General features: G+C 39.2%; 3 protein-coding genes across 5 annotated transcripts; all 3 read left to right on the forward strand.

Annotated features, from left to right (window-relative positions):
* The first annotated feature begins 3,874 nt into the window (after nt 1-3,874).
* Nucleotides 3,875-14,548, forward strand: LOC104432332. Its single transcript, XM_010044793.3, has 9 exons — nt 3,875-4,438; nt 5,203-5,388; nt 9,924-10,016; nt 10,903-11,085; nt 11,167-11,269; nt 11,354-11,536; nt 12,097-13,175; nt 13,611-14,014; nt 14,103-14,548. Exons 1-9 carry the CDS (start codon nt 4,184-4,186, stop codon nt 14,176-14,178), a joined length of 2,562 nt encoding a protein of 853 aa, XP_010043095.2. The 5' UTR covers nt 3,875-4,183; the 3' UTR covers nt 14,179-14,548.
* Nucleotides 14,549-25,917: 11,369 nt separating this feature from the next.
* On the forward strand, nt 25,918-29,341 carry LOC104432319 (pentatricopeptide repeat-containing protein At5g18475). 3 transcript variants are annotated; one of them, XM_018871601.2, is made up of 2 exons: nt 25,918-26,073; nt 26,618-29,341. In XM_018871601.2, the coding sequence occupies exon 2, from the start codon at nt 26,734-26,736 to the stop codon at nt 28,357-28,359; it is 1,626 nt and encodes a 541-aa protein (XP_018727146.2). In that variant the 5' UTR covers nt 25,918-26,073; nt 26,618-26,733; the 3' UTR covers nt 28,360-29,341. The 3 variants fall into 3 exon arrangements, with proteins under 3 accessions (XP_018727146.2, XP_010043085.2, XP_039157282.1); XM_010044783.3 differs by having other exon boundaries at nt 26,665-29,341; XM_039301348.1 differs by having other exon boundaries at nt 25,918-26,067; nt 26,665-29,341.
* Nucleotides 29,342-35,208: 5,867 nt separating this feature from the next.
* LOC104432307 (probable serine/threonine-protein kinase WNK5) lies at nt 35,209-41,423 on the forward strand. The gene is made up of 7 exons (XM_010044775.3): nt 35,209-36,078; nt 38,012-38,277; nt 38,504-38,727; nt 39,092-39,249; nt 39,345-39,675; nt 40,062-40,430; nt 40,599-41,423. Exons 1-7 carry the CDS (start codon nt 35,983-35,985, stop codon nt 41,036-41,038), a joined length of 1,884 nt encoding a protein of 627 aa, XP_010043077.1. The 5' UTR covers nt 35,209-35,982; the 3' UTR covers nt 41,039-41,423.
* Nucleotides 41,424-54,394: the final 12,971 nt, after the last annotated feature.

A 54,394-nucleotide genomic window follows, 5' to 3' on the forward strand; every position in this document is an offset into this window, starting at 1 on the left:
ATCTTGGGTAATTGGGAAAGTACCACATTTTCTTTTCCTTTTATCTTAAAAGATTGAAAATATTTGAGGCCTTATATTTTTGGTTTTTCAATATGAAAAACATATGATATCTAAGGCCCTATTTGGTAACCAGCCAAATAATAAAAATTTCTATTCTTTTGTTCCCATGAATAGTTTTGGAACAGAATTGTGTTTGATAAAATTTTTGTTCCCAGAAACAATTTTTTTTTTTTTTTTTTTGTTATCGGAAGTAGATTTGAAACAGAATCAAGAATAAACAAAAAGTTTATTCTTGTTCCCGGGAACAATTTTAGAATCAAGTTCATATTTTCTCTTTTTATTTTCTTTTTTTCTTGTTCTTCTTCTATTTTCTTCTTCTTCATATCTACCACTGCTGCATTTGCCGTTCGCCGTCCACTGCCGTTGGTCGCTAGCAACCAATCTGGCGAGCTTACCGGGCCAAGGCAAGGTCTGGCGAATTTGCTAGAGGCAAGCCTAGCCATCGACGAGGCTCGACCTTGTTAGATCCTCGCCAGTGGCTAGGAGAGCCTCACCCAGCCCTGAGGAGGCTCGCTCAACCAAGGCCCAGCCCTACCGAGGCTAGGCCAAGCCATGGCTGGGCAAGCGACCTCACGCAGATCTGGGTGAGGCCACTCGCCTAGCCATGGCTCGGCCAACGAGGGTCGTTGACGCTCTGATGAGGTCGTTGGCCCTTGTCGGCCGATCGCCCGTCATCCTAAGGCTGACAACCGGCTACTTGAAAAAGAAGAATAGTAGAAAGAAAAAAAAAAAAAAATAGAAAAGAAGAAAAAGAAAAAAAGAAGTAATAAATTAAAAATTAAAAGAAAATGATTTGAAATAGAAATTTTGAGTACGGTATCAAACACAATTTTATTTCGGGAATTAAAATTTTGAATAGCTACCAAAAGGCTTAATTTATAAATTGTTCCCAGAAATAGAATAACAAAGAATCGTTTTAGATCATAAATTGTTTTCGAGAACAAAAGCGTTATGAAAGGCGTCCTAAGTGTTTCATCTTTTTAGTTCATGCCAATTTCTTCTTCTTTAAAGGGGGAATGACACCACATTTTTTGCACAGAATATAAGTGGTATTCTCATAATTCCCTCCATTTAATGGAACAATGAAGCAATTTATGAGGTTTAATGCGCATATCTGGTCATAAATTTTGTCGATGAAGCTTTTAATCCCATATTAACAGGGTGACTATGGTTCTAGGTAGAATAAGGAATTAGAGAAATGGACTAGTGGGTGATTCCAGGTTTCATGGAATGCAAAGTAAGTTTTGATTCTAGGTTTCGTAATATGTATGGTAAGTTTCAAATTCCATAAATTAAAAAATTGGTTCTAATGAGTAAGTTCCAAATTTTACACCTGAAATTGGGAAACTAGAGCAAGTCTTTACGATTTTCTTATTCTACATCTTCGATTGACTCTATGGTATTTCATAACATTCAACGATGAGTGTGTAATCTAGGACTATAGTCCGAGTTTCCATTTTCATTATATTCATGAGCTAAACATCTACTTTGTTAATATTCCATATATATAGAAATGAGTTATGGTAAGTAGATTGTAACAAATGGTGGTCATTAGGGACATGATTTAGTAAAATCGTTCACTTAAGAATATATGTAGAATTTGGGTAGACCTTAAAATATATAACATGATAGGTTCTAGGTTCTTAGATTTGTATGGTAGGTTCCGGGTTCCAAAAATTAAAAAATCAATTTCAATGTATGAGTTTCAAGTTTCAGGTAGAATTTAAGTGAATGCAAGAAGCACTTACTCCTACTTATTAAGTTACTAATTTAGAAATTTTCATATTTTTCAATGCACTAATTGTTCACCTAAATTGGGCAATCAATGTCTTAATAGTTGATATTTATTTAAAGTAAGATTTGATTTCCAATAAACATTTATCATCATATACATACAATAATGATTTCATACCTTTCATTTTTTCGGTATCTTTTGGGTATTAGATCCTTTTAGCTCGATTGTTGTCTGTGGATGCAAGCAATCGCGATATTCACGTGCATGAGATGAATTTTTTTCTAAAGTGTTAATCACTGTTTTTTCTTATTAGGTCATATTAACAAGTTGCTCTACTAAACGGTTGATGCATGAAAACTGCAAAAGTTTGCTCTACCATTTTGACCAGAAATTGATTGCTGGAAGGTAAATAGATTTTTCTATTTCTATTTTAAACAAAATTACCCGTTTGATAACGATACGAAATTTATACTCTTAAAATAGAAATTCATTTGATAACGATATAAAATTTATCAATTTCGGATGGCGGCGATCGATGGTGGTCGGCGGCAACCAACAGTTGGCGACAAGTGGTGGTGGCGACGACGGCCGGGGCAGTCGTCGACCGGCGGCATCCGGCGGCGACCGATGGCAATCGGCTTGGTGGCGACCGGCGGAGGTTGGTGACCGGCGGCATCTGGCGATAGCTGGCGATCGGTAGCATCCGGTGGTGATCGACGGCGACCGACGATGACTGGTGGCAACCAGTGGCAATCGACAGCGGTCGGTGGTCGACATTTGTCGGGCAACGGCGATTGGCGAATGGTGGTTGATGGCGACGGGTGGACAATCAATTCATAGCAATAACGAACGATGAGAATAAGTTTTGTTTCTCATTTCTGTTTCAGAAATAGAAAAGTAACTTTTTTTTTAACTTTTAATTTTTGTTCCAAACCTATTTTTAGAATAAAAATTTATTAGAAAAATGAAATAATTTTATTAAACAGATTTTTTTCCAGAAATAAATTTGAAATAAAAAAATTATTTCTGGAACAGAAATTTTGGTTTGTCATGCACCCCTTAGCAAGTGTCCTCTAAACACATGCTAGACAAAATCATTTTTTTTAATTACCCGTCGGAATTGTGGTGCACCTATTGACATATGATACACGATTAGTTACATAAAATAAGCTAACATTATAAATTTTCAAAGCCCCTAGAGTTTGGTTCAATCCCTATTGAATTTGCCTATGGCGAACATCAGGCGGGTATTTTCCTTCAATTTCGTTCGTTGCTCATTTTTGTGAAAAGAAGATTAACAAACGGATTAAAAATGGTTCCCTTCTTTTACATAATAATAATTATAATAACAACAGATAAAGTAAATTTCTCTTTTTCCGCGTGGAAAAATTGAAGAGCCGTAAATGGGGACAGAGAAAAGAAATATTGACATTTTAGTCACCAAATTAAAATTTTTACCCAATAAGTAAAAATCACATTGAGATTTATTTATAGCCGTATCATTATTACTGACACATTCCTATTTAGAAAAAAAAAGAACAAAACATAAATAAAACAAAAAAGAACAAAAAAAAAAAATCATTCCTCCGTAAATAACCGGCCACCCCGGACAATAGTATGTACTGCCGGGCCTTTTCATTTTCCTAAACCCTGCCTAGTAGAGCTAGGAGATCGGGTTTCACGGGGATCAAGGTGGGTCCCTAACCCCGTGAGGGGCTTGGCCGAGATACCCAATGGGACCGTTATCCCATACTTCCCCCTCACTTGCCTGTAAATGGCTTGTGAGGGGAAGACCTCCCGGGATGGTCATTTCAGGAGGGAGCAGTTTAACGACCTGCTCAGGTCCATAAATATTGACATTTTAGTCACCAAATTAAAATTTTGCCCCAGTAAGTAAAAATCACATTGAGATTTATTTATAGCCGTATCATTATTACTGACACATTCCTATTTAGAAAAAAAAAGAACAAAACATAAATAAAACAAAAAAGAACAAAAAAAAAAAATCATTCCTCCGTAAATAAATAAAGAAATAAAAATAAAAAAAGGAGAAAAACAAAAAAAAAAAACCACTTTCAGTTCACATTCTGCGTTCCTGCACTTTGTACAGCAGTTTTCGATCAAAAAATCCCCGTCGCCCTCGACCGATTCGTGTCGATCGGTTTCTTCCGGTTCTTCGAATCCCAATCTTCGCCGCCCAACCCGCCGCCGCGCCGATCGCCGCCGCCGCCGCCGCCCTCTCCGGCGAGCGCCTCTGAGGGAACGGTCCTCTCTCGCGGAGGAGGCTGTCCGTTTTGCGAGGGATCTTTCCGCCCCTTTCCTTCCTTCTTTTGGCGCTTGCGGTTTCTTTCGCTTCGCCGCCGAAAACGGAGCATCCTCGGCACTCCCATGGGCGATCTTCTAGCCTGGTCTCCTGAAGCCAACGGCGCCGCCCCCCTGGAAGACCGCTCCTCCTCCTCGTCGTTGTCTTCGTCCTCCTCCTCGTCGGGGCAGGCGGCGATTAGCGCCGAGCTCCTGCGGAAGGCCGAGGAGGTGACCGGGGGCATCATCGCCCAGATTCAGCCGAATTCCGTGTCGGAGAAGAGGCGAGCAGACGTGATTGAGTACGTGCAGGGGCTCATCAGGAATATCCTCGGATTGGAGGTATGGCTAGGGCGGGCTCGTGCTCATTAGAAACGCGGCCTTGCGGTGGATGTGTGTGTGTGTGCGGTTTCGTTCTGGTTCTTGCATTGGCTCCGTTGGGCAAGTCGAATGCTGTTGTGTAGGATGATCGCTCGCGATGATTCTGCTTTCTTAGAGTTCATGCATTTAAAGTTTGCGAGATGAAATCGGAAAGATGAATTGCATGCGCTTATTGAGCTCGTCAAAGTTAATATCGCTCATTTTAGGTGTGAAGAACTCTGATTTCTCTTGTCCGAAGAATTTTTCGTTTAAGCTCCAGCAGTAGCTATGTTAGTGAGGTGCGATGGATGTTCAGATTGGCCGGAATCTCTCATCTTAGAGTATATTGAATGCCTGCTGTGTTCAATAGAGTAAAGTTAATCGTTTCTTTTGGCGGTTATGCGAAATTGGTTTTGTAAATAAGGAATTATACGATGCATACCGAACTTGCAATTTTCAACATCAACTTTAGATTTTATGAGACAGCTTTGCAATCTTTCTGGTTCAAAGGTAGGTGATGAAATGAACAGACTGTAATTGGTCTGCTTTCCCATGGTTCGTGCATCTGCATGTTCTTTTTGGGTAGTAAGACTACCGTTTGGTTTCGATCAGACGATCTTATGCATGTAAAACGCACTTTACCAAGGTGTGGTGAGCTTGATGATAATTTTTCACATTTGTAAGTATGTGACCATCTTCCGTTCTTTCTTTTGGTTTTGTTGAGATAAAACTGGTGCTTCTTACAGGTATTTCCATTTGGTTCGGTTCCTTTAAAGACTTATCTTCCTGACGGAGATATTGATTTGACTGCCTTTGGGGTTCTTAATGCTGAAGATTCGTTAGCTAGTCAAGTCTGTACAGTTCTTCAAGGAGAAGAACAGAATGAAGATGCTGAGTTTGTGGTGAAGGACGTCCAATTAATTTGGGCCGAGGTTCTTATATTTAATCTAATCTATCCAAAGGATGCTGCACTTCTAGATTTTTAATGTCTGGATGACATGATGAAATGTGTTGTTTCTCTATTTAATGCTTGGTGATTTCTCTCATTCATGATTCTTGCATTTGAGAGGGCCACTACTATGAGTATAGGAGGCGTAGAAAGAGACTATGAGAGTCAAGACAGGTCTAAAAGGGTAGATTTGGACTTGGAATGAGCTTGACCCTGCAATTGATTAGCTAGCTGAGCATCTCACTCCTTGACTCTTTTTGTCGACATAAAGAACACAGCGCCTGGGCGAGTGAAGTCGTGGCTTTCTTATATAATTTTTTTTTAATAAACTAAATATGTAGAATCATTGAATGATGCTAGAGTAAACCAAATGTAGGACTATCAAATGTTATCTTTCATGTTGAAAATTATCAGCAACTTCTTATCATGTTTAGCTTATGAAATCTAGCATGAGTCATATTTGTCTTACATCCAGAAAGTTTCCTATATGTTTAACCTGAACTGCATGATCTTTTCACTTGTGACGATTTAACAAATTAACGTCAACAAATGTTGGCCATGTGCCTGAAATCTTCCCAGTTGCTATGAGCTTATGTACGTTCTTGATATTGTTCCTTGCCAGTTTTGAATCCTCCCTCAAGAACATACATAAGCTCAAACCAACTGGGAAGATTTCAGGCACATCGCCAACATTTTTTTCTTAAAAGTGGTTTTATTTAGAGAAGGCTGTGTTTTCCCTGGAGTGACGAGCGTAATTACCTTTTTTTTTTTTTTTCCTGGTATACTTCCAGAGTACATGAAGTGTACCACTTCTTTTTCTTGCTTACATCATCAATGGTTTACTATCAAAAAGAAAGTTTTCTTTTTTATACAAGGGAAAAAGGAGCACAGAAATATGTTATTGTAAGTACATCAGCCAAAACTTGATGCATATTATCATTCTGCCTGTGTTGGAACTTGGAAGCTGTAATTTGCCCGAATGCACCTTGTGCTTTCCCTTGACCGCCCCAGGAATAAGAACACTTAGTTCTCCATTTTCTGCTTCAGTTTAGTGTTTTCTAACTTTTGAGCCCCAACCTTTCTTTTTGAATATTAAAACCAGACAGAACTGGTAGATAAAATCTTTATCATCTCTAATGCACTTTCTATTTGCTGCTTGGAATTTCTCACAATTAGCTGAATCCTAAACTTTTCACCCACATCATTCAGAGGATGTTCATTTTGCTTTTTATTCCTTCAACTCTATGTAGGTCGTCATTTTGCCCTTCTTACTTGATATCTTTGTATCTCTACATTGAGTTTGTTGTTGCATTACATGGCATTTTCGTAGTTTGATTTCCTTTTTTTTGGGGAGGGTAGGTTAAAGCTTGGTGTTGCCAAAGAACATGTGTATTTTTGCAACTTTTGGTTTTCTTGCAAGTTTTGTCTTCTTTTAATGAACTGATTAGTATTGTTCATCGGTTTTCTTTGACCTGCTTAAGTTGTTGGGGACCAGGGTGACACTACAACTGTCTTTTTTAAAGTATTAATCTACATGATAATTGGGAAATATTGAGTGGTTGTTGTGATTGATGTCAAACAGAAATTGTAGTCGGTGGCTTGTGTTCTGCTTCAATGATTCATTATACTGGTTCATTCTAAATTAGAATTAGGGGGATTTTTTTTCATGTGAGAGGGGGTTATCTCTAGTATTAAAATCATTTGATTGGTGATGTAAGAATTCCAACATGACAGTGTCCTTCTTAGTTTTTTTTTTCTCCCAGCCGTCTTGTGTTTTTAGTAATTCTATTCCGAGATTACATATTGCTAATAATGATTAAGCTTTTCTCCACTAGTGGGGCTGACTTTTACGATTGTGAACTTTTTCAGCTGTATGCCTTTTATTAATTTAACTTGTTCCCCTTCATAAAATATTTTGTAGCTTTCACCAAAAATGTAAAGTGGAAAAACCAAGTCTTATAAATGTGAATACTCATATGTAATTGACCTTATTAAATAGGGTGTTTGAGTTTTCTCATAGCAGTTACAACTATGAAAATGGGTGCTTAAGTTTTACAAAAACTTTTGGTGTACGCCTAACAATTGCAGCAGCTCTGGTGGACCCAGCTTATAGGAAGCTGCCGCACTAGCTGTAAAATATGAATTGCCAAAGATACGCTACAAAACATTACAATGTGATTGCAGTCCAACTCAATTACAGCACAGCTAAGCTATACCAAAAGGACTCTAACGTTATTATCCCAAGTTTGTGGCTTTAGTCTTGTAAAGGTTTTACCTAGGATATTGCTGCTGTCGTTACTCATTGCAGGACATCTAGGTAGAAGGGAAAACCATAGGTTGATCAAGGAGTATAAATGTTTATTGATTCATTTAGGATAGAGTACCATTATTGATATGCTGTGTGTGTGATTGGCTGAAATTCCATGCAACACAAAAATTTGCACAAAAGACCATTTCTTGCATTTCAACGAACTAGTCTACTGAAAGAGAAAAATGTATAACCTCTAAAAACACTTGTAAGAGGATTCGACTTGTAGAAATGCCCCCTCAGTATTTTCTTATCCAAATGAGCCTTGAGGAGAGGAACCATATTGGTCGTTCTCATCATGTTGCATTGTGTTTGAAGTCACCAAATTTACTCTTGAGAGCGCAAAATCCATAGTCCAATCTGTCTGGTCCAACTACAATGTAACAATGAGTGAATCATGCTCTCTCTTTCATTCTTGCACAAAAAAATCTACTCATCAGTTCTGTCTTTTGAAGATTATTCAAAATGAGGGTATGTCCCCAGGGTGCTTCCCAAGAGAAAAGAGACACCTTCAAAGGTAGGCTGACTTTTCAAGTAGATGCTCATGGGAAGAATGTGAAAAAACATGGGAAGAATGTGAAAAATCGAGTTAAATTTACATCCGAGTAGAGATGACATTAGAATAGTAGGATTTGACTAAAGAAATTTGAGAGTTACAACAAATGCTCCATAGCCTATTGTCCTCTCCCAGATCTTTTGTCGCTTGGGGCCTCCTTGAAATGTAAACTCTTACACCACTTCTCCATTGTTAACCTTTAATTGATCAGCCACATTATCTCCCTGGTTCCTTGCTTATGCAATAACATCTGAAAATGATCTTTCTAGGCTGTGTAGCGGCAGTCACCATACCATCTTTAATTGCACAAGAATGAAATCATACCATTTCCTCTTAATAGAATTTCTGTGGCTGAAGTGATCCCGTCCTTGCCTTATGTCCTTCCAAATCCTGAACCCATTTTCTCCTTGACCATCACAATTATTTTCCTTCTATCTTCCAATTGAAAATTTTTAAACAGTACCTCTCTATATGAACTATTGTTCTCCTTGTTAAACCTCCAATGCTATTTTCCAAGCAAAGATTTATTGAAAGAGACCAGTGATTTCTCCCCAAACCTTTTTAAGAAACTAGTTGTATTACAATTATCCAAGTAATTAGATGAATTCTCAGCTCATCATTCCAGTCTCCATAAAACAATTTTTTCTTTATGCTTTCATGTTCTTCCCTCACCAAGACAAGAGTTGGAAACAAAGAGAGTAAAATTCGAGAATAGAAAGCGGGCACTTCAATACTGTAAGTCTAACTCCCCTGGATAAATAAACCATCTTTTTCACACTTAAAACTCTTCTCAAATCTCTGTATTGTGGGGTTCCAAACAGTCTTTTCTTTGTATTGGATCCCAACGGCAATCCTAGATACAATATAGGTAATTGCTACTTATACTGTGTAACAGTTGCTCTTCTTGCTGCTCAATGAGCTGAAGTTACGGTGAGTATATATTGCACAAGGGAACAAGAATTGGAGGGTGTTATTTCACCTCTCTTCATTTTACTTTATTCTTTCTTAAGAAAGAAAATGTCCTACAATTTGATGTGTCTTCACTCTCTCTCTCTCTCTCTCTCTCTCTCTCTCTCTCTAAGACACACTCACGCACACGCACCCACACGCACCCACACGCACATGAATGGCTAATTGTATATGTAGTTAATATTACACTATTTAAGTCTTGCTCATTGTAAATGCTAGTTGTGTTGCTCTTTTAGCATGCGTACTCTATCACACAGTGACATTTTGGCATTGTTCTTATACTACTCTTGCATAATATGATTTTTGAAACCAAAAATTGGTCCTTTGATTTTCTCTTTGCGTAGCTTTTTATTAGAAGGTTGAGATATTTGGAATTCAGCCTTTCGTGATCTCACTTTACCATAAATCCACTTTTATCATGTGATTACTGCATTAGTACCTCATTTTATCCTACGGAGCAATGTATTATGCTGCTTTTTGAGGTGATCACCTTAATGCTTGATCTTGTAGAATACTGTTTTTGGTACTAGTTGATGCCATGCATGCATGCTGACGTTATTTTATGTGCTTTTTGCATTTTGGCACTCCATGATGATATCAATGTGTGCTCACCTAGTCAAGTTTCTTTCAAGTATTTTGAAGAAAATGATGTTTTCTGGATTAACAATTAATCTTCTGATTGCAGGTCAAGCTTGTAAAATGCATCATACAGAACATTGTGGTAGATATATCGTTTAATCAGCTAGGAGGGCTCTGTACTTTGTGCTTTCTAGAGCAGGTAGCTTGTTTAATGCAGTCTTTTTACTATTAAGTGATTCTCAATGTCCTTGTTTTTTCAACTAGTGATTGTTCTTTCTTCCTTTTTCTTTGTGGGGTGGGGGCAACAATGGCTTGATTGGTATTGAAAATCTTGCTTAGTTAGAAGATGTGCCATTTTTTTTATTACTGTGGATGTTTCGTGCTTTTTTGTTGATTTCCTACTTTTAAGGATGACCATTGGAGTCTTATGGTGGTTAGTGAAGTTCATTGTAGTTTTTTTTTTTTTTTTTGGTTTTGTAATAGTCTTTTTCATGGTGCTAGGAATTGGATTGCATATTTTTGTAGGCTTCTTTTCACTTCTATCATTTTTGAGTCAGTAGCCATCTCAGTTCATTTCTCTTTCAATTTATGACTTCCAGTTTTCCATATTTATAAAATCTGACTTTATCAAGAAAAAATAATATATAGCAGTATATGTGTCAATGTCTATGCATTGCAGGAAATCTCTGTTTCTTTCTGTTTGCATCTATTTGCACATAAACATGACTACACATGAACATTGTTAAGCATGCATAGGCACATGCGAATACACACATATACACTTATTGCATGTATGCAGTGGCATGCACAGATTTTTGCATCTTCAACTGGATGGTTTCGCTGACCAATAGCATTACTCATATAGGTGTGACCAGTATATTGAGGTTATAAAACTGCTGACGTTTCCTATGTTGGTGCTATCATATTTTGATAAATTTAGTGTGATTTACTGCAGTATGTCCTGTTTGTATGCTGTGCCCTGGAGGAACTTGTGTTGTTAGCAATCTTCTTTCTTTTGTTCTCTTTCATCTTGAATACAATGGAGGAATCAACATTCAACATTCGTGCTGCTTCATATTCTACAGGTAGATGATCTCATTGGCAAGGATCACCTCTTTAAACGCAGCATTATACTGGTTAAGGCTTGGTGCTATTACGAGAGCCGTATACTTGGTGCTCATCATGGTTTGATTTCCACATATGCCTTGGAGACATTGGTTTTGTATATCTTCCATCTGTTCCATACATCTCTAGATGGTCCCCTAGCGGTAAGGTCAATGATGTGGATTGTTCGCAGAATGCTGTATAGATTTTGATGTCATTTCTATACTTATTTGTGGTGATGTTAGGTTTTATACAAATTTTTGGATTACTATAGCAAGTTCGACTGGGATAAGTACGGCGTCAGTCTGAATGGTCCTGTCCTTATCTCATCACTACCGGAAATTGTTGGTAAGCTATAATGTCCACCAATTTTGTGCAAGATAGGTGTGTTTCTCGTGTGCTTTTGAGATAACTTATCGGTTTTCTTTATAGTTGAGACACTGGAACATAGGGGAGAGCTACTGCTCACTAAGGATTTCCTGAAGCACTGTGTGGAACATTTCTCTGTTCCTTCAAATGGATTTGGAGCAAATGCCCGGACCTTTGTTTCAAAGCATCTTAATATAGTTGATCCACTGAAAGAGAACAACAACCTTGGTCGCAGTGTAAGCAAAGGTATTGGTCTTATAGGCTAGTGTTACTTCTTGATGTTCTTTTCTTTGAATGTGAATGTTATGTCGGGCATTATTTTTCTCCTGGTCATTCTCAAGAGATTGTGGCTAAGCTGTTTGAGGGGATAAACTGTCTAAAGCTGGGAAGAATGGTTGATAACTGGATATATGTTTCAAAATTGTTGATAAGCGGTAGCAAATGACAAGTCTAAAGCTGTTTGAGGGGGATAAACTGTCTAAAGCTGGGAAGAATGGTATAGTTGTTGTCAAAGGTTAGCTCTCATTTTAAGGAAATAAATTGAAGCTCATATAGGATGATGGGGAGTCATAACCAGTATATGGAACTTCCCATTAAGTCATGAGGGATCAGCTTGTCAAAATTAGTTGCCAGGTAGATTGTATACTTTTAGGAAATACATAGGGAATATTTATTACGATGCAGAGTTTGGTTTAGCTATGAATTTTGGCTATACTACTTTAAATTTTGGCATCATTGTTGTCTTCTGGAGGTCCCAATCACTCTTGCACATGATGACATGTTTTAATTTCTCTCGAACTATGTAGGGAGCTTTTTCCGAATTAGGAGTGCCTTTTCTTTTGGTGTTCGTAAGCTTGAAAAAGTCCTCTCTGACCCAGAGATAGACATAGCTGATGAACTTAGTGAAATTTTCTCGAATACACTGGATCGGCATGGAAATGGTCAGAGGCCAGATGTTCAGGACTTGATATCAGGACATAATAATGTTGACATATCTCGGGAAGAAGATTCATCAGGTAGGGTTTTGAATGAAGTACAGCAAGGCTCTGCAAGATATTCAGGAATTGTAGAAGTGGAGAATACCGCAAACTCCCCTATGTCAGATGTTCTTTCATCTTCTTCTGGTCAAGCAGATGAGCTTGCTACATCCCAAAGTTCTGTTAAATCAAATGGCTCGCTTAAGGCTTTGTCTTTGAGCAGCTCGGTACACTCTTCCTTGTCGGGTAAAGCATATCGTGCTCCTCATCTTTATTTTCCACAATCATCAACAGAGACAGTGGAGACAAGAAATGGGGATGCTGGCCAGGAGCACACTGAACAATCTGGAAATGCCGTGGTGACTTCTGTTGCTCTGCAATCAGGTGCTGCAGAACCATGTGTAGTTGCTGATCGCAACGGGGATGAGAATGAGCTCAGTAGAAGTCATGCTTTTCTGTCCCCTCCTGGATCAAAAAAGCTCTCTTCAGATTTGAGTCCAGTATCCCGGACATCTGATGATACTTCTTCTGGCTATCTTGGTGTTCAAGCCTCATCTCATATTTCTAGAAGCCCTGGACAACTGAATTCTCTATCGGATCTATGTGGAGACTTTGATAGCAACATGAGGAGTTTGGAGTATGGCCGGTGGTGCTATAATTTCACGTTGAGTGGACAACTTCCTCACACTTCTCCATCATACTTTCCACCTTTCCCAGTAAAAAATTCATGGGAAGTGGTACGAAGGTCAGTGCACCACAGGCATGATGTTTTTTCTCAGATAAGTGCCAATGGTTCTGTCACAGGGCGACCAGTATATAACATAAAGTCGCCAATTGTAGCTAATGCTCCCTTTGGCATGGAAGAAATGTCAAAACCGCGCGGAACAGGAACGTACTTCCCAAACACGGTAATGTTTCCTTTGGCCTCCTGATAATTATGATATTGGGTTTTTTGTGTTTGCTAGACTGTATAGAGGGGCTGCCTATGAGCACTACTTGTTCTGATGCATGCAAGCATGATATGATGCCCCTGGGGTTTGCCCATATATATCCAAAGTTTGCACTTTGTATATAGTATCCTTGATGTTGAGGTGCAGTTTCCAGAACCGACACTTTTATTCATGTCATTCCTTATGCGGACTGATTGTGGTACAGACGATCAGGATTAGAATTAAAATGTAGGTTTGGACAATTTTAGTGTCGGGTAGATGTATTGACTTGGCATCTAATTTTTAGTGTCGGGTAGATATATTGACTTGGCATCTAATTGCAGCCGCTGGTACTTTGAGTTTGTGAAACAGCTGTCTATTGTCATCTCAGTTTTATGTGATGTATTCTGGCAGAACCACTACAAGGATAGAAACTCAATGGGAAGGGGAAGGAATCATGCACCGGTGAGGTCTCCTCGCAGCAATGGCCGCACTTTGACACCCTCGGAGACTAATTTCTCTGAACGAAGTAATGAGCATTCACAAACGCATGGGAAGTCTTGGCCCTCTGATTTAAATAATGGTTCTCCTATAAGAAAACCTTATTCTACTAGCAATGGATCTTTACAACTTTGTGAAGGCTCAGTAGAGTTTGGTTCTTTTGGACATCAACCACCGGCAACACCTCTGCCTCTCTCCCTGGAGAGAAGTAAGCAACCAATCTCTGGGTCAGCACCAACTTCAAGAACTAGTGCAAGCCATTCGACACCAGGTGCTGTGACTGAATGGCCATCGGTTAATGGATTGAAACAAGATAGGTAACCAATAGCTTAATGCATTTGAGTTGTTCATTAGGTTGTTGATGCACTCTAAAGTCTTTTTATTTGCCTCGGTTGTTACATGCAGGATCTCTCTACAGTCTTACCGTTTAAAAGATGAAGATGATTTCCCACCTTTGTCAGAGTCTGCGGGGAAGGGATGAGCCATATGTATGGTTCAAACCCAATTCCAATTAATTGGATTGTAAATGGTAAACCGATTAGTCTGAGTTTGAGCTTTTGATCTCATGGATTCCTCAGAACCATCTGATGCTGGCGCTGAGTTTTATATCTACTGTGTGATCTAGAGGCTTTTTGTACCATTTACCAATTTTTTTTTTTTTTTTTTTTGAGGGGGGCTAGGTTCTATGTTAGCTTCACGTCACGTGCTACGTGTAATTTTATAGGGTGCTTGGGCCGAGGTTTGATTCAGGTATCGTTGTTACATGTTTAGGTGAATGCCGTGTACTTGTTGTTCCTGCCGTCTGATGCAATTATAATGAAATCCGGTTCCTTTGCTGGATGAACCAGGCATATCTTGTGTGTGCTTCACAATAGACATCTGTGACGGTTGCTTTTGAGTAGCGAAATTGAAGTGTACATGGTCCCTTGACATTTGTTCGGGCGAATGGAGTTCGGATGCAAATTGCACCATGCAGGATGTCATATTAATTGCAAAATATGAATTTTGTCCGGTGTATTAGCAAAAAGGTTCGAGAGTTTTGATTGTGTAGGACACGTGAAAAGGTCAGGTACAAGGTTTGAAGCAATCCTGCGGATTGAGAGGGGTTATTTTCAGATTGCGTATGGATTGAACTTAACTTCGCTTTCAGAAGATTCATTCCGATCTAGATCAACATATCACGTGTATTTCATGTGAGATGGAGGGATCGATAGGGTTAGGAGACTTCGCTGGAGATGGAATCGAACACGCAAGCTGTGCCATATCTCTTTTCACCACCTACGAAAGGGGTGTGAACGTCACTTTCTCCGCTCTCCTTTCCTGTAGGAGAGACGATCTTGTAATTTAACCAAAAAAAGGAGGGCACTTCTATAGGCCTTGCATCGGAGCTTTTGTTTATATGCGTGAGTTGACCACCACTTGCCATCTCCATCGCCTCTTTGGGCCCACGGACCCCCTCACTCACTCTCTCTCTCTCTCTCTAACCCCGCGGGTGTGCTGTATGGAAATGTTACACAACAGTTAGCTCCGTTGGTAAAAAGTCGTGTTTTTTCTTTTTCTTTTTCTATTTGGCTGAAATCTGAAATTTCCGTGGTTCAGAAATTAAAACTTAATCTCATTTTCTCAAAAAGACATGCACTATTCATGTGATATAAGGAATACTCAATCGGTGGGGTCCTGATTGCAAGAGTTAGGATTCCTCGAGTCTAGCATGTGGGAACTCGAGCACGGACATCATAGATGTTAAAATATATCTCGAATTTGAGCTTAATACGAAATTCCGAATATTCCGAATTTGATATGTTGTGGATGTTCGAAATCGAGCAAAGAAGATCTGAAGATCAACTTCTCAAAATTCGAATTTACGTTGGAGAATTTGGCCGCTAAAATAGGAAAGTTTAACTTTGACTTGGACTTAGATTTTTGTTTAAAATATACAGAGATATGTTTTTGTTAAAATCATTCAAGATAAGAACAAAAAAAAAGAAAGTTTTGTGTTGACTTTGATATGCATCTTGGGATTAACGTGTCAGGCAAGATAGGAAGCATAATCCTATGAGAAGTTGACAAAAGAATAAGGGTCTCACTTATGGTATATAGACTTGTGGCCGTGGGTGGTAGAGAGTTAATCATGAAAAAGTGGTCTTGAAGCACTGTCTCGTCGTCGAGTGCTTGGGAGGGATTTTTTGTTGTTGTTCTTATTCGTGAATTACATCCAAGAAAGATTAGTGTTTGTTGCCAATTTAAATCTTGAGGTAAGATTTGCGTGTAATTTCTTTGTGAGATTGAGAGATTATTTATTGAGGAATTTCGGGCTAAACACTGCATGTGTTTTTGGGTGTAATTGGGGCTTGGGAAACACTGAGAGTATTTGAGTGACTTGAGTATGTCCATTGTATCGCTTAATCTATAGTGAATTTGCCATTGCTCTCCCCGTGGACGTAGGTCTTTATGACCAAATCACTTAAATCTAGTGTCCGATTTATTTTCTTCTTTTATTTATATTATTGTTCGATCACTCGCTTTTTGCAACAATTGGCATCAGAGATGTTTGGTTGAGTTGAAGCTTTTTTTTTTTTTTTGGTGAAAGTAAGTAATTAAAATAATGGGGAAGGTCAATATGTACAACCAAACGGCTTCAAAACTTACACTCAAATGAACATGCTTAATCTGAGTGGAAGGGAGTCAAGAAGAAAAAACCAAAAGGCACCAAACCAAACGGAGAACCAGGAGCCAAGCAACAAAAAACGCCAAGCAATGCGACCCAGCTACCAACAAGACACCTAGCCAAACGGTCTAGAAACAGGGGAAGAGAAGATAATAGGATCCAACTCCCACGAGTGCTGCATATGCCTGTTTCTAGTGGAGTCCTCCATATTCCTATAGGTAATAGCCTTATCCTTCACGGCCTTGATGAGATGATTCTTTATGGCCGGAACAAAAACCAGCTCTCCCCTAAACATAATATTGTTCTTGTTCTTCCATATGATGTGGCATAGTGCACCAAAGGAATAACATGCCAAACATTTATAAAACTCCCTTCCCAACAGGAAGGTATTAGTCCAGCTGAGGGTCTCCTCCCAAGATCTATTGGTCCAGGGGAGACTGCATCTGGTAGCCCAAAAAAAGAAAAAGAAAAACAATACTTGAGGTAATGCGACAACCAAAAAAGAGATGCTCGATAGAATCAAGCACCTCGTTGCAAAAGGGGTAGGCCGCAGCATCAATTATGCCATGAGACATAAGCAAAGCCTGAGTAGGTAGCCTCCGCTCGGTAATGATCCACAGGTTCAGTTGGTGCTGAGGCAGAATGACATTGCTCCAGATGAGTCGATGCTAGTTGACTATCTCTTTCTTTAGCCGTATGATCTCCCAAGCTGAAGCCACTGAAAACATGGCTGGCGACTCCTCCCTCCAACTAAACCGATCCTGAAAATCACTCAAGGTGGGAAGAGGCGAACCCTAAGACTCAATCTCTGATCCGATAGTCTCTCCATTCTCAGAGAAGAGGTCAGCCACCAAAGCCTACCTAGAGAGGCCTAAGCTATATATGAAGGAATCCGTGAAAAATAAATTCAACGGACCCCTTGGATGCCAATTATCAAACCAGAGCAACGCTATTAAGCCATCTCCTATTCTCTAGTGGAAGTGGAGCCGACATTTAGTCTTGAGTTGTAGAAGTTCCTTCCAAGCCCAATAGTAACAAGTCGACTGCTTCACAACCCAGAAGTTCCTATTTTTTAAGGTCGAATGGACCCACTTACACCATAATGATTCCTTGTCTGAAAACAAGTGCCAGATATGCTTGAGCATGGCTGCCTTGTTGCACTCTCGCAATCTCTGGATACTAAGCCCCCCTTCCACTTAGGAAGGCAAACATCCTTCCAGGAAACTTTAGCATATTCTCTACCCAAAGTAGGTCTTTTCTAAAGGAATTGTCTAAGGATATGCTTAACTTGGTTGAGAACTGCAACAGGGATAATAAAAACACTTGCCAAAAGGCCTAAATGGCATGGAGAACTGACCTGATCAGCTGAAGATGGCCGGCTAAGGAGAAGAAATGGTGAGTCCAAGATTGCACCTGAGAAGTGATGCGCCTAATAAGAACAGCACAATCCGCTTTCCCAAGTCTCTTCGTGATGATTGGAACACTAAGATACCGCACAGGGAGGGTACCCTCACCAAACCCAAGCTCCAGAAGGATTTGATTCCTTAAGGACGGCGGGCCTTTGAAAGGCTACTCTAAGAGGAAAATAGCTGGAGACTCTCATTCAAAAGCTTCATAGATGGCAGGTGACCCTCGCAAAAAAGGAACATATCATCTACAAAGAATAAATGCGAGAGGCAGGTAGGTCTACATCTCTAGAAGAATCTGAAGTCCGGCTGATGCGAGCTTCTCCCAATAATCCCAGAGAGCACCTCCATAACCAACGTGAATAAGTAGGGAGAGATGGGATCTCCCTGCCGTAAGCCACGCCCACTAGGGAAAAATCCATGTAGCTCCCTATTCAACGCAATGGAGAACGAGGAGTCCGCACACGGGTCATGATAAGGTGAACCAGCCAATCAGGGAACCTAAAGGCATGTAACACGTTCTCGAGAAACCGCCAGTCCATAATGTCATACGCCCTCCTGAAGTCGACTTTAATAGCACACTTTAGAGTATAGGTTCGACATGGAAGCCAGAAAAAAGTTCCTACACTAAAAGAATGTTGTCCTTGAGTTGAAGCGAATTGATGACAACATAAGAAGTAAAAGTGAGAATTGACAGATTTGATGGGAAGGATTTTAGTTTCTGGAAGATGCAGATTGAATATTATTTTTATCATATGAAACTGCACTTGCCCTTATCTAGGGAGGAGCCAGAGTCGATGAAGTAAGCTGATTAAGATTTGCTAGATAGACGAGCTATGGGTGTTATTCGGCTGATGTTGGCTCGTAACGTCGTGTTTAACATCTTGAAGGAGAAGACCACAACTGAATTGATGCAAGCCCTATCAAATATATATGAGAAGTCCTCTGTGATCAATAAGGTCTATTTGATGTGACGTCTGTTTAATTTGAAGATGAGTGAAGGTGCGTCGGTTGCAGATCATATCAATGGATTCAATGTGATTGTTAGTCAATTAAATTCAGTTGAGATTGACTTTGAAGATGAGGTACGTGCTTTGATTATGTTATCCTTATTGTCTGATAGTTGGAATACTACTGTTACTGCTGTTAGTAATTCCTCTAAGTCAACAAGTTTGACATTTGATGGGTTTCGAGATTTGATTTTGAGTGAGGACATCTATAGAAGAGAATTTGGTGAACCTGTATTTGCTGCTTTAGTAGGTGAAAATAGAGAAGGATCTAGAACACATGTGGGTAAGAGTAGCACGAATATGATCAGGCATAGTCAATCTAGGACTACTGATGTTATCTGTTAGAGCTGTGGCAAGAAGGGGCATCTTAGAAGGAATTGTCTTAAGTTGAAGAATGAGAAGGGTAAGAGAATTGTAGTTGATTCTGCAGATAATATTACAGCTGTAGTAGATAATGCCGATTATGTTTTATTTGTCACTGATTATTCATCGTTTGATGGATGGATTATGGATTCTGGTTGTTCTTTTCATGTCACACCAAATAGAAACTAGTTTACTACTTATCAATGCATGGATAATAGTAAAGTGCAGTTGGGGAACAATGCTGAATGCGATATCATCGGTGTTAGCAATGTTAAAATCAGAATGCATGATGATATCGTGAGGACATTGACTGGAGTAAGGCATATTACAGAGTTGAAGAACTTAATTTTCTTGAGTGCCCTAGATTCAGCTAGGTATCGATGTATTTTAGAATGTGGAATTCTGAAAATTATTTGAGGTGCTTTGATAATAATGAAAGGAAATCAAGCACAGTGGCCTATATGAGCTTCAATGTGAGATAGTAACAAATTTCGCTGCGGAGATGTCGGATGCATCTATTAAAAAATCTGAATTGTAGTATATGGGTTTGAGGCACATTGACGAGAGAAGCTTGAAGGTTTTAAGTGAAAGAAATCTGCTATGTGGTTATATTCCTAATGAATTGAATGTATGTAGGTGCTGTGATTTAGATCAACTGCGAAAAGTGCACTTCAGTACAACTGTCAGAGAAACCATGGAAATTGCAAAATTAATTCACTTGAATGTTCGCAGGTTGTTGCGGTTTCTTTTGAGGAAGAGTGCTAGATATATGCTAACAGTTGTTGATGACTATTCGATGAAGACGTGGGTATTTGTGCTTAGGCACAAGTTTGATGCTGTTGTCAGAATCAAGCAGTCGATCACTTTGATCGAAAATGAGACTAATAAGACGATCAAGCAGGTGCGGACTGACAATAGTATGGAGTTTTGCTTGAAGCTGTTAAACGAATTTTGCATGAAGGAAGGTATAATGAAACTAGGGATGTGCAAAAGAGCCAGGACCCGCCTGGACCACTTGGAACTGAATCGGAACTGCCCGGAACCGGTGATTCTTAAGGGAATCGGTCCAGTTCCTGGTTCCAATTTATGAGAACCAGTGGGTATCGGTCCGATTCCTAGTTCCATTGGCAGATCTGTCCACCCGTTCACCTAGACCAAACCGGTTCTATTATAATATATATTAATTTTTTTATATTAAAAAAATTCAAAATTAGCAAATTTAAAATTTAGGGCTCTAATTACCATTCTGTCTCAATTCACTACTCTCCTACTCCATTTATTCTCTCTTAGTTCAAAATCTCCTCGAGCTTCCTCTTCCTCTCCAATCATCTCCGAATCTACTCATCTCCCTTTAAGTCCTAGTCCGAACTTGGCAAAACAGTGAGTTAATTCTCTTTTCTTCCCTTGAACTTGAACTCTCTCTCCACGTTGTCACCACCTTCACATTCATTGTCACTATCGTCCTCTTCATTGTTGAGCTCGTCCGCTTCTACCTCCCCTCTTCCTCCTCTCCCTCCTCAGGCTTCTCCCCATCATCCTCATCTTCGGGGACGGGCAAACTCTAGGTCTAAGAACGGCTTATCGTCCCCGTTGTCCTCCTCATTGTCGGTCTTGAGAGAGGAGTGGGAGATGACGGAGGCAGTGGCCAAGATGGTGATGGTGGTTGGGACGGAAGCGGAGCGATGGTTGCCATCGGTTGAAGACGAAAAAGGGAAGGTGTGGAGGTTGGACTAATTCTATGGATCCACTCGGGAATCAGACCGGACCAGCGGTTTGGTTCTCGGGTGGATCCATGCAACTAGCGGGTGGTTCCCGATTTCAATTTTTTAGAAACCGGTTCTTAGCAGGCGGTTCCTGGTTCTAAGATGGGAACCCCCGCCTGGACCATGCACACCCCAAAGTGAAACACCACATTAATGCTGATGAACCACAATATGTTGTAAAATTGATGAGCAAAACATTGCTAGAAACGGCCCATAAAATGCTCTCTAGTGCTGGTATGGCTAGGAGATTCCTAACGAACGTGCTAAGTATGGCATGCTACCTAATGAATAGATCCCCATCGACTACGATTGGATATCAAACTCTTGAAAAAGTGTGGTCAAGTAATGTTGCTGATTATTATGTTATTAGAATATTTGGTTGCTCATGTTATATTCGAGTGAGTGATGGTAAGCTCGATGGAAGGGTAATGAAGTGCATATTCCTAGGCCATGCACGAGGTGAGAAGGGTTATCGATTGTGATGCCCGGAATTAAATTCACATATTATCAGTAGAGAAGTTACTTTTGACAAGTCTCTGGTACTTCTGTCTAGTAGTGATTATAGCAGTATTCAAATAGATCTGAACGATGTTCAGCTTGAGGTGGAGTTGTGACTAGAAACTCTTGAGGTAGCGTATTGGGTACTAGTAAAGTAATTAACACAGATGTTGCTTGTAGCGAGGTGGAGCTTATAGAGCCAATAGTTGCCGTAACTACTGAAATTAATAAGGTATGTATTCGATCTCCTAACAGATATGGATGCGACAATGGTTTTGTTTTATCTACGGTTAAGGAAGTTTTGTCATAAAATCTTTACGGAGCAGTTAAAGGTGCATGTGGAGTTTGTATTCTGATGAGGTCTTTGGTTTTGGCGAAATTCAAGTGAAGCTTGAACTTAAAAAAAAATTGTGGCGGTTGAGCCTATCGGGGGCTATGGGAAAGTAGTGGTAGAGTTTGAATTTTTGTGAAGCAATTGCAACTTGGCTCAAATGTCGAGCTAAGGTGGAGATTGTAAAAATATGTCTCGATTTTGAGCTCAATGCGAAATTCCGAATATTATGAATTGGATATGTTGCAAACGTTTGAAATCGAATAAAGAAGATTCGAAGATCAACTTCCCAAAATTCGAATATGCATTGGAGAAATTTGCCACTAAAATAAGAAAGTCCAACTTTGACTTGGACTTGGATTTTTGTTTAAAATATACATAGATATGTTTTGGTTAAAATCGTTTAAGATAACAACAAAGTAAGAAAGTTTTGTGTTGACTTTGATCTGCATCTTGGGATTAACGTGTTAGGCAAGATATGAAATAGAATCCTATGAGAAGTTGGCAAAAGAATAAGGGTCTCACTTATGGTATATAAACTTGTGGCCATGGGTGGTAGAGGGTTGATCATGAAGAAGTGTCTTGAAGTGCCGTCTGTCGTCGAGTGCTTGGGAGGGATTTTTCTTTGTCGTTCTTATTCGTGAATTATATCCAAGAAAGATTAGTGTTTGTAGCCGATTTAAATCTTGAGGTAAGACACGCAAATTCCTTTGTAAGATTGAGAGATTATTTCTTGAGGAATTTTAGGGCTAAACACTACATGCGTTTTTTGGTGTAATTAGGGCTTAGGAAACAATAAGAGTATTTGAGTGACTCGAGTGTGTAAATCTCCACAGTATCGCTTTATTTATAGTGAATTTGTCATTACTCTCTCCGTGGACGTAGGTTTTTACTATCAAATCACGTAAATCCGATGTCCGATTTATTTTTTTCTTTTGTCTATATTATTATTTGATCGCTCACTTTTCGCGACAATAGACTCAGGCCTAAGTGCTAGTGACTTGGGCACAGGAGCTAGGTACTCGTGCATAGCTATTGGGGACTAGAGCACAAGCATCGGGTCTTGAGCTTGACCTCAAAGGACTTGAGCCCAATCATCGAGGAACTGGACCGAAGAGCTAATGACTTGGACGCAAGAGCCAAGTGGTCGTCAAGGACTTTGGCACAAGCATTGGGGTCCTCAGCTTGACTTCTATGGACCCTGCCTTGGGTGACAATGACCAAGGAATGAGAGCCAAGTTTTAGGGCAAACCATTGAAAATTTAAGTATGGGCACCACTGTCACGGGCTCAACCTTAGTGGACTTGAGGCTAACTTTGATGAACCTGAGCCAAGGCATTGGTGACTTGGGTGTAGAAGTCCACCCAACATGGTCATCGGAGACGTAGTCACAAGCATCCAAGTCTCGAGATTAGTCTCTATGGACTTGGGCCGGCCTCGATGGATTCAAGCTTGACTAAGCAAAGCACTGAGGATGGCATGCGGCGGGATCTCTTCCTCTACCCGACCCCATTTGTCTGACATGCTCATCTATGCTCATCTATAGCCCTAGTCTTTTTAGGAAGGGCGACATCACCTCCTTCTACATAAAGCTGCTTGCAAACATGGCAATCGTCTTCGTAAAGATAGTGTTCATCCTCATCACCAAGTTCTTGCTTGGTTAGGTTGGATGGCAGCCATTGCTATTGAGCAGCATTAGCGGGATGATCTTCTCACTCACCTCCTTTAGATTGCGCCTCACCATCATCAATTACAACCACTTGAAGCTCATGTGGGCAATGACCATGTATATTGCTTCTGTGTTTTCCCGTGTGGTCTTCTCCTCCATCAAGATGGGACCGATCACGTTGGTTTAAAGCTCGGAGATCTTCCCGTTAAGGTTGTACGTATTAACAATGTACAAGGCGATCACCCTTGGTGGGGCCGCCTTCTTGTTGGCAGCAATTGTGAGTGCTCTTCTATATGATGATGCCGGAGACAATGGAGTGGGCGCCGGAGGAGATGGAATAGTTGTTTGGCAAATACACCAACGGTTTGTGGCAAACGAGGTGCAGATGCAAAGGACTGGCGACGCGATTGAGGTAGCGGCGAGAGGCAAACAGTGAGACTTCACTTGTAATGCATGTACAATTGATATTGTGTCTAGGAATCTGACAACTCACTCTAGTTCATCTTTTGATTTTATACCCAGTTACTCAATTAGATGAAGTCAATATGGAGCTATGTATAGATCCTGATCCTAGGCTTGATATTTTCTGGTTACTCAATATATTTTCTTTGGGCGTTGATATTTTAAGTTTGCCCAGAGACTAATTCAATCGATGATCAGAAGATTGCAACGTTCCGATCTTTCGTGCAATGTCATACTAGTTGGAAAATTTATCAGAAAATAATTAGTAAGTCACTCAAATAAAAATTGACTTTTTGATATAAGAGTTGGTGAATTTAAAAACATTGGTAGATATTACTCAAGTTTTTATTCACCAAGTTATCGCAATAATTGGTAATTTATAAACAATCAAACAAATTTAATAACTGAAACATATGTTGGTAATTGACAAATTAATTGGAGAATAGTTGATAAGTCACTTAAATTAATGACTAATAATCTAATATAAGAGTTGTTAAATTTAAAAAGTTGGAAAGTCATATAAATAATTTTTTTTTGTCAGTCCTACTATACTATTATTCAAGCACTCATTCTCAAATTTTTTACTTTGGAGTCGAAACTTATAACTGAAACTAAATCATCTCATTCTTGATCTATTGATAAGATGGAGAGTTGAAACGCCCCAGCTCTCCTTTCTAACCATTAGGACAAACGTTGGTAGTTAAATAAAAGTTAAATTATTAGGAAAACTAGTAATTTACAAACTACCACTCAAACCTTATTAAGTAGTTCAAATAAAAGTGGGTGGCTTCAAATTCATTGGTAATTTAATTGAAGAAAATTTAATAAGTTACTCAAATTATGATTGGTTATTTGATATAAGATCTCACAAAACAGATTTTATAAGTTATGAGAACAAAAATTCATACGTAACTAAAAGTTGATACTATAAATGCCGGGGCAAGTATTTCAAAGAAATGCAAGTAATTTGATATTTACTGGTAACTTAATTGGCGTAAAGTTGAGGAGCCTCTATCATCAATTTCATGTAAGATTTCAATTTAATTATTTACAAACATATTCTATTAATTCATTTATTATGCGGTAAACTAATAATGTTATAATAAGAAAAAGGGAAAATACTACCAAAAACCCCAAATTTTGCCCCAAGTGATACATTTACATCAATTTTTTGTTGACGTGAAAAACCCCAAACTTTTCAAATCGTAACACAATTATCCCATCAAGGGCATTTTTGTCTTTTTTTTTGTTTTTCATTTTTCTTTTTTTCTTCTTCTTCCCTCTGCTGGCCATGGTGGAGGGAAGCTGGCGTTCAGCGAGGGCTGCCCTCGCTGGTGTCGAGCAAGGGTCGCCCTTGCCAGATCGAGCAAAGTTCAAGATTTTTCGTGTGTTTTTCCCTAAATGCCCTTGATGGGATCAATGTGTCACAGTTGTCAAAGTTTATGGTTTTTCACGTTACAAAAAAATGTTTGGAGTAAATCTGTTACTTTGAGTAAAGTTTAGGGTTTTTTGCAGTATGGTAGAGTGTTTTTATAAATGGTTAATACCCTGAAAAACTTCAAACTGGTACACCTGTGACAAATTTACTACGACTGACCATAAAAAACCCTAAACTTGTACATTTATGACAAATTTACCTTAAATTACTTTATTTGACCTAAAAAAACCCTAAACTGGTAAATTTGTAACAAATATACCCTCCGCTAAATTGGATTAATATCACAAAAAATCACAAAAATTATAAACTGTGATAAACAGAGCGTAAAATCTCAAATTTGTATACCAGTCGACTGTCATGTGTCATTTAACTCAATAATTTGACAGTAAAATTTAATGAAAACTAATATATGATAAATTTATCACAAGTGTACCAGTTTGGGGTAAATTTATCAATTTATCATAGGTGTACCGGTTTGGGGTTTTTTAGGTATTAATCATTTTATAAATAATATTTGAAAATCAGTTTATACAATTTTTTTTTTTAATTTTTGGTAGTAGACAATAAAAATTTTGCTATTACAGTGAGTTCCACAAAATTCCTTCTGTTCGTTTTCCCCCCTTGCAGCGTCGGCTCTCTCTCTCTCTCTCCGCCGCGGCCATGGCAGTTCACTGGCGGCTTCCTCTGCCGGCTGGCCGCCTCCACCGCCGTGGCAGCCACTGAAGACGAGCCGCCGCCTCCTCCTCCTCCTCCTCCTCCTCCTCCTCCGTAAGTCCTTTTCTTCAGACGATTCTTCGGTGGTGCCATGTGTTCTGCTTTACCCTTTTATCGATCGTCCCTTAGTTCCACGTTTCACTTGCATCCAGTGACTTCTAGATCTCGTTCATAGGTATTTCCACTAGAAAGTCGATAAATTTGCGTAACATTGGTTGTGGGTGTTTGAGTTTCGATGACGAATTTGGCGAGTGCAGTGACTTCTGGGTGCTAAAAATATAAGATTTTTTGTTCCCCTGCGCTTTCAAGTTATCTTCCTCCGTTGGGCCTGCACGTTATTTCTTTAACTTCAGCATTAAGGATTTCTTGGGTTTGCAACAGAGTGAGTTCATTGGCGTGCTGTGAATGAGTAATTGGTGTCTGTTCTCTTTCATTTTGGTTGAAATGCTAGAGGTGAACTGGTGCTCGTTGGTATGTTGTGGAATTCTCCTAATGTTGATGTTGTTGCTGGAGCAATCCGGCTTGCTTTTTTGCCAATGGTATTCGTGAGAATCCACTGCTTGATGGATACAAATTTGCTGCATCCCCTGATTCTCAGATGCTTGGATGGTCCTTAGAGATCCTATCCTTTTCTATGTAGCGCAGCATTGGGTTCGTCCTCACTGGGGTAAAGCCTATCAAGCCACGCAAATTTAAGTATCTGGTTATTCAAGTATGGTAGCGCACAAATCATGGGCAGCGCACCAAATCTTTATGGATTGCAAGAAACTTCCTTTCTCTTACCACTGCGGTTTCTTCTTTTCTTCCGCAACATCCTCATCTTCTTTCCCATGGATATCTCCCCTTCGAGTTCCAGGATGTACCTCCTCATCCGAGCCATGCCCTCCCCCCGCTTCTTCCAGCATCCTCGTGGAAACGCGAAGGAAACCCAGATCGATATCTCACCAAGATGCCATAGACTTGATGGACCGCGAGAGAGATCCGCAACGGGCGCTGGACATATTCAACAGGGTGGCGGACCAAAAGGGTTTCAACCACAACAACGCCACTTTCGCGACCATACTTCAAAAGCTCGCTCGTTCGAACAAGTTCCAGGCTGTCGATGCTGTTCTTCAACAGATGACCTACGAGACCTGCAAATTCCATGAGGGTATCTTCCTCAATCTCATGAAGCATTTCTCGAGATCGCACATGCATGAAAAGGTGCTCGACATGTTCCATTTGATTTATCCAATCGTTCGTGAGAAGCCCTCTTTGAAAGCCATTAGTACTTGTCTTAATTGTCTGGTGGAGTCAAATCAGATTGGCCTTGCCAAGAAGCTTCTCTTGCATTCAATGAAAGTTCTAAACTTGAGGCCCAATACGTGCATCTTTAATATTCTTGTTAAGCATCATTGCAAGAATGGAGACATCGAATCTGCTTTTGAAGTTGTGAGAGAGATGAAAATGTCCAAGTGTTCTTACCCAAATTTGATTACTTACTCCACCCTGATGGATTGTCTATGCAAAAGCGGGAGGGTCAAAGATGCTCTCCAACTGTTTGAGGAAATGATAGCAAAGGACCAGATTGTTCCTGATGCCTTGACTTATAATGTTTTGATAAACGGGTTTTGTAAAAGTGGAAAAGTTGATGGGGCAAGAAAGATAATGGACTTTATGAGAAATAATGGGTGCAATCCCAATGTTTACAATTTTTCAACCTTAATGAATGGGATGTGTAAGGAAGGGAGGTTGCAGGAGGCCAAAGGTGTTATTGCAGAAATGAAGGACCTGGGTATGAAACTTGATGCAGTTGGTTACACTACTCTGATTAATAGCTTCTGCAGATCAGGAAGAACTGATGAGGCCTTGGAGTTGATCAAAGAGATGAAAAACATTGGATGCAAAGCTGATATTGTAACTTTTAATGTGCTACTTGGAGGATTGTGCAGAGAAGGTAGGTTTCCAGAGGCGCTGCAGATGCTTGAAAGATTGCCTTTTGAAGGTGTACATCTCAACAAAGGAAGCTATAGAATTGTGTTAAATAGCTTGTGTCAGAAAGATGAAATTGAGAAGGCAACGGAGTTGTTGCTCCTGATGTTTGTTAGAGGGTTTCTTCCACATTATGAAACATCCAATGAATTGCTCAGCTCCCTTTGTAAGAAGGGAATGACTTTTGATGCCGTCAGGGCATTATTTGGATTGGTTGAGATGGGGTTTACACCAAAGCCTGATCTTTGGTCCCTTTTAGTTGAGGTGATTTGCAGGGAAAGGAAGCTACTGGTCACATTTGAGTTGCTGGATAAGTTGACAGGACAGAAAGGTAAGATGCTCCCTCCAATGGCTGAAATTGATCAATGAGATCTCATCAAGAATAGGGTATGCTTTCTCAACCATATAATGATCATGAGCATTTACTCTTCGTGGACGAAAAAGAGGACGCGCTGCTTGTTTATCCATTAGAAGTCCACAAATTCTACAATTTTTAAATGCCTCAGTTGAGTCTCTTTTTGGAGCAGTATGCGATGTTATTCCCAACTGCTGTTATTCCTAAGTGGGTAAAGAATATCATGCACCTCAAGTTTGTTCCCTGTGCTAATAGACTGAAACAGCAGGACAAGGGATGCATGCCAGGAGCACTGTAGACAATCGAAAAATTGTGTGGTGATTTCTTTGGCTCTGCAAGCAGATGGCACAGAACAAAGCATTTCTACTGATTGCCACGGACTGGGGATCACCCCACTAGTTTCTGTCTCCTGCTGGATTGTAAAACCATCCTTTTCTTTGAGCCTGTTGGCCTTGAATTTGGAAGATACTTATCGTGATCTTTCTAAAAGCCATGATCGAGTCAACTCTATCAAATCAAGTGGATGACTGTTAGAGCCACGGAAAAAGTTTGTGGTAGGTTTGGTTGTGCTCTGAAAAAGCCTACTTTTCACTGCTGTCCCTTCTGGATTTCCTTACTGGTAGTCCGAAGTTCGGTGCACTACAGGCAGAAGTTTTCTTTACAGATAAATGCCAATGTAACCGTCCCAGTGTGATCAGCCCATCCGATCAGGTTGCCAATCTTCTGCATGTAGAAATTGGAGAAAGCGCAAGGACTAGGTAGACAGTTACCCAAGATTGTAATCTCAGCTTGTCATATTTCCACCCTATTTTTTCCACCCAACACTCCAGAACACGGCATTAAGTAGTTGCTATGTTGATTTTTCTGTTGCTTGTGTTGCCTAGACTTTGACACAGAAGCTATCTACAGCACGTCCTGGTTTCTGATGCATGTTTGTCTTTAGACATTGTATACATAATGGCTGAACATGAAATCCTTATCGAGTGCTTATCTTCACAAAGCAACTCAAGACAGTACATAATGCTTTTGCATAGTATTCTAGGACATTCCATCATTGCACTTCAACAGGATCTTTTGATTGTTTTTCAGCCAGATTTTCATTATGTTGGCCGTGGCTCGATTTCGTACTTGGGCACTCTCAAGTGTCCCGCACAACGACCTTAGTTTTGTCGTATCTATTTGGGCCAAGTATATGAGTGGGAGCAATACGATATGCTGGAGAGTCGAGAATCCCCAGCAGCTTTGATGGACTTGACATCGCATTGCAGTGCCAGGTTCTTTTGAATTCGTGCAGCACCCTTCGAAAATTCCCTTCTGCAGTCTCCATACTTTCGCCCTATTTTTTTTGTTTTTTTTGTTTTTTTAATGCAAGTTACTCTATTTTTGGTTTGTCAAATCAAGTGCGTTTGTTTTCACAAATGTCTTAATCAAAGTCCTTCCATCACCAAATCCCACTAGGCGTTACAGTGTGATGTGGATAAGATTTTTCCAATATGGATGTTCACGTTGATAACAGTCGATGATAGAGACAAAAATGACCAATAAACTCCTTTTTTTTTTTTTCTTGGTTGCATCCCAGACGTAGTTGTTAAATGGAGATTCGTATAGGGAATTCAAATGTTGGTTTAACGAATTGTGGATCGAGAATCGAATCATAGGTTTCAATAAAATATTTAGAATTAGTATTTTGTATAGAGGCATTTATAAATTTTGTAAATACTATTCTGAAATATGAAATTTTGAGTAAGACTTAGGATCTATGGAAAAAAAAAAAAAAAAAAACCTTAATTTTGAGTAGATGTGATGATTCCCATTCATAAGAGTACAAATTTTCCACTGTTTTAATATGTCATTCCATATATTATTGGAATGTAATGTGCATAATTGACTTTCAATCACTGTGTAACTGTCAAAGTGTTACATCATTTGATAGATGGACATTACATTTGAATCACTTGAATTGTAAATTTGCTAGTGAATTGATTTATTTGCTTTCAATTTGGGAGATTAGTAGTTCGCCTAATTAATACATATTGATAAGACTCTGAATCCATTCATACTATATGAATCGAGAAATGACCAATTTTAATAACTACAATCCTAGGCTTCAATTTTCATTTTTTTTTTAAAGCACGATCGCCAATTGTTAAAAGAACCATTAGGGAAAAAAGTAGACTTTACCATGCGAAAAAATTGCATTTCATATGCTTCCCTAAAGTTTATTTTGTTTTATCTTTTGCCAGTTGAATCTTTATATGTGTTGCTTGTTTATTTCTTCCATCGAGTAGCCAGTAAACTGTCATTCATCCTCATGAATTACAATATTTGATAGCCCTAAACATATTGCAAGTGTCCCAATTTAGTCATAAACTTTTCTTTCGGTTAATTGAGTTTTAAACCTCTTGTATTTGTGCCAATCAGATCATCCGATCAATTTTGGCCGACTAACATAAACATGGACGCCTATGATGCGGTCGATCTTGACATGGACAAATTCTCATAATATTTTAATATTTATTTGATTATTTATTTATTTATTTTTCTTTCTTTTTCCCCTTCATCTTCATCCTTTGGTGAAGGTTAGTCTCACGCTCCTAGCAAGGCTTGACCTCGCTGTTACTGGAATTGCCATCATCCTCATCCTAATCGAAGAAGCTCTAGGCAACAAGATGCTCTCTCCTCTTCCTTTGTTGTCCTCATCCTTCATTCGCCTTGTGAAAAATCGCTCGAATCATTCGCGCGGCTAGCCGCAATTTCGATCATCGAATCGAATCACGTCTGCTCGGAAAATGGTGAGACTCGAAGGACAGCTTGTCTTCATCTGAGACGCGGTCTATAGGTTGCAACACGTCCTCCTCAAGGGCATTGAGAGTGAGGCCCAGGTCCTTGCGGCTGGCTCAATCGTGTCGCATTGCGACTACGAGGATGTGGTTGCTGAGGGGTCGCTCGCCAACCTCTGCAGCTACCCTGGCGCGCAAACCTCTTGCCCTCTTGATCACCTGCGGAAGCAGTGGCACTAGATTTTTGGCGTTGATCACGCTGGCCATTGGCGAGGTCAAGCCTCCCAAGGACGGTCGAGGGTCACCATCATCAAAGGCTAGCAGGGCTGACCTCCCCAGCTAGAGGATGAAGGAGAAGGGCAGAAAAAGAAAAAAAGAGGGAAAAGAATAAAAAAAGAATAAAACTTAGAAAAATATTATTAAAAATTATCTATATTAAAGATAGGCCGTGTCACATAAGATGGCCAGCGTCCATGTCGGCACTGACTGGTTAAAGTTGGTCGAATGGGTTGAATTGATATAAATACAACAACTTTAGCATTCAATTGGTAAAAAAACATTCCGAATTGAATTGGCATAATAATAATAGATTGTGAACTTTTCTAATTCTCCCATGTTTGTTCATATCATCATTTTTCATTTTTCTTCCATTTGTAATGTGAGGCATTGCATTAAATATGTTAACAAAATCGGTTCTACTTAAAAGGAAAAAAATATTGGCTATGATGCATTGTTACATGACAATATAATTGGTCAAAGCGATGATATTGTAACATTGTTGGTTCATAATATCCAATTACTCATGACAAGCAACTTCAACCTATTAAATAATAATCTTGACTGAAAAGCTAAGGAATAAAAAGGAGAATGTCAAGATGAAATAAAAAGTTCGACAAAAGAATAAATTAAAGAGGGAAAACTATAATTGAATGAAATATCGGACCGGGGAGATCCTTGTGGTCGGAAATTTCTACAAGCAATAATAAAGCTCTTTTTTTTTTTTTTTGGTAAAGAATAAAGCTCTATTTGTTTCACATAAAATAAATGTTGTGAAAAATATTGTCTAAAAATAATTTTTTATATTTCTTGAAATAATTAGTTAATAAAACATTTTTATTGACAACAATAATTGATATTTAAATAATTTCGTGAGTAATGAAAATATTTTTTTTTATTTATGTTTGAAAGTTATCCGAACCATCATTATTAGGAAAATATTTTCCTAAATTATTCATTTCCGTGAAACAGGAATAAAAGTCGCTGAAAATATTATTGCTTAAATAACTAGGCAGGTTATTGGTGTGACGTGGTAGGAAGAAGTCTAGTTTGGAAAATTACTTGTAGAGAGATCTATTTCGAAGATTACTTTTCTGCAGAAAGAAAACGGTATTTTCAGTCGCCTATTTTAAAAATGATTTTCACAATAATTTTCAGCTACCGCTTCAAAGCGACACGTCTCAGCTTATTGCCGTGCATGTCTTTACCTTCGACGTCACGCACATAAAAGGTGTCTGTTCGTCAACGATTGATCATGTTAGAATTCCGGATAAGAGTAGACCAAAAAAAAAAAAATCATCTTAGAATTCCCGATTGCAAATTGAGCCAGTTTCGATTAAAGATATGTACATTATTGAAAAGAAGAAGAAGAAGAAGATAAATATGACAAATAAATAAATAAATAATGTTTTAGTCACTATGTAACGTTTGACATGAGCTAAAACCTTTATCTGGTGACACTTTTCCTTTTTTTCCCATTAAAAAATGAGCCATTATTTGATAACGTGGGCCGTGGAATTTGAATATTTTTTTATATGATCATTATCAATGTAGATAAAGCAATTTATTTGAATTATGGAGATGATGCGATGGAAGTTAGTGACCAAAAAAAAAAAAAAAAAAAAAAAGAACAACCATCAAATGAAACTTAGAGCGATTTGAATCCCATGCTCGACTAATTCTAATTGTTCACACAATCAGTTTGCTCATAAACATTAGGTATATCAAGATTGATAAGAGTAAAACACGTCGCAATTTTGATGTATCACCTATGGCATCCAAATTGGCCACCTAACCAGTCGATGAAAGTCATGAAAGTCAAGATCATGGTATTTGTAATGACCATGAGATTGATCCTGCATCAACTTTAGCGTGAAATCTTAGAAACAATGTGGAGACCATCAAGAAAACACATGAGAGCTAAATCAATTGTAACTGAGCTAGGCTTCAAGTCGAGTGAGAAGCTAGAGTCAAATATGGAATCTGATCTGGCTCTACTTGCCCAATTGAAAAAGAGTATTGAAAGTTCTAAACTTTAGTTATAGAGGATACGTTTGGGAAGACTTTTGAGGAAAGTCCTTGAAAAAATGTAAAGGTCATTGAGTTAAAAGAAGTTTTTCAAAATGCAAATTGTGTTTAGTAAAAGATATTTATGAAAGCCCATTATGAAGTATCCTTGAGCAAAATAATATTTGGATAAATTAAATTTGCAAAAGATTTTTGTTATTAAAAAAAAAGGAAAAAAAGAGAGCTGGCTAGTTACCACCGGCAAAGAGCTAATAGTGGCTGGCAAAGGGTAGGCAGTCTAGCGAGAGGGAGGCGGCGCGGCGAAGGGAAGGTGTCCGGCTAGGGTTGCCATGCGGAGGACACGGCGCAGCGAGGGTTGCTCGACCCACCGCGCTGTAGAGGTTGTCAGCGCTCGCGATCTGGTCACCACGACTCAGATTGCGCAACTAGATCTATGCGCAATCTCGGTTGCCATGACCCTTGCCGAGTGGCGTACTTTGTGCAGTGACCCTCGTTAGAGATTCATGAGACCCTAGCCGAACCACCTGTCCTTCGCCGCATCACCTGCCCTTCGCCGGACCACCTACCCTTTGCCTGCAACCATGCGTAGATGTTGGTGTTCAATAGAGAGAAGAGAAGAAGATGAAGATGATGATGAACGGTTATCGGGGTAAAATTGGAAAAATGAAAAATTAGCGAAGACACTTTCGGAAGAAAATTTGTATTAATTTTAAAGCCAGCATGCCGAGAAAGCCTAGGGCAGCCCCCAACCTACCTTGGGCTTTCAGCCTTGGGAAGGCTTGCCTTTAGCAAAGGCAAGTGAAAAAAAAAATTGCCAAATACCAAATATTTGGCCCAAAGGCCTTTACACCCCCAAAGTCCCTTGGGAAGGCAGTTCCCAAACGCAGCCAAAATGTAATCGAGTCTAACACCTTTTGATTGATTTAATTGAATCGTGATAAATCTTTGGGGTAGTGCAATCAAGTCCCTTTAGAAACCAATAGCCAAAACTGTCCACATGGCATACGAAATTTACTTGTTGAGGTGAAAATATGAGGGTTTATACAATCTTAAGAAATAGCAAGCATGTGTTCTCAATGATCCTTTTTATGATTATGACTTGATATTGAGCTACTGTCATTAAATGTCAAAGTCATCATCAAATTATAGTGATTTATTTATTTATTGAGATACATGTGAGAGAGTGTCAAAGAATCCCAAATTGGAGAATCGAAGCAGTGCGAAATTATTAATGATGTCTAATTAAATTATACTCTTTGATTTAAGCTTCAGTGTAAACATCAACAAGTTCAGACTTGGATTCGGACTTTTTCGTAAAAATCTCCTTAGGTAAAGGCATTGGAATTTCACTACCCCTCAACCCACATCATCTTCAGTAATTTCGAGATGACATTCTTTGTCATCAAGTAGTTATCTTATCCGATCAACAGGGGAGAGTTACGTTTACTCATCCGTAGCCAATCATCCTTCCACGCCATGAGAATTTTTACCGACAAGGTTATCGCAGGTGATCTGGCGATCGACAATAAAGCATATTAGTCACATGGTCGTGAGGAGGGATCGGTCAGAATCGAAAGCTGCGAGCGCCCCATGTCGACGTCCGACCAACGCGGTAATAAGTGAGATTTCGAGGAACTCGTCCGATCCGATACAGCAAACCACGTAAGGCGTGGGGCCCCGTGGAGACCAATAATTGAATAAATATTCTCTCCCCCGGGCAGAGCATCACCGAGGCCTTTCTAAGGCCCCACCAACTCTACCTCCCCCACCACCATCCCCACCACCATCTTCGGCTCCTTTGTCTTCTGCTGCAGTTCCCTCCACCATCTCTCTCTCTCCTTATAACCTTGTGCTGTTTGTCTCTCTCTCTCCTGGTGATTCCTCTCCCGTCCACAAATGATACTACCAAGGCGTAGCCACAGGTTCTTCAAGTTCAGAATCTCCAGCACCCACCTCCTCCTCAGCGATCACTCCCTCCTCTGATCTCGACATACAAAGATCTCCCTCCCTCTCTCTCTTGCACGAAACTTCGTCCTCGTCCACATATCGGACACCCCCAGCTCCTTTCTTTTCTTACTTTTGGAACCCGGATTCTCCTCCTGGTCCCCTCTCATCTAATTGCCTCCACTGTGCCCGGCGCTCCGCGCACAGGTCCTTTCTTAAGTTTCCTCCTCGTCCTCATTACTACATATATCGCGAAGGAGAATTATCGGTCGCCCGGAAAGACAAATGATCAACAAGGACTACGAGTTCTCGCGCGGCGTGGTGGAAATGGCATGGATCATGCTCAGCGTCGATTACTCGAGGCTCTTCTGGCTGTTGTTCGGGGTCTTCTCCTATGAGAATCACGAAGGAAAGCCTCGGATCTTCTTCTAGCGACCGCTCCCCTCTTCCCGTCCTTAGAAAAGTTTGTCCGTCCGCAGTAGTAATAAAAGTAGTCGTAATTCTCGCTTCTTCTCGATCTCTAGCTTTAGTGAATAAGATAAAAAGTATTTGGTAAGTGTTGGAAGACAAGAGCCTTCTCGAGAGGCTTGTTTGGAATCGCCGTCAGCCATGCAGAGGATCGCAAGGGCCGCCGGAGGGTGTTTGGATGCGGCAAACGGGTGGCCGGAGTATGCCGAGACCGACCCAACCGGTCGATACGGACGCGTAAGTAGCTCTCTATCAATTTTTCTGAATAACTCCTATTATGCTTTTGATTTCCCATCTTTAATCTAGACCCTATATTTAGTTCTTATCTCATGCATGTAGAATGACTAGTCCTTGATAAACACCCCTGAATTTACAGTCTCATGGCAGCTATTTGGGGTTCGATCATATCCCAACGTGGATATTCTCGCTAGAGTCCAAACTTTTCCGACTATAATTTAAATGAAAAGTGAATCCACCTAGTGGTTTCCATGTATGAGAAACTAGTGGTTTCCATGTATGAGAAACCCTATAGAAATTAACGAGATTATCGAAAGGGCCAAATTAAAAAAGTTAACTGACCAAAAAAGAAGAAAGTTAAAAAGGTTAGGATCCTCCGTATTATAAAAGGAAATCAAGTCCCTTCGTATCCGTCCATCTGGAGATCAAGATGTGACTTTGACTAATGATAATTAAAATCAATTAATTAACTAATTAGTAGGTATGCTCTGTACACAACTTGCACTAGATTGCAGCGTGCGCCGCGTTGTCGTATTAGGAGAGCCAGACCCAGACCCAGTAAACAATGTTTTTCATGTGTTTTATTGGTGAGGCTAATATATTATTAGGAAGGGCACGCCACTATTGGTGTTAGTCAACGGCAAGAGGAAGTGGAAATCAATATACGAACAACCACCTGCCCCTTTTTTTCTAATATAAGAGATGGGTTTTGATTGACCAATTTTGATGACGCACGTTTTAAAGCTTTATACAACCCCATTATTGCCTATCAATGTGGTTAGAATATCAGTCGGAACACCTCAATATATTGTCCATATTCATGCACATATGAATAATATATACATAGTATATATTCTTGAGCATATGACATATCTGAGCCTTAATGATTCTATGCGATAGATACGGAGAATCGATGGGGACATATGCATATCCTCTATTGATATGAAGAATTGATAGAGATGTGGAAAATATTGTAAATCTTATGCATAATACCTAGGCCTATATTCGCAAGCAGGGTAGGATCGGATTAATGGTAGGAGCATGAGAACTATTTTCGTTGTAATATCATATGGCGCACTTTAAAAGGGTCTCTATTCAAGCACGAGGTCGAATGAGATCTCAACAAGTCTCTGTCTTGTCACGTTCTAAATAAATTTGAAATTGTACGCGTGCTATCCAAAAAGAAGGGAAAAAAAGGAGGAGAAAGAATCAGATGCAATTTTGAAATTATACGCATGCTAACCAAAGGAAAAAAGAAAAAAAAAAGAATCAGATGCAATCTGTTTTATGGATAATCTTCATTTGCATGTATGATCAGAATCTATTATCGCATGTTAAGTTAGTTCATTTTACCAAATATTCAGATGGATTTGATTGTGTATTTAGCGTTTAGTGCATGTGATCGAGGAAGGAACCGAGAATAACCCCAAGCCGCCTCGCTGCGAAAAGACAAGTTCTGTAGCAGATAGAAAGGCTGCTTTTCACTGTTCTTTTTGACTTGGAGTAATCAAGTACTGGGGCCATGTAAAGACTTTAATCTCACGAATTGATTTTTGACCTTTGCTTGAGTAAAATTAAGTTTGACTTCGACTGATTACGTCCAAAATGCTTTAGGATCAATTTAAAGAGCCCTTTTGGAGCGTCTAAATACGAGGAGACACAAATATGAATAACGTTAAAACATTCACATTGCTTGTTTATGGGGTTTGTATATTCTTTGTATATAATTGGATCTTTTAACATGATATTGAAATTAGATTCCGGCTTGCATATGAGAAAGTTATTAAAGTATCCCGCATTGCTAACTTTTTTACAAGTGATTTTCAGCTGCAAATTCAAGACTCGCATAACTGATATGATCCATGTCTCAGAGAGAAAATTAAGTTCGCTAATGTTGCAGTTTTGCGCTCCCTTTCGATGCTTTTCATTGCAGTTTAGGGAGGTCTTGGGCAAAGGAGCGATGAAGACGGTGTATAGGGCATTTGATGAAGTGCTTGGAATGGAGGTGGCTTGGAGCCAAGTGAAGCTCCACGATGTTTTCCGCTCGCCAGAGGACCTCCAGAGACTCTACTCGGAGGTTCACCTCCTGAAGAATCTCAATCACGAGTCCATCATGAAGTTCTACACTTCATGGGTCGATCCCGATCGGAGAACCTTCAACTTCATCACCGAGCTCTTCACCTCCGGCACCCTCCGAGAGTAATAACACCTCAACAACTTGAATCACCTTCTTTTTGTTTTCTTTTCAATGTTAAAACTTACTTTCTACATTATGTTAACATGAATTTGAAATATCTGCATAACTTAGGATGTTATACTAGGTTTATATGGTCATGAGACAGTCTGGTCCATATTCAGGTTGTGTGTAAATTGACCTCGTTATGTTTCTTGATAAATGAAATCTCTGTTTGTGAAATATGTGTAGGTATAGGAGGAGGTATCAAGGAGTGCACATGCTAGCAATTAAGAACTGGGCTCGCCAAATCCTGAAGGGCCTCGCTTACCTCCATAGCCATGATCCTCCAGTCATACATAGAGACCTCAAGTGTGACAACATCTTTGTCAATGGCCATCTCGGCCAAGTCAAGATCGGCGATCTCGGTCTGGCCACTATTCTTCGTGGATCTCAACATGCCCACAGCGTCATAGGTACTCTCTTTCTTTCTCTCTCTCTCTCTCTCTCTCTCTCTCTCTCTCTCTCTCTCTCTCTCTCTGTATAGTGTGCGTACATGCACTCGATACGGATGAATTTTAGCGTGATCTACATTTAACGACTTCGATAACATATAGTCTAGTGAAAAATATTTATTGCACTATGTCCCCTGAGGTTTATAATCTCTTTGTATTAAGTTTGCTCCGAAGTTTATTTGGCGTCATTTGCGTTGAAATTTATGTGAAACTCTGTTTAGCTTGGTTCATCCATGTTGAAATGTTTGTTTGCTTCAGTTCTATTTTGTGAAATGACCAAGGTTGCTTCGGCTGAGTTCATATGTTTTCCTCATGTAATTACCAGGTACACCAGAGTTCATGGCACCAGAACTGTACGAGGAAGAGTACGATGAGCTAGTTGACATATATTCCTTTGGCATGTGCTTGCTTGAGATGTTCACTTCCGAGTACCCGTACAGCGAGTGTTCGAACCCGGCTCAGATATACAAGAAAGTCACTTCGGTAAATGTTTGAAATTCCCAGGTTAAGCTCAAATAATACAAATGCGTGCTAGTATCGGAAATTATACCTACTCCGTTCGTTAATTATTATATTAGGGAAAGTTACCGGAGGCCTTTTATCGGATTCAAGATGACGAAGCACGAGAGTTCATCGGGAAATGTCTGAAGAAGGCGTGCGATAGATTGCCCGCTCGAGAGCTCTTATTGGATCCCTTTCTTGCCTCCGATGATGGAGGACAGCTCCTGCTCGCGCCAAAAGCTTCAAGTGGAAGTTCGACTCCTAAATCAACGGCGGCAGCAACGGATTTAACGGTGCCACCAATAATTGTGGCCGATCCTTTGAGGAATACTGACATGACTATCACGGGTTCTATGAATTCGGAAGATGACGCCATCTATCTCAGAGTGCAAATTACTGAAAAAGATGGTACGTGCATCAATTCTTGTTCTGTTTACGTTCAATGTACTAAGATTATTTGTAAGAGGGACAACCTAGAGGCACCGGTTTTGGCCTGTTGACTCTTTTTCAGAGATCATCATGCTAAAAGACGCTTTTAGGAAAGAGAGTTCTCCATGAGCGGCCTGATCTCCAGGTTGTTGATTTGGAACAGAAGAATTATGACGTTGTGGGAGATGATTTAGAACATTGCGATTCAATTAAAACCGCCTTCAAAGTATAGACACGCTTTAACGTCTAGTCTATCTTGCATGTAGGGGAATATGTTCAGTTTGATTTCCTAATTCTTTTCATTCCGAATGAACTTTTTGGGCTGACTTCATGATAATACATTGCCCTTCTTGTGTAATTAACAGGACATGCAAGAAACATATACTTTCCCTTTGATATCGTGAATGACACTGCACTAGATGTCGCTTTGGAGATGGTAAGGGAACTGGAAATTTCCGATCGGGAGCCGATAGAGATCGCCAAGATGATTGAAGAGGAGATATCTACTCTCGTTCCGACGTGGAAAAGATCCAGCCTCCCACTTAAGAATCACCACAATAGCTTCAGTTACGAAGATGATGACGATGACGAGGAAACACGCCCGCCGTTTCACACTTCCTCCTCTTGTTCTTCTTCCCATGCATCTCTCCCAAGTTTCAACTCAGCATTCCCTGATGCGAATCTCAAGGACGTCTGCAACAACATGATGAACATCGGCCTGAATTGGCTGCAAGGTATAGTGTTTCATGAAGGAAAATCTGTGAAAACTTTTTTTTTGAAAGGCAGGAAAAATCTTTGTTGGAACTTTCTCCAGATTGTTGATTTTGAACATATTTGGGATATGTGCACGTTGTTCTTTGCTATCATTGGGCCACAGAACTTAAACGTGCAAATCCATGCAGATCGTGATGTCTGTGCGCATGATGAGGCAACTTCTCCAAGCTCAGTGAGCTCTCCAAAGTACTCGAATTTCAGCTACTGCTCAAGCAATGAAGATGATTACGATACAAGTGCCCGTGGGGACCCTCATTGCTTCGCGAAGACCCACCAATCTACACGATTCTGTCCTGAAGAGCGCAATAGAGTGAACGATAACTACCAACGGAACAATGTGCAGTTCGACGCTCAGAGAGGTCAACAATTCATGAAAGGCAAGCAGAAGTTAACACGGATCCAGTCGCTCGTGGACATCCGGAGCCAGCTGTTGCACCGTTCTCTAGTGGAGGAGATCAACAAGAGGCGCATGTTCAAGACCGTCGGAGCAGTAGAAAACATCGGATATCAAGAACCTTGTGACTTTGCCGGCACTTCTCGCAGAGATAACGAGAAGCAACGATTTTGAATGGTGAAGTTGCTACTTCAATTACGTGCCCAATCGCCATATATTGTATTGGTGGCGGTTTTCCTATTAGTTGTGTTACTTGTGTGGTTAGTAATGCATTGGACGAACATGTAAGTGCTGAGTTCATGATGGTGCTTATTCTGCGTGTTTGAAGTGTTTTGTAGTTCTGTGATTGTATGAACCTTGAGATGTATGCATGGTTATGAACCATGATTTGCATGCGCTTGCAATGTAAAATGATTTGCCTGCAGGCATTAGACATTCAGCGTTTTCCAAGGTTTACATCTTTTAACTGAAAGGGCAATGTTTGTGTCTGTTAGCGATAGTAAGAAATCTACTTGATTGTGAAAATCTTTCAAGATTATGTATATATCTCATTTGATAATGCATATGTTTGATTTGTTACCTTCAATAGTCATTTCATAAAGCCTGTTGATAGGCTGATGTAATCCTCATTATGAATATATTGAATTATATAAAAAAATCCTCAAATTTGTCTTCCCTAGTATGATTTTCAACTTGGTATCAAAGCTTCTTTTCTTGAGACAATCCTACTTTGCACCCGGTGCACCTTTGAAATTCCCCAATCCTAATTTCTTTCAGCTTTATCATTCTCAACGGTGCACTCATGCATCCCAAGCAAATAACCCCTTCTGCGCTGCTCGACAATGTTCGCCCAAGTGCATCATTCCTATTTGAGTAAGCACCACGATGGTTGTGTTGTGACGTCTCTCATGCGTCGCCAAGTCAAGCTTTTCTTTTCCACGGAGGTATTTTCCATACCGTGAAGACGTGTATTCACATAGGAACTTTTCTTTCAGCAAAGCCTAGCTTATTCTGCTTGCTGTAACCACACCAACTGTATCAGCCATGTTTAAGTTATTGTCTCGACAGCAAAGTTCACCACAAAGAACACATGCTGCTCGGCTCTAATATCTTCAATTCTCAACTTTTCACTCCTCATTTTGAGAAGCCGACTCCGCCGCTAGATTCATCACCGTCAAACAATCAACATAATGAAATCTTCTTGCCAACGGAAGTTGGAGTCATCACATGCACCACCACACACCGCCTCACCTTGGATATGATGAGTTCATTTTAATTGAAGATTTTGTGATGCTGTTCAAATTATTTTTCAAACTTAAGCTGATTTGTTTCAACTCAACTTGCATTTGATGGGGGTAATGTTAGTTATATTAGGAGATCCACTTGATTATGAATATCTCTCAAGATTATGTGTATATCCCATTTAATAGTGAATCGATAGTCATCTCATAAAGCCTATAAAGAGGCTAATGTAATCTTCATTATGAATATATTGGATTATACAGAGAATCCTCAAATTTGTCTTTTGCAATATTATTTTCAATTGCCTCTACCGATGTTTCCATTGTGGGGTTGCATACATAGATATATGCACATGAGTTATGTTAGAAAAATCGACACTCGGACCCCTTGGAGTGCGAAAATTTGGCACAAAAAGCCACTTAAGTGCCAAAAGTTATGAAAGTAACATTAGCAAGGGCAGCCCCCCAGCGAGTGGCGGCCCAGCAGCCCTTGGGTCGGCCGGGCGAGGGCCGGTGACCTTTGCTGAATCTGGGGGAGGGTCACGACCCTCACCTCAGATCTGGGTGAGGGCACGCAGGATCTCATCATTGGTCGATTGGGGCCGCTAGCCCCCAACTAGGGCTTGGCAGCCCTAGCCGACACTCCCCACGTGCCTGCCGCCGGCTACCTCCCTCCTCCTCCTCCTCCCCCGCCTTTTTTTTTTTAATTAATTAATCAATTAATTATTATATTAAAATTCGAATTATACCAAAACAACGTCGTTGTTGTGTGTGGTTTACTGAGTCAACCTTTCAGTGAGCCACGTAAGTGAAAAAATTAATAAAAAAAAATGCCATGTATTTCCGACGAGGTTTGCTGGATGTGGCACTAAAGTGTCCAATTTTCATAAAAAGTGGTACTTAAGTGTCACTTTGTGCCAACTTTTGGCATTTGAAGGGTTCTTTTGCCTAGAAAAATCCCACTCGGAGAATTAGTGCAGTGTAAAGTAGTTACTTTACTTTAGTTGACTCATAACTTAATTGACTCAAACTTTTGAGTGAAGGTGAGTCCAACTAAATATATTGATAGGCTTGAACGTGGGCTCCCTCTTAGGTGTTTGGTGAATATTCTCAAAAGAGAGATTTGCTAACCAACTCGGTTTTCAGGCAATGGGAATTGTGATGTAGCAGCACAGGATTGATGGCAGACTTTATGGTTCAGTCCATTGAATGAGACTAGTAATGAAGTTGGGCATTAAAGATTCAAATTTTGATAAAATGATACTTAAATTAAGGAGGAGAAACCCAACATGAAAGCTTACAAGTGAGGAGTAGATTATTAAAATGCACGTGTGAGCTCTCTTAGAGAAGAGTCACACATTGGAAATTGATGGGTCCAACTGGATATATTGATGGGCTCGGACTTTAGCTCCCTCTTGGTGATCTCACTGGGTGTAGGTATCGGACTTTTATTGTTCGCTCCCAATAAATGGTATTAGAGCCGATGGTTAGTTACCAATGTGGTTTTCATGTGATAGGCATTGTGTTGTAGCAATGTCAGCTTGATGGCAGATTTCATGGTTCAGTTTGAAGTGACAAATTTCATGGTTCCGTTTGAAGAAAAAGACTAGAGATGGAGTTAGGCATTAATGGAGATTTAAGATAAGATATATTGATGTAGAAGGATACTTGGATTACGGAGCAGTACAATTAATATTGAGCTCACATGTGAAGGGAAGATTGTTGGGATGCATGTGTGAGTTACGTTAGAAAAAAATTCATATTGAAGAATTAGTATAGTGTAGAGTAATTGATATATTTTAATTGGTTCATAAATCATTGATTTAAACTTTCAAGTGAAAGTGGGTCCAATTGAATGTATTTTTTTTTTTGGTGACCTAGGAACCACCGTATAGCCGACAGCCGACAGCGTAAACTCGGGGTGGACTGAGCCACCACCACAGACCCAGCTGCAGGTGAGTTGCGTGAATGCGACGCCTCTAGGATTCGAACTCCTCTCTTTCATGAAGGGGAGAGAGCTCGAAGCCAGCTGCGCTACCACAGGCGGTGGTTCCAATTGAATGTATTGACAGGCTCAAACTTGAGCTCTTTCTTGACGATCTCCCCGAAAAAAGACATTAGACTTCTATTGCGCATTCCCAACAATAACCTACATTTATATTTAATTAGGTTTGGTATGTAAGACATGTACTTTTCAAGTAGGCCATGTTAAATATAATGGCAATAAGGGCTAAAAATATAAGAATTTATTAGTGTTCAAATTTCTAAAGGCAATACATGTTAATAATCATGCATATTACGCTTAAGCTTAGACATTGACAGGTAGATAATATGGGCATTCCATACATTAGTGTATGTTCAGTTTGTGATGCAACATCATTTTCCAAGATAAGCGAAAAAAACATAACACTTCCGCTTTAAAGTACTTCAATCATTACTGTGCATGTGGAGGTGCTAATTTTTAACTCAACTTGAGAATATGCATAGCTCAACTAGAATCTCACCCAAACCTAAGGGAAAAATTGTCCAAAAAATCCTAAATATATTGCGTTTTTGCCAGTTGATTCATAAACCTTTTAATTTTACCAATTGGGTCACAAACCTTTTCACTTCCTGTCAATAGAGTCCATCTACATTTCTGCAGGCCACTCTATGTAGGACAGTTGATGCTAACGTGGGCAAAAATTATTATTTTTAAATATTTTTTTGAATTTCTAAGGTATTTTTAATTTCTTTTATTTTCTCTTTTCTATCTTCTTCCTCTGCCAGTTGCTCAACCTTTAGTGGCTAGACGTTGCGACCAACAAGGTCACCCTCGCCAGGAACTAGCGAGGGGCGACCTTGCCGGCCTTTGGTGAAGCTTGCACTCGCCAGAGGCCAGCAAGGGTTGGCCTTGTCAACCTCATGCGAGGTCGCCATTGTTGGGATTTAGCAAAGGACAACTTTGCTAACCTCGAGCGAGGCTCGCCAAAGGCTTGCGAGAGTCAGCCTTGCCAGCCTCACACGAGGTCACCCTCTAGGATCTATCAAAGGACGACCTCGCAAACCTTAAGTGACATTTGCCTTCACCGGATTTGGTGAGAGTGAGCCTCACTCATGGCCAGGAAGGTCACCCTTCACCCCCTCGCTAGATCCGACGAGGGTGAGCCTCATCCAAGGTCCATGAGGTCGTCCCTTGCTAGATCTTGGCAAGGGTGACCTCGCATGAGATTGGTGAGCCATCCCTCACTAGCCTTTGGGGAGGTTTGACCTCACCGGATTTGGCAAAGACGAGCCTCACCTGAGCCTGGCAAGGTCGCCCCTTTCCAGTTCCCACCGAGGCCAAACCTCATCGGTTGTTGGAGGTTGGGCGATCAGCAAAGGAAGAAGAGATTAACAAAATTTAAAAAAAAATTTAAAAATTTAAAAATGTTTAATAATAAATTCATTAACATCACACTGGTTGTGCTAGGTAGGACAACCGACGTCTATGTCAACAAATTGTGGCAAAAATTGACTAGATAGACTCAATTAGTAAAAAGTGAATGTTTATAATTCAATTAGTAAAATTAAAAAGTTTAAGATTGAATTGACAAAAGTAGTTTAAGATTGAATTGACAAAAGTACAATGTGTTTAAGATTTTTTGGACAAATTTCCTTAAACCCAAGTTGAAAAATTCATCAATTAAAGTTTGACGGAGGATCTGATCAAAGAGATAATAGGAAAATAAATGGATGCAAAGATGAGAAAAGTAAAAGAGTATATTTTTTTGTATTGATTTTTTTTCACTCTACACCATTTTACAAAGTGAGTCTCTTTATATATACACTTCAAGTAATATTCATCTTGTACTTGTACTGAAGATCAGGAAAAGATCAAGATCGTATCTTGTTTTGATATATATACTTCTAGTAATATTCATCTTGTGCTGAAAATCAGGAAAAGATTGTATCTTGTGCTAAAGACAAGGAAAAGATGATCATATCTTATTAGGAAAAGATCATAGGACTTGTTCAATATAGACCCATCATGTTCGAGTCTTAGACAATCTGCGCCCAAGATAACCCTTGAAGGAATTCAAAATTGATCCAATCCGAACTGAAAAAAAAAAACAAAATAGACATTATCCCTGACCATGAAGTAAGCAAATCATGATGAATGTAAAGGCACCATGATATTGATTTTGATACGATTGGACGTGAAATCGAAGATAAAAAGAGCCTAAACCATTCGAAAACTGGGCAGATTTGTAACGGAGCACTATCCAAGTCGAGCTCATCAAAGAAAATGAAAGTCATTAAGACGATACAAAAGCTGATTGACCTAAACCGAACTTGATCCATATTCAATTCCGAAATGATGGATACCTAAAATCTAATTGTACTTGAATGATCTTATTCAAAATCAATTTGATCTACCCATTTGTCATCTCTACACTACAAACGCATGGAGCACAATTTAATTCATTTGCGACCTAATGATAGAAAAGACCTTTATGTGTCAAAGGATCTCCATATCAAAAACAATAAATGATTAGGTACGAGAAATCACAAGGGTAGGCTCCTAATTTTTTACCCTATTAATGAGAGATATGACTCTAATTAGTAGCGATTGCTTTTAATCACAAAAGATGAGCATCACTAGTAGAGTAACCATCACAACTATTAAACCCTAACTAATTGAAGCATTTCGGAATATGGGTTTCTTCCATTGAAAGAAGTGTTACCCCAATGGTCCGTGGGCGGGATGATCGGCATATATCAAGAAGAATTAGTCGGATCGATTGGATAAGCATAAGGTGCGCTTTGTCATAAAAAGGACAGGTCCTTATAAATTTCCAGAAGAGTAAAGTAAGCTCAGCCTATCTGTCCACTCTAGAGCAGCTTATAACCCATCTAAGATTCCAACCTCAATGGGAACTAGAAGAAACACGGGCCAGCCAAGCCTATTGAGTACCTATCAAGGCTTAATTGAAAGAGCGAAAGGGTAGTTCGTGATAATGAACCTGTGAGCTGATGACTAATAATTCACATTGACAACCCCCACCTAAACTCACATAATTCGACAATTATATGATTGGACTGATGATCAGAACCACTCGATTTTTCAAGCAAAACGAAAAAAGCCAATTGCCTGTCTGATGAACGTGTCGCCCCCACATGAGCAATCAATCGATGTCTTCGGCTTTGTGACGTTTCAATTGAAAAGACTCGTCGGTTTTCCTTGGTTGAAACCCCTACGATCAAGATTCAATCAGCATTGCCTCGTACGGGTACGACTCCTCTTTCGTGGATCAATTAATTAGGCTGACGAATAAGATCGGACAAGGGCCCATGTGAATCTTTGCTGTAAGGCAACCCGGATTTTGCCACTTGTTCTACAATGAGAGTTCACTGTCAATATAGAAGAAATTATAATTATTATGTTAATCAAAATATTCGGCCAATTCTTTACTATATTCACAATGTTAGTCGAAAGCCACTAGAAGTTAGGAAGTAACTGGCTAGTGTTTCCGAAAATCCTCCAACTACGTCTCTAAGTGGATTACAATTATGACATCATCCACATGTAAACTTAAGTACAAACAAATGTTGGTGTCATCAATACTGCTACTTTTTAACTTTTTCCTGCTCAAGAATCGTGCTTGAACCTGCCAATTCCTTACTACACTGATCGGTTGCTTTCAAGTTTTGATATTCATACGTCAATTCAAGTTCTATATCGAGAATCAATCCACATTGAAATCAATCATCCTTGAGAGAGAGGGGGGGGTGATAAATCATCAAAAATGACATAGTCAAATGAAGAGAAAAGAGAGATTGGTGTTGTTGAAAACTTATTCTGAAGGATGTTTTTGGTAAAGAGGGAGAAAGTAATGTGGCTGACCATGAACTCTTACTATTGAGTTGTTGGTGTGTCAATCGTTTAGATTATGCCAACTAAAATGTCAGCTTATCTTTAAGTGGAGAGATGACAATTCGGCCCATTCCACGCAAGTCAAGCCCCTAAGAGGAATACTCAAAATAATGACATAACGTTATAACCATTTTGGGATATGTGTCAGTTTACATATTAATCAATGAGACATCTCCCATCTCATGGAGGATTGAAATGTCACAAACTCCTATTAAATAATTTATGTTATATCCCCCTATTTGATATGTGATTTGATTCATTTGTACTCCATTCTTCTCAAGACCTATTAGTAGTTGGACATGGTCCAAGCTCTCTCTTTCTAAGGTAGTCACTCCTTACCCTTGTTGGATTGGGCATAGCCTAATCTTCCACAACTCAGATATCTATTAAATTGGATCTTGCTCCAATATCATCTACAATGACATGCCCTGTTTTAAGCTAGTCAAATTTTCAAAAGGATTGCTAAAAGCAATCACATAAAAAGGCGACTATTTAAGGGTAAATATTACCTCATTTATCACACCATAAGGCTTCTCCAATCTAATATAGAATATGGAATGTCACACCAATCCTTTATTCGGAGCCCTAAGCTTTTTGATAAGTAACTAATTCCAATAGAAATTAGCAATATGTGCTTTTATAATTTGCAATTTTAAAGGCTGAGTAATAGATATAGATGTATTGAGCTCTATATATATTTGAAAACTTAATTGATGATCACCGCAAAGGGATTCATATCTATCTCCGGATGTGATGCGACCTTCATTTCATGCAACAGTAGTCGAAAGCGATGCCAGAGTAAATGGTGCCGCTTCCTTTCCCGATAAGATGTGCTAACCGATTCTTTTCACGAGAAATTTGGATGGTGACTATCGGTGATGGGTTTGGAATATCATATACGACAAACGGAGGCCAAGGACGAGTTTGAAAGCAGGGGAAAACAAATACGAGGTGATTGAAATAGGAAGTGCTTGTCAATCAGAGTCGAATCGAAGTCACACGGGTGCTGTCTCTCCCCGTCATGTCTATTGTCTACTCTGGAAAATAAATGTTACGGTTTTTTTTTTTTTTTTCACGTGTGCTTGTAATGGACCCAAATGAGAATTTTGTCTTTTTGTTCAGGACATAAGAGTCAGCAAAGTCTTACTGAGAAACCATTGCTAATCGAATGCAATGAATATGTCAGTGTAAATATAATTATACCATATACTTCCATGTTCCTTAATTTGATTTTTTTTTTTAATCGTGAGAGTGCATACTTCTATAGCTATGTGCCAATCTTGAGAGTTAGATAAGATGCAAGACAAAATATGAGATTATTTACACTCGGTGTTATGAGGAATCATATTTATATATCACGTACCTAAGAAACACAAGTTTTTCTTTTTATTCTATCGTTCACATTGTGGGTTAAAAAAATTGATGGGTGCGAAACCCAATATGTGGTTGCAATCTATCTAGTTTGTATATAGTGGGACAAGACACAAGCAAGTGGTAATAAAATAAAATTCATGTATAAAGGATCGATAAAATAAGTCATTCAAATATATCTTATTGAGTGGCCATAACACAACGGCAAGACAAAAAAATAAAGAATGCTCCCCTACCGTATAGCACGTTGTAGCCATGTAAACCCTAGCTGAGGTAAAATAAGATCTCGACATTGACCAACAGAGTGAAATCTTAAGCAAACCCATGAGAGTTAGATTGAGCAATTAAAAAATATGAGATATATTAATCATAGACATGTGACAATGCTGATTTCATCGATAAAAACAAGGAATAAGTAATATATTTTTCTCTTATTAGAAAAAAATACTCATTTAAAATTTGATCATACATCTTACTTAATTTGCAAAAAGAGTGAAATATTTCACGAGTTTACAAATTTCATCGAAATAAATGATTTTTCAATAGACAATGCGTGTGTCTACATATGCTGTGATTGTTCTTGAGATGAAAAGAAAATATACATTTTTTTTTTCTTGCACGTTAGACCCGCACGTGGCCACAGACAGTCAAAATCTCGAGATGGTCGAATTATCTGTTGGATTTTTCCTTACGGAAAGCTGAAGAAAAGAACGTGAGTACACACGAACGTGCATTCCGAGCAAGAAAGCCTGTAGCAGCATTGTCAATTTGACAAATGTCAAAGCAGTGCCCCAGAATCCCCGGAGTCCTGTTGAAGATGTACATGTCCTTCAATCGTGCAAGAAATAAACAAAAACGAGAAGGAAAAAGATCAAAGAAGAGGACCCTTTTCCAGCCGACAGTCTCTGAAAAAATTGCCATCGACATTGATCTAACATAAAACCGTGCAATCACTGTCTGATGTGATTAAAATAAAGGGTGGAGCTCATACTGACATCGAAATTAAAGAGAGTTGACCAGTTACTAATCGTCTGTACTTTTTCCATCTGTTAATCCTGTATCTATGATGCCATTGACCATAAATTAACGAATAAAATGAATCATCAAATTAAGACTCGTCGTCGTCTAGGTCCGGTGCTCGGAGAGCTCCGTGTTTATTACATGCGAAACTTAACTCGCGATTGCGGATTTGATCACAAGTCATTCTTGTCCTCCCCCGAACAATTTGGTTTGCCCACGCTCGGAGAGTTTAAAGCGAGGCTGCTTGAGGATGTGTGGCTATCTCAACCTCAGTGTATCCTTCATAGAGGACTTGATGGCAGTCCGCGTTTCTTGCTGATACGCAGCGACGGGCCAATCGATTAATCAATTGATTCGACCACATCAAAGGGATTGCTTCCATGGAAGACTATCGATTCGCCAATTCTATATGTGCAAGCCCCTTGCGACCCGATTAGCCAGTGATGATGTTTTTATTTGCTTGCTCCATTGATATGATAGCCAATTGCATACACAAGAGACACCCTAACGATGAGCGCATGGTCAATGGTCTTTGTTCTTGCTCTATTATAATTTGCCTTATTCTACGCATCAACTTGCGGCAGTGGCCAATGTGCATTGAATTTCCTTCTATGCAATTTCCTATCTTTTCGCCTAAATTCGTGAGAAGAGAGAGGAAGACAACGTCGCAAGATTTCCTTCCGTGATTGTAATAAGATCGTTTGATGAACCAAAGTCAAAGTTTTGGATTCATGTGATCAGAGGGTGGCCCAATAGAAACACATAGATGGTTGCGGAGTTTCGATGGTGAATCTGCTGCCGCTCCTCAATTATTTGATTTTAATAAGAGAAAACATTTTCCTAGATGCTGCTCAACTATCCCTTAGTTTGTCAACAAGGACAAAATTCAGTAAGTATTATAATGTCTAGTGATAGTGTCTGGTGTTGACCTAAGACATACGTGAATTGCGGAAAAGGAGAAACGACACTGGAAAAATTGTGGAATGAGGATCATATATAGTCTGAATTGTAAAATTTGGTAGGAGCAGTTTTAGTTTCTAGACTATGTGATGAGTAATCCAACCTAAGTTCTATGGTTTTACCTATTAGGTGGAGCAACAACACGTTGGTTTACATATATAAGGCCCCTTGGAATTTCGTCTCCAAAGATGCCAAACTTTCGAAGCACTTTAACCTGGGTACAAGTTGAATAAAAGACAACAAAACAAGGCTATCAAACGATCTTGAACACAGTAATTTTTTGTTGCTTTCGAAGTATGACATTCCCATTCGCCTAATTCAATTATCATATGTTGCAGCATTCCTCAAATGATAACCCTTAGGACTGTTATAGTCTTCAAGGATATTGTGTTTCGAGAGTACCTAAAAGTTTCTAGTAGAGTAGATGAGTGGAGGAGTGACTAGTTAATAGAGGCACAAATTGAGGCTTTCATGACATGTTATAGTTAGGAATGAAGATCGATTGAGTTTGATCAGGGTTGTACTCTTGCCCAAATATTAGTAGCTCCTAGCTAGGTTTTCAGAAATATTAAGGTCGAAGTCGAATTTACCAGCTTTTACAAAATTCTATATGCAATTTTGCAAAGACTCTAGTCAGCCTGTTTTTACAATAGTTTGCAATCACATTGACTGGACAGGAGAAGCAATTAGAGTTGAGTCCTTCACTGGACCGACAAGTCCATCCCAATTACTTGGTAATTTCTACCCTTAGCATTAATAACAATAAATGAGAACTATATTATTCAAGGTACGTTTACCAATATATGCTGACGCGAAGCGTGGGGCTAGTAATTAGCTGTCTACCTAGCCAGAGTGAGAAGCCATTGATAAAGTACCATAGACCACACGTAACGCTGTTGGTACGAAAAGGAGTCCCGCTAGGATGGTCACTCTCTCACTTTTGGGAATGACCGAGCGATGGTGGCCACAAGTGTTTCAAATGAAAAACGTGAAACCAAGCAAATCGATTACCCTTTATATTCACATCTTTTTTCATTTAATATTTCCTCCTCTACTAAAAAAAAAAAAAGCCTGTGATTAATTAAACCCACCTTTTTGTCTAATTGTTCCAACAATAGATATATTTTCGTAAATGGAATTCACGGAAAATAAAAGTCTACAAACGTACAAAATTGGACTCATTTAAAAAGCAGCAATACATTATCCGGGTAATTTATTCTTTACATTAAGCGGCTCTTAGATACGCAATGACTATTTACGTTAGATAATTATTCCCACGTAAGTTAAAGACTACTTTGTAAAATGAAAAAAAAAAATCACTTTGATAAAAAGAAAAATGGATTCAAAGTTAAAGACTACTTTGTACGCTATAAATTCTTCAATTTACTCGTGTAATGCTTCTTCTTCTTTTCTTTTTTTCTTTTTTTTTGTCTGGTCCTACTCTGTATTTATTTTACAAGATATCGTGTGTGCTACTGCTATGTGTAGTGCGCAGATTGTGAAACGTTGTTTACTCACTCATACATCCCCATCTCCAGCCCCTCTAAAAAGGTGAGAAATTGAATTCTCAATGTAAATTACAACCATGAAAAGCTTACGCTAATATATATAGGCTTGCCACCGTGAAACTATATCATTCGTATTTCAGTTCATGCATGCAAGTGTGGCTTTGAAATGGACTATGCTAGTTTGAGATGGCGAAAGAGTTATCTATCAACGCAATATCGTATCATCCCCCAACATTAGTGTCCTTGTTTAACAAAGTAGGCAGCCCCACCCGACCTTCTGCCAACATTATATTTGCCTATAAGACTTTAAAACACGTCTTGTTAATTGTTGAAAATCAATGATATATCTGACGTCAAATGATTTAGATTTACTACTTTTATGTAACATCAATTTACATATCCTAACTCCTCCATATATAATATGTAAATCGAGTAAACTAGTTGACATATTCCGGTATTATCCTTTCGAAATGTTAGTATATTTCCCTTGTTTAAAAGTAATTCGTACGGTGTTTCTGTTTATCAATATCACACTACTAACTTCCTGTATGAGTAAGGCCATCAAATGGTGGAATGCGCAATGCATTTATCTGAGGAGGAAATTATGTGAAATGAACCAGTAAAGGAGGTTATCAAGTAACACGCTACAAAATGAACGGTGAATAGACGGGTGCCAAAGCATTTTTCTAGGAAAAATTGGACCAAAAGTTCTAAACCTTATGTACATAAGGCAACCGAACTTCAAACTTTTCAATTGATTTAATCAAGTCCTAAATCATTACCAAAAAGTACAATTGAGTCATACTAAAAAACGCGAGAAAAGCCAATCATATTAAAAAGTGTAATTTAAGGGTGTCATGTAGACAATCTTTAAGTGACACGTGACTATTTTAGGTGTTAATCATCCATTTGCATTTTATTTACAAAAAGATTTTGAACTTAGTTGTATCAATAAATATACTTAGAACTTGATGCCACTAGTTAGGACTTTCAACGCACTTTTTCACTATTCATACTATACAAGAATTTATCAACCAAAAAAAAAATCTATACAAGAATTTACTTTCTTTATTTGTTTGAAGATAACTTTCTCATGTAAAAATATGCATAGATTATATAACATCCTAAGATATTTTTGACATGGGTCTTTCAATAGTCTCTGTACTCGTGCTTGTGCACGTATACATATATGTTTATATGATATTTCTTTCAACTATAATGTAAACAATATATTTAATTTTCTAACTCCATCTTCCGGTTCTCGCGAAATAGTTTAACGATCATTTTTCACCAATTCAATATTATTCCTGCTTTTCAGAAATGGGCTCTGTAAAAAGAAAAAAAAAAACGAAGTAGAAAGACTGTTAAAAAAAAAGTCACGAGACAGATGTAGTTATAACTTATATCCACATGCACAGTCCACATGCGAGGCCCCTGCCCACACATGTCATGTCACCATTTCTCTATCCTTCGTTTTCTGGTTGAGTAATTATCTTACTTTACCAGCATAACGCCCGTCCAGATCGTGACAAGA

Source organism: Eucalyptus grandis, chromosome 1, assembly GCF_016545825.1.
Source record: "Eucalyptus grandis isolate ANBG69807.140 chromosome 1, ASM1654582v1, whole genome shotgun sequence".
In the NCBI taxonomy this organism is placed as follows: domain Eukaryota; kingdom Viridiplantae; phylum Streptophyta; class Magnoliopsida; order Myrtales; family Myrtaceae; genus Eucalyptus; species Eucalyptus grandis.

Coding starts and splice junctions, on each gene's coding strand:
- LOC104432307 (XM_010044775.3), top strand. CDS start 35,983: ATGCAGAGGATCGCAAGGGCCGCCGGAGGGTGTTTGGATGCGGCAAAC. Junction 38,278..38,503: donor ACCTCCGGCACCCTCCGAGA/GTAATAACACCT, acceptor AAATATGTGTAG/GTATAGGAGGAGGTATCAAG. Junction 39,676..40,061: donor GCAAATTACTGAAAAAGATG/GTACGTGCATCA, acceptor TGTAATTAACAG/GACATGCAAGAAACATATAC.
- LOC104432332 (XM_010044793.3), top strand. CDS start 4,184: ATGGGCGATCTTCTAGCCTGGTCTCCTGAAGCCAACGGCGCCGCCCCC. Junction 4,439..5,202: donor GGAATATCCTCGGATTGGAG/GTATGGCTAGGG, acceptor TGCTTCTTACAG/GTATTTCCATTTGGTTCGGT. Junction 11,086..11,166: donor CTCTAGATGGTCCCCTAGCG/GTAAGGTCAATG, acceptor TGGTGATGTTAG/GTTTTATACAAATTTTTGGA.
- LOC104432319 (XM_018871601.2), top strand. CDS start 26,734: ATGGTAGCGCACAAATCATGGGCAGCGCACCAAATCTTTATGGATTGC.